General features: G+C 45.0%; 4 protein-coding genes across 5 annotated transcripts; 3 read left to right on the top strand and 1 right to left on the bottom strand.

Moving 5' to 3' along the window:
* Window positions 1-25151: 25151 nt before the first annotated feature.
* smim20 (small integral membrane protein 20) lies at window positions 25152-26364 on the bottom strand. Its single transcript, XM_046329064.1, has 3 exons — window positions 26164-26364; window positions 25582-25638; window positions 25152-25359 (listed from the first exon to the last, which is right to left on the bottom strand). The coding sequence occupies exons 1-3, from the start codon at window positions 26270-26272 to the stop codon at window positions 25322-25324; spliced, it is 204 nt and encodes a 67-aa protein (XP_046185020.1). The 5' UTR covers window positions 26273-26364; the 3' UTR covers window positions 25152-25321.
* A 109-nt stretch (window positions 26365-26473) lies between these two features.
* man2b2 (mannosidase, alpha, class 2B, member 2) lies at window positions 26474-37178 on the top strand. The gene is made up of 18 exons (XM_046329063.1): window positions 26474-26669; window positions 26882-27028; window positions 27149-27254; window positions 27362-27534; window positions 27830-27945; window positions 28183-28360; window positions 28477-28675; window positions 28941-29131; window positions 29312-29480; window positions 29793-29929; window positions 30215-30483; window positions 30686-30877; window positions 31061-31304; window positions 31552-31662; window positions 31740-31929; window positions 32420-32676; window positions 36483-36612; window positions 36820-37178. The coding sequence occupies exons 1-18, from the start codon at window positions 26544-26546 to the stop codon at window positions 36915-36917; spliced, it is 3033 nt and encodes a 1010-aa protein (XP_046185019.1). The 5' UTR covers window positions 26474-26543; the 3' UTR covers window positions 36918-37178.
* Window positions 37179-41266: 4088 nt separating this feature from the next.
* LOC124014236 lies at window positions 41267-47034 on the top strand. Of its 2 annotated transcripts, XM_046329039.1 has the most exons (6): window positions 41267-41434; window positions 41846-42205; window positions 42334-42447; window positions 44426-44559; window positions 45395-45472; window positions 46016-47034. In XM_046329039.1, the coding sequence occupies exons 1-5, from the start codon at window positions 41377-41379 to the stop codon at window positions 45455-45457; spliced, it is 729 nt and encodes a 242-aa protein (XP_046184995.1). In that variant the 5' UTR covers window positions 41267-41376; the 3' UTR covers window positions 45458-45472; window positions 46016-47034. The 2 variants fall into 2 exon arrangements, with proteins under 2 accessions (XP_046184995.1, XP_046184994.1); XM_046329038.1 differs by having other exon boundaries at window positions 41269-41434; window positions 45395-47034.
* Window positions 47035-49079: 2045 nt separating this feature from the next.
* Window positions 49080-49938, top strand: LOC124014179 (protein S100-P-like). Its single transcript, XM_046328937.1, has 2 exons — window positions 49080-49358; window positions 49581-49938. Exons 1-2 carry the CDS (start codon window positions 49221-49223, stop codon window positions 49719-49721), a joined length of 279 nt encoding a protein of 92 aa, XP_046184893.1. The 5' UTR covers window positions 49080-49220; the 3' UTR covers window positions 49722-49938.
* Window positions 49939-72089: the final 22151 nt, after the last annotated feature.

Raw genomic sequence — 72089 nt, 5'->3', positions numbered from 1 at the left:
CTATCGATCTCTATTTATGTCTCTCCCTCTCCCTCCCTCACCCCTCTCTATCGCTCTCTCTCTATGTCTCTCCCTCTCCCTCCCTCACCCCCTCTCTATCGCTCTCTCTCTATGTCTCTCTCTCTCCCTCCCTCACCCCCTCTCTATCGCTCTCTCTCTATGTCTCTCCCTCTCCATCCCTCCCTCCATCCCTCGCTCACTCATTCTCCATGTCTCTCCATCTCTCTCCCCCCCTCACCCCCTCTCTCTGTCAGAACTCATTCCCATCTCTCTGCAGATCATGCTGACATTTCGCAGGAGATAGAGTTTGGAAAACAGAGCTCCGTTCCTCTCTGGCTAATCACCAAAACAGTGTTCGGGTTACACAGCAAAGGTCCAGCAAGTCCTTCCTCAGCGCTCCTCCCATTACCCGCGCTCTAAATCTGTTATTGTTGCTCCAATCTAGAATCAGCCCCGTTTCATCCAAATATTATTGGAGGCAACGCTAACAAATGTGTGGGATTACATTGTAAATGCGTAAGTCCCCATTTCTCACTAGAGGCTTAGTGACGCAGTACGCTGTGTACAATGGAATCATGATCATCTATCCACACGTATGGATTACATACAGGCAAGTATGTATTAATATTGTATATTGATTATGCAAAACATAATTTACTACATAGAAATACCATGGGAGAGACAACAGGAGAGACAACAGGAGAGACAACAGGAGAGACACCAGGAGAGACACCAGGAGAGAGACAACAGGAGAGACAACAGGAGAGACACCAGGAGAGAGACACCAGGAGAGAGACAACAGGAGAGAGACAACAGGAGAGACACCAGGAGAGAGACAACAGGAGAGACACCAGGAGAGACAACAGGAGAGACAACAGGAGAGACAACAGGAGACACCAGGAGAGAGACAACAGGAGAGAGACAACAGGAGAGACAACAGGAGAGACACCAGGAGAGACACCAGGAGAGAGACAACAGGAGAGAGACAACAGGAGAGAAACAGGAGAGAGACAATAGGAGAGAGACAACAGGAGAGAGACAACAGGAGAGAGACAACAGGAGAGACAACAGGAGAGAGACACCAGGAGAGACATCAGGAGAGAGACAACAGGAGAGAGACAACAGGAGAGACAACAGGAGAGAGACACCAGGAGAGAGACAACAGGAGAGTGACAACAGGAGAGAGACAACAGGAGAGAGACAACAGGAGAGACAACAGGAGAGAGACAACAGGGGAGACAACAGGAGAGACAACAGGAGAGACAACAGGAGATACAACAGGAGAGAGACAACAGGAGAGACAACAGGGGAGACAACAGGAGAGACAACAGGAGAGACATCAGGAGAGACAACAGGAGAGAGACAACAGGGGAGACAACAGGAGAGACAACAGGAGAGACAACATGAGAGAGACAACAGGAGAGACAACAGGAGAGAGACAACAGGAGAGACAACAGGAGAGAGACAACAGGGGAGACAACAGGAGAGACAACAGGAGAGAGACTACAGGAGAGAGACAACAGGAGAGACAACAGGAGAGACAACAGGAGAGACAACAGGAGAGAGACAACAGGAGAGACAACAGGAGAGACAACAGGAGAGAGACAACAGGAGAGACAACAGAGGAGACAACAGGAGAGACAACAGGAGAGACAACAGGAGAGACACCAGGAGAAAGACAACAGGAGAGACAACAGGAGAGACAACAGGAGAGAGATAACAGGAGAGACAACAGGAGAGACACCAGGAGAGAGACAACAGGAGAGACAACAGGAGAGACAACAGGAGAGACACCAGGAGAGAGACAACAGGAGTGACAACAGGAGAGAGACTACAGGAGAGACAACAGGAGAGAGACTACAGGAGAGACAACAGGAGAAAGACAACAGGAGAGACAACAGGAGAGAGACAACAGGAAAGACAACAGGAAAGAGACAACAGGAGAGAGACAACAGGAGAGCGACAACAGGAGAGACAACAGGAGAGAGACAACAGGAGAGAGACAACAGGAGAGAGACAACAGGAGAGACAACAGGAGAGAGACAACAGGAGAGAGACTACAGGAGAGACAACAGGAGAGACAACAGGAGAGACAACAGGAGAGAGACAACAGGAGAGACAACAGGAGAGAGACAACAGGAGAGACAACAGGAGAGACAACAGGAGAGACACCAGGAGAGACACCAGGAGAGAGACAACAGGAGAGACAACAGGAGAGAGACTACAGGAGAGAGACAACAGGAGAGACAACAGGAGAGACAACAGGAGAGACAACAGGAGAGAGACTACAGGAGAGACAACAGGAGAGACAACAGGAGAGACAACAGGAGAGAGACAACAGGAGAGACAACAGAGGAGACAACAGGAGAGACAACAGGAGAGACAACAGGAGAGACACCAGGAGAAAGACAACAGGAGAGACAACAGGAGAGACAACAGGAGAGAGACAACAGGAGAGACAACAGGAGAGACACCAGGAGAGAGACAACAGGAGAGACAACAGGAGAGACAACAGGAGAGACACCAGGAGAGAGACAACAGGAGAGACAACAGGAGAGAGACAACAGGAAAGACAACAGGAAAGAGACAACAGGAGAGAGACAACAGGAGAGCGACAACAGGAGAGACTACAGGAGAGAGACAACAGGAGAGAGACAACAGGAGAGAGACAACAGGAGAGACAACAGGAGAGAGACAACAGGAGAGAGACTACAGGAGAGACAACAGGAGAGACAACAGGAGAGAGACAACAGGAGAGACAACAGGAGAGAGACAACAGGAGAGACAACAGGAGAGACAACAGGAGAGACACCAGGAGAGACACCAGGAGAGAGACAACAGGAGAGACAACAGGAGAGACAACAGGAGAGACACCAGGAGAGAGACAACAGGAGAGACACCAGGAGAGACAACAGGAGAGACAACAGGAGAGACAACAGGAGACACCAGGAGAGAGACAACAGGAGAGACAACAGGAGAGACACCAGGAGAGAGACAACAGGAGAGACAACAGGAGATACAACAGGAGAGAGACAACAGGAGAGACAACAGGGGAGACAACAGGAGAGACAACAGGAGAGACATCAGGAGAGACAACAGGAGAGAGACAACAGGGGAGACAACAGGAGAGACAACAGGAGAGACAACAGGAGAGAGACAACAGGAGAGACAACAGGAGAGAGACAACAGGAGAGACAACAGGAGAGAGACAACAGGGGAGACAACAGGAGAGACAACAGGAGAGACAACAGGAGAGAGACAACAGGAGAGACAACAGGAGAGAGACACCAGGAGAGAGACAACAGGAGAGTGACAACAGGAGAGAGACAACAGGAGAGAGACAACAGGAGAGACAACAGGAGAGAGACAACAGGGGAGACAACAGGAGAGACAACAGGAGAGACAACAGGAGATACAACAGGAGAGAGACAACAGGAGAGACAACAGGGGAGACAACAGGAGAGACAACAGGAGAGACATCAGGAGAGACAACAGGAGAGAGACAACAGGGGAGACAACAGGAGAGACAACAGGAGAGACAACAGGAGAGAGACAACAGGAGAGACAACAGGAGAGAGACAACAGGAGAGACAACAGGAGAGAGACAACAGGGGAGACAACAGGAGAGAGACAACAGGAGTGACAACAGGAGAGAGACTACAGGAGAGACAACAGGAGAGAGACTACAGGAGAGACAACAGGAGAGAGACTACAGGAGAGAGACAACAGGAGAGACAACAGGAGAGACAACAGGAGACAACAGGAGAGAGACTACAGGAGAGACAACAGGAGAGACAACAGGAGAGACAACAGGAGAGACAACAGAGAGAGACAACAGGAGAGACAACAGGAGGAGACAACAGGAGAGACAACAGGAGAGACAACAGGAGAGACACCAGGAGAAAGACAACAGGAGAGACAACAGGAGAGACAACAGGAGAGAGACAACAGGAGAGACAACAGGAGAGACACCAGGAGAGAGACAACAGGAGAGACAACAGGAGAGACAACAGGAGAGACACCAGGAGAGAGACAACAGGAGAGACAACAGGAGAGAGACAACAGGAGAGACAACAGGAGAGAGACAACAGGAGAGACAACAGGAGAGAGACAACAGGAGAGACAACAGGAGAGAGACAACAGGAAAGACAACAGGAAAGAGACAACAGGAGAGAGACAACAGGAGAGACAACAGGAGAGACAACAGGAGAGACAACAGGAGAGAGACAACAGGAGAGAGACAACAGGAGAGACAACAGGAGAGAGACAACAGGAGAGAGACAACAGGAGAGAGACTACAGGAGAGACAACAGGAGAGACAACAGGAGAGACAACAGGAGAGACAACAGGAGAGAGACAACAGGAGAGACAACAGGAGAGAGACAACAGGAGAGACAACAGGAGAGACACCAGGAGAGACACCAGGAGAGAGACAACAGGAGAGACAACAGGAGAGACAACAGGAGAGACACCAGGAGAGAGACAACAGGAGAGACACCAGGAGAGACAACAGGAGAGACAACAGGAGAGACAACAGGAGACACCAGGAGAGAGACAACAGGAGAGAGACAACAGGAGAGACAACAGGAGAGACACCAGGAGAGACACCAGGAGAGAGACAACAAGAGAGAGACAACAGGAGAGAGACAACAGGAGAGACAACAGGAGAGAGACAATAGGAGAGAGACAACAGGAGAGAGACAACAGGAGAGAGACAACAGGAGAGACAACAGGAGAGAGACACCAGGAGAGACATCAGGAGAGAGACAACAGGAGAGAGACAACAGGAGAGACAACAGGAGAGAGACACCAGGAGAGAGACAACAGGAGAGTGACAACAGGAGAGAGACAACAGGAGAGAGACAACAGGAGAGACAACAGGAGAGAGACAACAGGGGAGACAACAGGAGAGACAACAGGAGAGACAACAGGAGATACAACAGGAGAGAGACAACAGGAGAGACAACAGGGGAGACAACAGGAGAGACAACAGGAGAGACATCAGGAGAGACAACAGGAGAGAGACAACAGGGGAGACAACAGGAGAGACAACAGGAGAGACAACAGGAGAGAGACAACAGGAGAGACAACAGGAGAGAGACAACAGGAGAGACAACAGGAGAGAGACAACAGGGGAGACAACAGGAGAGACAACAGGAGAGAGACTACAGGAGAGAGACAACAGGAGAGACAACAGGAGAGACAACAGGAGAGACAACAGGAGAGAGACTACAGGAGAGACAACAGGAGAGACAACAGGAGAGACATCAGGAGAGAGACAACAGGAGAGACAACAGAGGAGACAACAGGAGAGACAACAGGAGAGACAACAGGAGAGACACCAGGAGAAAGACAACAGGAGAGACAACAGGAGAGACAACAGGAGAGACAACAGGAGAGAGACAACAGGAGAGACAACAGGAGAGACACCAGGAGAGAGACAACAGGAGAGACAACAGGAGAGACAACAGGAGAGACACCAGGAGAGAGACAACAGGAGTGACAACAGGAGAGAGACTACAGGAGAGACAACAGGAGAGAGACTACAGGAGAGACAACAGGAGAGAGACAACAGGAGAGACAACAGGAGAGAGACAACAGGAAAGACAACAGGAAAGAGACAACAGGAGAGAGACAACAGGAGAGCGACAACAGGAGAGACAACAGGAGAGAGACAACAGGAGAGAGACAACAGGAGAGAGACTACAGGAGAGACAACAGGAGAGACAACAGGAGAGACAACAGGAGAGACAACAGGAGAGACAACAGGAGAGACAACAGGAGACAACAGGAGAGACAACAGGAGAGAGACAACAGGAGAGACAACAGGAGAGACAACAGGAGAGACAGCAGGAGAGAGACAACAGGAGTGACAACAGGAGAGAGACTACAGGAGAGACAACAGGAGAGAGACAACAGGAGAGACAACAGGAGAGAGACAACAGGAGAGAGACAACAGGAGAGAGACAACAGGAGAGAGACAATAGGAGAGAGACAACAGGAGAGAGACAACAGGAGAGACAACAGGAGAGAGACAACAGGAGAGAGACAACAGGAGAGAGACAACAGGAGAGAGACAACAGGAGAGAGACTACAGGAGAGACAACAGGAGAGACAACAGGAGAGACAATAGGAGAGACAACAGGAGAGAGACAACAGGAGAGACAACAGGAGATACAACAGGAGAGAGACAACAGGAGAGACACCAGGAGAGACACCAGGAGAGACAACAGGAGAGAGACAACAGGAGAGAGACACCAGGAGAGACAACAGGAGAGACACCAGGAGAGACAACAGGAGAGACAACAGGAGAGACAACAGGAGAGACAACAGGAGAGACAACAGGAGAGAGACAACGGGAGAGAGACACCAGGAGAGACAACAGGAGAGACACCAGGAGAGACAACAGGAGAGACAACAGGAGAGACAACAGGAGAGACAACAGGAGAGAGACACCAGGAGAGAGACAACAGGAGAGACAACAGGAGAGAGACAACAGGAGAGACAACAGGAGAGACAACAGGAAAGACAACAGGAGAGACAACAGGAGAGAGACAACAGGAGAGACAACAGGAGAGAGACACCAGGAGAGAGACAACAGGAGAGACAACAGGAGAGAGACAACAGGAGAGAGACAACAGGAGAGACAACAGGAGAGACAACAGGAGAGACAACAGGAGGAGAGACAACAGGAGAGACAACAGGAGAGAGACAACAGGAGAGAGACAACAGGAGAGACACCAGGAGAGACAACAGGAGAGAGACAACAGGAGAGACAACAGGAGAGAGACAACAGGAGAGAGACAACAGGAGAGAGACAACAGGAGAGACAACAGGAGAGACAACAGGAGAGACAACAGGAGAGACAACAGGAGAGACAACAGGAGAGACAACAGGAGAGAGACAACAGGAGAGACAACAGGAGAGACAACAGGAGAGAGACAACAGGAGAGAGACAACAGGAGAGACACCAGGAGAGACAACAGGAGAGAGACAACAGGAGAGACAACAGTTCCGGTTCAACAGGTTGGAGACAACAGGGTCGACATCTGGAGAGACACGTCGCTCCAACGGGTAGTATAACTTTTTCATTATATTTCATTATATCACAACGGTTTGATTTGTCTTATCTTAGCAATTTCTTCTCAGCTAGCAACAGGAGCAACAGTCTTTGTATCAAAGACAATTGCGTAATTATCAGGAGAGAGACAACGTCCTAACGGAGTCTTCACAGCCAGCTAGCTAACGTCCACTGATTAGCTGCACTGAGAAACAACACTCAACTGAGAGACAACTTGATTAGTTTAGTGTTAGCTACAACATAGCTGTCTTTGCTGTCTTCAGTATCATCGTATCATCGTATCCAAGATAATTGTGTTGTTTAGGTTTAGAGTGTGTAGAGTCTTAGAGTGATTATCTTAATTTACAACGAGGTTAGCTAGCCAGCTATTTGTCGTCCTTAACGGAGGTGACAACTGGAGAGAGCCAACAGGAGAGACAACGGAGAGCCAACGTCTTCTGGATAGAACTCAACTACCCAGGAGAGCATTCACAGGTTGTATCACATTTTCACTTCATTTCATTACAGTACAACGGTTTGATTTGTTTGATCAACAGCTAGCTACTTAGCTAGCTACATAGCAACAGGAGAGACAACAAAGATAATTGTGTAGTCTAGAGCGATTTTCAGGTTCGAGACATCTAGAGACAACTTTTAGACAACGTAGGACGTAAACAACACTGCTAGCTAGCCTGCTAGACAACAGGAGATAGAACACTGCAGAAACTATTACACTCAGGACGGAATGACTTGATTAGTGAGTGACAACAAGAGACACCCACTGACAACAGGAGGCCTACAACAGCAGTACTGTATCATTTTAATCATTTTAGTCAATAAGATTCTTGCTACGTAGTAACAGGAGAGAACATTCGAGACGTGTAGTCCACTTGTCATTCAATCTCCTTTGCAACAGCGTAGACAACTGTAGCCTGTCAACTATGTGTCTGTTTATCCCTGTTCTCTCCAACTGGAGAGACATACAAACGCTCCTCAACAGGTGGACAACAGGAGAGAGACAACAGGTGGTCCCAGCGCGCACGACCCACGTGGAGTTCCAGGTCTCCAGGTAGCCTCTGGAACTGACAATCTGGAGAGACAACAAGGAGAGTTCATCTCAGCCTATGCCTCCCTCCAGTCCCAACGACTTCTTGGCACTGACGGAAACATGGATCACCACAGACAACACTGCTAGAGACAACTGGAGAGACAACAGGAGAGACACCACGTGTTCTCGCACACCCCGAGAGCATCTGGTCAGCAACAGGGGACAACAGGTGGCACCAGGGATCCTCATCTCTCCCAAGGGTCATTCTCTCTTTCTCCAGGACCCATCTGTCTATCGCCTCCTTTGAATTCCATGCTGTCACAGTTACTAGCCCTTTCAAGCTTAACATCCTTATCATTTAGACAACAGGTTCCACGGAGAGTTCATCAATGAGACTTGATGCCTTGATAAGACAACTTTCAACTGAGGACGGACAACAGGAGAGAGACACAGTTCTGGGCGACAACAGGAGAGAGACAACAGTCTACCTTTGACTCTTTCCTCTCTGCCTCCTTCTTTCCACAACTCCTCTTTTGACCTCACCCTCTCACCTTCCCCCTACTCACAAGGCAGGACAATACGCTCGACAACATCTTTACTAGATGCTGTTCTTCCACAACCTCACTGCAACTCCCCTCCAAGTCAACAGGGGACCAAAACAACAGGATCCCAACGATGTCAACAATTACAGACCAGTATCCCTTCTTTCTTTTCTCTCCAAAACTCTTGAGAGTGCCGTCCTTGGCCAGCTCTCCCGAGATCTCAACTCTGAATGACCTTCTTGATCCAAATCAGTCAGGTTTCAAGACTAGTCATTCAACTGAGAGACTGCTCTCCTCTGTATCACAGAGGAGCTCCGCACTGCTAAAGCTAACTCAACTCCTCTGCTCTCATCCTTCTAGATCTATCGGAGAGACAACAGATACTGTGAACCATCAGATCCTCAACTCCACCCTCAACGAGTTGGGCACTCCAGGAGCGGCTCACGCAACAGGAGAGACAACCTGACAGGTCGACACCAGGTGGCGTGGCAAATCTGTCTCCTCACCACGAGAGACACCACTGGTGTCCCCCAGGAGCTCTGTTCTTGGCCCTCTCCTATTCTCGCTATACACCAAGTCACTTGGCTCTGTCATAACCTCAACATGGTCTCTCTTATCATTGCTATGCAGACGACACACAATTAATCTTCTCCTTTCCCCCAACTGATGACCAGGTGGCGACAACAGGATCAACTGCATGTCTGGCAGACATATCAGTGTGGATGACGGATCACCACCTCAAGCTGAACCAACGGAAGACAACAGGAGCTGCTCTTCCTCCCGGGGAAGGACTGCCCGTTCCATGATCTCGCCATCACGGTCGACAACTCCATTGTGTCCTCCTCCCAGAGCGCCAAGAACCTTGGCGTGATCCTGGACAACACCCTGTCGTTCTCAACTAACATCAGGCGGTGGCCCAGTTCCTGAGGACAACATGCTCTACAACATCCGCAGAGACAACAGACCCTGCCTCACACAGGAAACAGGAGCAACAGGTCCTAATCCAGGCACTTGTCATCTCCCGTCTGGATTACTGCAACAGGCTGTTGGCTGGGCTCCAACCTGTGCCATTAAACCCCTTCAACTCATCCAGAACGAGACAACAGCAGCCCGTCTGGTGTTCAACCTTCCCAAGTTCTCTCAGTCAGCTCCTCCAGTTCTCTCCACTGGCTTCAACAGTTGAGAGAGACAACAGGATCCGAGACACAAGACCATGGTGCTTGCCAACGGAGCTGTGACAACAGGGGAGACAACAGGAGAGACACCTCAGGAGACCTCCAGGCTCTGATCAGGCCCTACACCCAAACAAGGGCACTGGTTCAGACAACAGGAGAGACATCCTCTGGCCTGACTCAGCCTCCCTACCACTGAGGAAGACAGCTCCCGCTCAGCCCAGTCAAAACTGTTCGCTGCCCTGGCCCCCAATGGTGGAACAAACTCCCTCAGGACGCCAGGACAGCGGAGTCAATCACCACCTTCCGGAGACACCTGAAACCCCACCTCTTTAAGGAATACCTAGGATAGGTTAAGTAATCCAACTCACCCCACCCCCTAAGTTTTAGATGCACTATTGTTAAGTGACTGTCCCACTGGATGTCATAAGGTGAATGCACCAATTTGTAAGTCGATCTGGATAAGAGCGTCTGCTAAATGACTTAAATGTAAATGTAAATGAGACAACAGGAGAGAGACAACAGGGGAGACAACAGGAGAGACAACAGGAGAGACAACAGGAGAGACAACAGGAGAGAGACAACAGGAGAGACAACAGGAGAGACAACAGGAGAGACAGCAGGAAAGACAGCAGGAAAAACAGGCCTATAATTGTCCTCTTCTTTTGTCCAAAGTGAACTGTCATTGTGCAATAGGGTCACACAGCATTTACCATGCAGTCCTAACATACATTCCAGTTGGCTGGAGTGGACAAGACTATAGAAGGACTCCAGAAGACACAAACACAAGCTCCATTTCTTCTAAACCTCTCCTCTCTTACAAGAAAAGACCAAACTATCTGATCCTGCTGCCTCAACGATTCATCCACCTAAAAACATTCAAACAAATGGTAAGTGGGATTTAAAACAGTGAATACTTTTTCACACACTGCTACTGTTCTCTGCAGCTTGCCACCCCTCCAATTTCTTCATGATATAATCTGTAACACACACACACACACAGCCCCAGCGAGCGCAAAGCCAATAGCGAGCACCCCCACTACAGGCAGACAGCCGCGTTCCAAACCAAACCAGCATACCTCACTCTCCTCCTTCCTATCCACAGCATTGTTCTCCAAACAATGGGCCCTGTCCAACATCCACCGTCCGCCTCCCTGTCCGCCTGTAATTACAGGGCAATCTCAGCCATGCCGGGAGGCAGAGAGAGGCAGAGAGAACTCCACTTCTGCCATGGTCCCCTGCCCGTCTGGGTTTCTACACAGAAATATGTGGTTAGTGTTTCTTTCTCTGAATGTAGGGGAGGAGAAGGATGAGGGAAGGGAAGGAGGGAGGTAGAGAACATAGAGCACTCGGGTACAGAGGAAGACGGCTTGAATGTTCAGGTGGGATGTTTAACTTCTATTCAGTGAGTAAAACTCCTCTTCTGCAATGTCACCAGTGCAGTTAGTATCCTCGACGTGGCACAGCTTCATACGTTGTGTATGCTTCTATAGAAGGGGATAAGGATGCATAGAGAATGAAGTGGACAACACCACTTCATGACTTTATTGCAACGTCACTTCATAGATTATGTCTGTTGCTCTACCGACTGAACTGTCCTGGCTCTTTGACATAACTGGTTTCAAAAGCCTCAAACAATGCTTTGAGAGGACCTCCGAGGCGGTTCTAAACACAGTTGTGATTAAATGTAAAGGAGTCATTATGCTGGGTCAGATCTTTCTGGTCTGGAAACTAAACCCAGCGCTGTGGCCGCTCCCCCAGTATGCACAAAGAGAAGGCCAGGCCAAGAGCAGCCTGTGTTCCATCGACAGTTCCAAAATTACATTCTTTTCCCAGAATCCTCAGTCCAAGCCAAGTCATGTATTCTGTTGTCATCCACAGGGCTCTAATGCAAACCCATGAGAAATAAGAAGATGTGTGTGTGTTTGTGTGGTTGAGGCTTGGTGGCTTCGATATGATTCACGATATTTCGATATTAAAACATCCCATAATTCATTTGGTTCTGTCAGTGGTATGTAAGACAGCGTGGTTGGAGTTATTGAATTAGACAGATAAAGATCATTGGAATTTATGAACATTGATTAGAAAATTACTTAACAATCACTAATAATAGGGTACATTGTTGGACAAGACAGACCTGCGCACCAGAGACCTGCGCACTAGAGACCTGCGCACTAGAGACCTGCGCACTAGAGACCTGCACACCAGAGACCTGCGCACCAGAGACCTGCGCAGTAGAGACCTGCACACCAGAGACCTGCGCACCAGAGACCTGCGCACTAGAGACCTGCGCACCAGAGACCTGCGCACCAGAGACCTGCGCACCAGAGACCTGCGCACTAGAGACCTGCGCACTAGAGACCTGCGCACTAGAGACCTGCACACCAGAGACCTGCGCACCAGAGACCTGCGCACTAGAGACCTGCGCACTAGAGACCTGCGCACTAGAGACCTGCGCACTAGAGACCTGCACACCAGAGACCTGCGCACTAGAGACCTGCGCACTAGAGACCTGCGCACCAGAGACCTGCGCACCAGAGACCTGCGCACTAGAGACCTGCACACCAGAGACCTGCGCACCAGAGACCTGCGCACTAGAGACCTGCGCACTAGAGACCTGCGCACTAGAGACCTGCGCACTAGAGACCTGCGCACTAGAGACCTGCGCTCCAGAGACCTGCGCACTAGAGACCTGCGCACTAGAGACCTGCGCACTAGAGACCTGCACACTAGAGACCTGTGCACCAGAGACCTGCGCACTAGAGACGTGTTTACCATGAAACCAGAGACCTGTTTACCATGACTGGTTCAGTCCAATTCAAACAAAGTGTTCATTAACATACTATCTAAAACAGTGGAGGCTGGTGACTTAAAATTGAGGAGGATGGGAGACCCACGGTATAGGCACGTAACACACGGAGACGTCAAAATATGTTTCAAAAATCGTCAAAGACTAACTATTTTAACCTAAAGCATATAATAAAGACATTTATAGTGCAATATTATGGGGGATGGGAATGAGAGGGGCTACTTACTGTCATGTTTTGTCTTAGATTGTCTTGTCATTATGCTTTCCCTTCTGTTCGTTTCCCCCTGCTGGTCTTATTAGGTTCGTTCCCTTTTTCTATCCCTCTCTCTCCCCCTCCCTCTCTCTCCTCTCTCTATCGTTCCGTTCCTGCTCCCAGCTGTTCCTATTCCCCTAATCATCATTTAGTCTTCCCACACCTGTTCCTTATCTTTTCCCCTGATTAGAGTCCCTATTTCTTCCCTTGTTTTCCGTTCCTGTCCTGTCGGATCCTTGTCTATTGTTCACCGTGCTGTGTCTATGTATTGCCCTGTCGTGTCGTGTTTCCCTCAGATGCTGCGTGGTGAGCAGGTGTCTGAGTCTGCTACGTTCAAGTGCCTTCCCGAGGCAACCTGCAGTTCTTGATCAAGTCTCCAGTCTGTTCTCGTCATTACGAGTAGTATTATGCCTTTTGTTTGTAAAGTAACTTTACTGGATTAAATACTCTGTTTTCGCCAAGTCGCTTTTGGGTCCTCATTCACCTGCATAACAACTTACACCCTGTTGGAAAGGGATCCCAGCAGTGGTTAGATGAGGGTATGAGGCATGAGATGAGGTGTTCAGAGGCTTGACTTCAGGGCAGGACAGGATTTGACTGGGAAGACAAAACAACAACACAACACATTCCACAGTTAGACAACAACAACACAACACACTACACAATAAGACCAAAGAGCTCAGAATGAGTTCAAGCAAGGAGTAAAATCGCTGATGTGTAATAATGTGTTTGTGATTGACTCCACATACAGGAATGAGGGAAAATGTATAGGGGTCCTCACAGTGCTAGGAGGGGAAACATTCAATGTGTCAGTGGATGAGTGGGCACCATAGGTCCCAGAGGAGTCAGAACTGGAGGCACTATAGGTCCCAGAGTAGTCAGACTGGAGGCACTATAGGTCCCAGAGTGGTCAGACTGGTGGCATTATAGGTCCCAGAGGAGTCAGAACTGGTGGCAGGTCCCAGAGTGGTCAGACTGGTGGCATTATAGGTCCCAGAGGAGTCAGAACTGGTGGCAGGTCCCAGAGTAGTCAGACTGGAGGCACCATGGGTCCCAGAGGAGTCAGAACTGGTGGCAGGTCCCAGAGTAGTCAGACTGGAGGCACTATAGGTCCCAGAGTAGTCAGACTGGAGGCACTATAGGTCCCAGAGGAGTCAGAACTGGTGGCAGGTCCCAGAGTAGTCAGACTGGAGGCACCATAGGTCCCAGAGGAGTCAGAACTGGTGGCAGGTCCCAGAGTAGTCAGACTGGAGGCACTATAGGTCCCAGAGGAGTCAGAACTGGTGGCAGGTCCCAGAGTAGTCAGACTGGAGGCACTATAGGTCCCAGAGTAGTCAGACTGGAGGCACTATAGGTCCCAGAGTAGTCAGACTGGAGGCACTATAGGTCCCAGAGTAGTCAGACTGGAGGCACCATAGGTCCCAGAGTAGTCAGACTGGTGGCAGGTCCCAGAGTAGTCAGACTGGAGGCACCAAGGGTCCCAGAGTAGTCAGACTGGAGGCAGGTCCCAGAGTAGTCAGACTGGTGGCAGGTCCCAGAGTAGTCAGACTGGAGGCAGGTCGCAGAGTAGTCAGACTGGTGGCACCATAGGTCCCAGAGTAGTCAGACTGGTGGCAGGTCCTAGAGTAGTCAGACTGGAGGCACCAAGGGTCCCAGAGTAGTCAGACTGGAGGCAGGTCCCAGAGTAGTCAGACTGGTGGCAGGTCCCAGAGTAGTCAGACTGGAGGCAGGTCCCAGAGTAGTCAGACTGGTGGCACCATAGGTCCCAGAGTAGTCAGACTGGTGGCAGGTCCTAGAGTAGTCAGACTGGAGGCACCAAGGGTCCCAGAGTAGTCAGACTGGTGGCAGGTCCTAGAGTAGTCAGACTGGAGGCACCAAGGGTCCCAGAGTAGTCAGACTGGAGGCACCATAGGTCCCAGAGTAGTCAGACTGGAGGCAGGTCCCAGAGTAGTCAGACTGGTGGCACCATAGGTCCCAGAGTAGTCAGACTGGTGGCAGGTCCTAGAGTAGTCAGACTGGAGGCACCAAGGGTCCCAGAGTAGTCAGACTGGAGGCACCATAGGTCCCAGAGTAGTCAGACTGGAGGCAGGTCCCAGAGTAGTCAGACTGGAGGCACCATAGGTCCCAGAGTAGTCAGACTGGTGGCACCATAGGTCCCAGAGTAGTCAGACTGGAGGCACCATGAATTTGATCACATTCACATTTTTTCCCTGACACACAAATGGACTATAAATACACAACGTTACCAATGAGTTTACCCTGATCAAATGGACAGCGAACATAGGGTGTATGCATCTGCTCTTATTAGTAGCCTAGTCGTGGCCAAAACCTTTGAGAATGACACAAATATTAATTTCCACAAAGTTTGCTGCTTCAGTGTCTTTAGATATTTTTGTCAGATGTTACTATGGAATACTGAAGTATAATTACAAGCATTTAATAAGTGTCAAAGGCTTTTATTGACAATTACATGAAGTTGATGCAAAGAGTCAATATTTCAAATCAAATGTATTTTATATAGCCCTTCGTACATCAGCTGATATCTCAAAGTGCTGTACAGAAACCCAGCCTAAAACCCCAAACAGCAAGCAATGCAGGTGTAGAAGCACAGTGGCTAGTAAAAACTCCCTAGAAAGATTTGCAGTGTTGACCCTTCTTTTTCAAAACCTCTGCAATCCGCCCTGGCATGCTGTCAATTGACTTCTGGGCCACATCCTGACTGATGGCAGCCCATTCTTGCATAATCAATGCTTGGAGTTTGTCAGAATTTGTGGGGTTTTGTTTGTCCACCCGCCTCTTGAGGTTTGACTACAAGTTCTCAATGGGATTAAGGTCTGGGGAGTTTCCTGGCCATGGACTCAAAATATCAATGTGTTGTTCCCCGAGGCACTTAGTTATCACTTTTGCCTTATGGCAAGGTGCTCCATCATGCTGGAAAAGGCATTGTTCGTCACCAAACTGTTCCTGAATGGTTGGGAGAAGTTGCTCTCGGAGGATGTGTTGGTACCATTCTTTATTCATGTCTGTGTTCTTAGGCAAAATTGTGAGTGAGCACACTCCCTTGGCTGAGAAGCAACCCCACACATGAATGGTCTCAGGACGCTTTACTGTTGGCATGACACAGGACTGATGGTAGCACTCACCTTGTCTTCTTCACACAAACTTTTTTCCGGTTGCCCCAAACAATTGGAAAGGGGATTCAACAGAGAAAATGACTTTACCCCAGTCCTCAGCAGTCCAATCCCTGTACCTTTTGCAGAATATCAGTCTGTCCCTGATGTTTTTCCTGGAGAGAAGTGGCTTCTTTGCTGCCCTTCTTGACACCAGGCCATCCTCCAAAAGTCTTCACCTCACTGTGCGTGCAGATCCACTCATACCTGCCTGCTGCCATTCCTGAGCAAGCTCTGTACTGTTGGTGCCCCGATCCCGCAGTGGAATCAACTTTAGGAGACGGTCCTGGCGCTTGCTGGACTTTCTTGGGCACCCTGAAGCCTTCTTCACAACAATTGAACCGCTCTCCTTGAAGTTCTTGATGATCCGATAAATGGTTGATTTAGATGCAATCTTACTGGCAGCGATATCCTTGCCTGTGAAGCCCTTTTTGTGCAAAGCGATGACGACGGCACGTGTTTCCTTGCAGGTAACCATGGATTGACAGAGGAAGAACAATGATTCCAAGCACCACCCTCCTTTTGAAGCTTCCAGTCTGTTATTCGAACTCAATCAGCATGACAGAGTGATCTCCAGTCTTGTCCTTGTCAACACTCACACCTGTGTTACCTCTGCAAGCTCCTTGTAGTTGCCCTTGTCGCCGGAACGTTCTATCTCGTAGTGTCCTCGAAAAGCTAATTCTTGCATGCCCAAAAATGCAGGCAAGGCCAGCAATACAGTAGACTTGATGAATTGCTCCCTGTTAACCAGCTATACCTTTGATATCAGGTGGTATTGAACACCCTCACCTTTTCATCCTTCATGAAACTGATCTCAGGCAGAGGTCGACCCTTGCTTTTAATTCACACCTTTTCCGTAAACCCCAGAGAATGAAAGGGGTTCTTCAACAAAAAGTCAACAACATTTTCGGCAGCATAAACCATTCTGGCGCAGAAAACTGCACACTCGTGCTGGTAGCTAGCTACTTAAGTAAGCAAGAACAATTTAAATAAATTGCACTAACAGGACACAAAAATAAAGTTCTAAAACCAAGAAAAATATTTATAATATACCTCCTCAGTATCCTATAATTTGAAAAAACTCATTTGAAATGAATAATATTGTAACGACCCTGGGTTTATAAGCGCGGATGTCGAATCTGGCGCTCGAGCATGCTTTTGCGGCATAGTCGATAGCGCACTGGACTTCGGGCTAGAAGGTCGAGGGTTTGAGGCTCTCTGCTGTTTCATTACAATATCAAATATGCTCAACTATCACTTTTCACTCTTAATGTCGCCAAGCTTCTCAACACATAGTGCTCTATGGCATAATGCTATGTGGCACAATCCCAATACAACTCAATAGGTCTGTAATCTGATCCTAATTCTATGATTGGATGGACAATATGTCAGTTCATACTGCAAAAGCTTTGATTGGTTGGAGGATGATCATAATTACCATGTAGGTCTATGGAAGGGATGAGGCCTACGAGCGTCCTCTAGGAGGTGAGGCCTACGAGCATCCTATGTTTTGTATTGAAGTCAATGTAGCCAGAGGAGGACGGAGGCTAGCTGTCCTCCGGCTGCATCGTGGTGCTAGCCCAGACTATGCTGGTGAAGTTACTGTCGACCTTCATTGCAAAAAAGTGTTATATAATCAATTATTTGGTGACATATGAATATATTTAATATAGTTTTATCTAAAAAGGACAACTTTTTAATGTTTCACAATTCTTATTTGTATGACATTTCACAGAGGAGGATGGTCCTCCCCTTCCTCTTCCGAGGAGCCTCCACTGATCCAAAAGCACCGTCTAGAGGCTTTGCTATTAATTTTTATTTAATTCCTGTGACTTCTGTAAAAACGCCCTTGCCAGGAAATATGAATACAAATCAGCTGAGCGCGTGTATAGTCGCTCTATCAAAGAGCTTTCCACAGCAAGTAGTGTGGGCGATCGCTTTGATTACGGCGTGGAATTATTTTCACAAATTAAAGTGTGAAGTCTTAATGCTCCTAGTAAATCACAACTCATTTTCTTTCCTTTATTGAGAAACGTTCTTTATTCAAAAAAGTTCAGGAATGCCGCTAAATGTATAATGGATATAAAGATTCTCATGGAACTGTATTAAAATGGAACCGTGTAGAGCAGTTTGAGTGACAGCCAAGCCGCACCCAGCCTGGTACATCAGTGCTGCAATGGTGTGTATTGGACGAGAGACAGAACTACTTCCATCAGCTATGTTCTGACAGAATATGTTAATGCGAGAAAACTACAGACAGAGATTTAGTATATTGTAAAACAGTAATATTTTGTGGAGATGTGGAAAATAGTTAGCTAAATACACGTTATCAAAAAAAAGAAAAAAAAGTTGTGTTGACACTCTGACACGTTTTAAAACACTTGACAGCGTTCAAGACCTCGACTCCCTTTTCCACCTCCGTCTTATGTCTCATTCACCAGCCGTAAGGAGACCCTAGGAGCCTACCTTCCTCCCACTTGCGTCTATACAGTGTAGCCTTAAAACGTGCCATCAACTTCCTTTAAGAACCCTTCTGAGCTTAACCCATGTAATTCCGTAGAATGGTGAAGGAGAACCTGTTTTACATCAGTAAGAGGTTGCTAAGTGTTGTCTCTTTCGCTACATCACATTTGTCTGATTTTTTTCAATCAGGGTGAAAGAGAGAAATAGTTATTCTGTGTGGAGGGTGGTTGTTATTGTGTAGGTGACACACTTACGAAGCCAATGGGACACGCACACACACACACACACACACACACACACACACACACACACACACACACACACACACACACACACACACACACACACACACACACACACACACACACACACACACACACACACACACACACACACACACACACACACACACACACACACACACACACACACACAGACTCTTCCATGATGTTTCGACGGACCTCAGCATGTGTCTAATCATTTCAAAAAGACCTCAAAACACAAACAAACACAAACAGTAAGAAAAGGGAGAGCGTCAGTCACATTTCAACATCTCTGCTCATGGCTTCCATGAAAGATTTGCTGAAATAAACAAATTACACATCTCCACAAACAGAGCAGAAGAGATGGAACCCGACACCGACCATAATTATGTATTGCGGTTCTTCGCAGAACATTTTTTAACATTGTTCAACACAAGCACACACACACACACACACACACACACACACACACACACACACACACACACACACACACACACACACACACACACACACACACACACACACACACACACACACACACACACACACACACACACACACACACACACACACACACACACACACACAGGACAACCGTGATGGCCTTCCAGTGAGTATAACATTACTGTTTAGTTTAGAGTTTCTGTTGTCATCCACAGTGCTCTGATTAAAACCCAGGAGATACAGAAAATATATGTGCGTGTTTGTGTGAGTTGTGTGCGTGCGTGAATGAGTGTTCGTATTTGTGTGTGTGTGTGTGTGTGTGTGTGTGTGTGTGTGTGTGTGTGTGTGTGTGTGTGTGTGTGTGTGTGTGTGTGTGTGTGTGTGTGTGTGTGTGTGTGTGTGTGTGTGTGTGTGTGTGTGTGTGTGTGTGTGTGTGTGTGTGTGTGTGTGTGTGTGTGTGTGTGTGTGTTTTCCAACATGCTTCTTTCTATGTTTCTGGCATTGAGATGATGTAATGTTAGGTAGCTGTTAGCTCGCCCAGGAACACACTGTCACTTGGCCTGTTAGACTGCTTGCTAGGATGTGCTTCTTCCAGACATTGCTAAATACTTACGGTATCAGTTTCCACAGCGTTTAGGCCTGGTAATCCAAGGATGTGACCCAGCACTGTACACTGTTTTTGAGGGCAAGGAGTAGTTATACTGGAGAACAGGAATTTGGATATAGACCATGGTTAATTGGCCGTGTGTGAAATGGAGAGTGCGAGAGAGAGAGCGAAAACGCAGGCGAGAGAGAGTGAGAGAGCAAGAGAGTGGGAGTGTGTGTGATAATGAATGGAGATGTGGTGTGTGTGTGTGTGTGTGTGCGTGCGTGTGCGTGTGCGTGTGTGCGTGCGTGCGTGTGTGCGCGTGTGTGTGTGTGTGTGTGTGTGTGTGCGTATGGACGCGTGCATGCCTGTGTTTTGTGACAACAACAAAAAACATGTTGACACAATTGTCCTCACAATAACCAAAACTTGGATACATGTGTTCCATTGATCCAAAGGATCCTCCAAAGTGACAGTTGACAACAAAGTGTTCACAGACTGTAGAGCTGTAAAAGTCATCCCAATTTGATTGGAAAACTTCCCCAATAACAGAAGCAACATGCCTCAAAGCTCGATCTGTCTTTCATTAGCGACTGTTAGAACTCTTTACAGTTGTTTGGTTTGTTTATTTTCATTTCCTGTATTCACTAATTTCTTACTCTCAGTTAATTTCCATGCATGACAGATTCCCCATTAGAACTCAAGTAGTATATTACATTCAGCTCCTAAATTTAAATAAATCCTGCTGCTTCTCAATCCCCCCGGCTTCTCAGTCTTTCAACCCCGGTTCCCATAGTAATTAGGGGGAGGAACGTTGCCAATTACCGGCACTCTTGAAGGTGGGCAAAACAACTGGTCGAATTTAGGTCACCGTTGAGTTCAGGAAAGATTCTCAACAGGTATGATTTGTGTAATGGATCGATTGCTTGGTGATAGAACTGTTACGGAGACGCAAGGTGTGGCTGTTGTTGGTTATAGCAGGTCGGGGTCGCGACCTCTATTCAGAGGGCTGTAGAACCAACAGGACACCATATGACAGGATTATGCTATAGGCTTGCCCCAGGTAATTGAAGAGTCAGGGACTTCAGTAATGAGAACTGATTATTTGAGGTAAACTGTACAGTAAATTGTTAAGTGGTAATGCCCGAGAAGCCGGTGTTTGGAGGATATATTGGCACGGGGCAAACCGTTATCACTTTTATACAATGGATGACCAACATATGAAAATGATTGCCATGTTTTCATTAAAACTTGTATTTTGATGAATGTATTCATAGTATTTTATCCTACCACAATATATAGTCCCGCAATTTCATGTCTTTCTGTTCAGTGTGCGTGGAGGTGACGAGTACCCCGCAAGAATGTGGTTCTCTTCCTCTCCAGCACTGATTTCCCCTCTGTCGTCTTACTTCACTCACACACGCCAGGAGCTGTCATTGGAAGAATCTGGAAAACACCAGCTGGGGGAATTTCACCTTTCTTTCTCTCCGCTCTTTATTTGGATGTGGCTTTACGCTCATTGGGCTCTTTGAGTTTTCCTTTGTTTCTCAGAGCAGACAAACAATAACAACATCTCATAAACAATGGGGCTTGTTGATTGGGGGGGTTGAGAGGGAGGGTGAGTGTAAGGCCTTGGACCTGGGTTTTGTTGGCAGAAGGCCCCAACTGGAAGTTTCAGACGTAGGCTACATTGTTGTGTGGACTGGACTGCTTATAACTTAGGTCATCTCTTTAGGGAGGTAATCAAATCCCATAATTTATCCAGACCTCCTCTTTTATTTCTCAAAGATTTTGCAGGGACTGTTCTGGGTCCTGCATTCTGATTGGAAAGTTAGGGTCAGTCACTGTGAAACCTCACAAGGCAAAGCTAAACATTATTTGGACATTTTTCAGATCAGTGCCCTTGTTAGATCGCATGGGCCATGATGTTTTTGTGCATGATATATAGAGTTGATGTCAGAAGTTTACATACACCTTAGGCAAATACATTTCAAACTCAGTATTTCACAATTCCTGACATGTAATCCCATTAAAAATTCCCTGTCTTAGGTCAGTTAGGATCACCACTTTATTTTAAGAATGTGAAATGTCAGAATAATAGAAGAGAAAATGATTTCTTTCAGCTTTTATTTCTTTCATCACATTTCCAGTGGGTCAGAAGTTTACATACACTCAATTAGTATTTGGTAGCATTGCCGTTAAATTGTTTAACTAGGGTCAAACATTTCAGGGAGCCTTCCACAAGCATCCCATAATAGGTTGGGTGAATTTCTTCCTGCCAGAGCTGGTGTAACTTCGTCAGGTTTGTAGGCCTCCTTGATCGCACACACTTTCAGTTCTGCCCACAAATGTTCTACAGGATTGAGGTCAGGGCTTTGTGATGGCCACTCCAATACCTTGACTTTGTTATCCATAAGCCATTTTGCCACAACTTTGGAAGTATGTTTGGGGTCATTATCCATTTGGAAGACCCATTTGCGACCAAGCTTTTAACTTCCTGACTGATGTCTTGAGATGTTGCTTTAATATATCCACATCATTTTACTTGCCCATGATGTCATCTATTTTGTGAAGTGCACCAGTCCCTCCTGCAGCAAAGCACCCCCACAACATGATGCTGCCACCCCCATGCTTCACGGTTGGGATGGTGTTCTTCGGCTTGCAAGCCTCCCCCTTTTTCCTCCAAACATAACGATGGTCATTATGGCCAAACAGTTCTATTTTTGTTTCATCAGACCAGAGGACATTTCTCCAAAAAAGTAGGATTTTGTCGCCATGTGCAGTTGCAAACCGTAGTCTGGCTTTTTTATGGCGGTTTTGGAGCAATGGCTTCTTCCTTGCTGAGCAGAGCAGCCTTTCAGGTTATGTCGATATATGACTCATTTTACTGTGGATATAGACACTTTTGTACGTGTTTCCTCCAGCATTTTCACAAGGTCCTTTGTTGTTGTTCTGGGATTGATTTTCACTTTTCACACCAAAGTACATTCATCTCAGGAGGCTGAAGAAATTCGGCTTGTCACCAAAAGCACTCACAAACTTCTACAGATGCACAATCGAGAGCATCCTGGCGGGCTGTATCACCGCCTGGTACGGCAACTGCTCCGCCCTCAACCGTAAGGCTCTCCAGAGGGTAGTGAGGTCTGCACAACGCATCACCGGGGGCAAACTACCTGCCCTCCAGGACACCTACACCACCCGATGTTACAGGAAGGCCATAAAGATCATCAAGGACATCAACCACCCGAACCACTGCCTGTTCACCCCGCTATAATCCAGAAGGCGAGGTCAGTACAGGTGCATCAAAGCTGGGACCGAGAGACTGAAAAACAGATTCTATCTCAAGGCCATCAGACTGTTAAACAGCCACCACTAACATTGAGTGGCTGCTGCCAACACACTGACATTGACACTGACCCAACTCCAGCCACTCTAATAATGGGAATTGATGGGAAATTATGTAAATATATCACTAGCCACTTTAAACAATGCTACCTTATATAATGTTACTTACCCTACATTATTCATCTCATATGCATATGTATATACTGTACTCTACATCATCGACTGTATCCTTATGTAATACATGTATCACTAGCCACTTTAACTATGCCACTTTGTTTACTTTGTCTACATACTCATCTCATATGTATATACTGTACTCGATACCATCTACTGTATGCTGCTCTGTACCATCACTCATTCATATATCCTTATGTACATGTTCCTTATCCCCTTACACTGTGTATAAGACATTAGTTTTGGAATTGTTAGTTAGATTACTTGTTGGTTATCAGTGCATTGTCGGAACTAGAAGCACAAGCATTTCACTACACTCGCATTAACATCTGCTAACCATGTGTATGTGACAAATAAAATTTGATTTGATTTGATCTCTAGGAGACAGAATGCATCTCCTTATTGAGCGGTATGACGGCTGCGTGGTCCCATGGTGTTTATACTTGAGTACTATTGTTTGTACAGATGAACGTGGAACATTCAGGCATTTGGACATTTCTCCCAAGGATGAACCAGACTTGTGGAGGTCTACAATTTCTTTCTGAAGTCTTGGCTGATTTATTTTGATTTTCCCATGATGTCAAGCAAAGAGGCACTGAGTTTGAAGGTAGGCCTTAAAATACATCCACAGGTACACCTCCAATTGACTGAAATGATGTCAATTAGCCTATCAGAAGCTTCTAAAGCCATGACATAATTTTCTGGAATTTTCCAAGCTGTTTAAAGGCACAGTCAACTTAGTGTATGTAAACTTCTGACCCACAGGAATAGTGATACAGTGAATTATAAGTGAAATAATCTGTCTGTAAACAATTGTTGGAAAAATGACTTGTGTCATGCACAAAGTAGATGGTCCTAACCAACTTACCATAACTAGTTTGTAAACAAGAAATTTGTGGAGTGGTTTATAAATGAGTTTTACTGATGTAAACTTCAGATGTCAACTGTATCTCACTAATCTCATTATGACACAATTTCCAGTCGTGAAGCAAAAGTATCCAATTCCGCAAACTGGGCCTTCTACCAACTACGGAATGGTTGAGTGGGCGAGAGTTTGAAGTGGGCGGAGATTTTGAAAGGTCTGCAGGTGTTCCCAAGTGTAGGTGCATTCCCGTTGTCGTGGATACAGTGCTGGCCTCTAGCAGCACTAGTCTAGAGGAGCTTGGCTCAAGTTTCACTTTATCATTTGCCTTTTAGTTGGTTCTAAAGCATGTGCACCTCTGTCTAAAACATTGTTCATGTGAAGTGGACATCTGTCAATACAAATGTATTGACAAATATAGACTGGGTGATTCTCTGAATGCTGATTGGCTGACAGCCGTGGTATATCAGATTGTATACCACAGGTCTGAAAAAAAAACGCTTAGTACTGCACTAATTACATTGGTAACCAGTTTATAATAGCAACAAGGCACCTCTGGGTTTGTGATATACGGCCAATATACCACGGCTAAGGCTGTTCTTATCCACAACACAACTCTTAGTGCCTGGATACAGCCCTTAGCCGTGGTATATTGGCCATTATTGGCCTAGGGTCTTTATTATTATTATAGGCCGAAGGCCTTATTGCTTAAATATACCCAGAAGAAGAAAAAACGAATTGGTTTTATTTGAAAGCAATAAATCTAGGATATAGGCCTACTGAGCACATTATGTACCAAACTGCCTCTCTGCCACTGTCTGAGCAAATAGTGACCCCTTGTGGTCACAATGCGTATCACATCCAATGCACTACAAGTAGCCTAAAGAAATGAAGTGACCAATTTAATTCCCAAATACATAGGCCCAAACACTTCCAAAAACATAAAGAGAAAACACAGAGGTCTTTAAACTTTATTCATAGGATAAAGTGGTAAGCATCCATCCACCACACCTAAGCATTCACTCACACAAACACAGTCCAATTGGGATTCAGAATCATCTTCAGTGGACAGTCTTCATCAGCATATAGCGTCTTCTTTTCCATACCAGGGACAGTTGTCTCAGGCATCACTTTGGCTTGTAGGGATCAGACCATACTTTGACACCTGAAAATACACCAAATTATAACTGACTTATACACGGTTAGTGAAAATGTAAAGTTTGCTGATAGGACAGGGGATGGAACAATACATTTACATTACATTTACATTTAAGTCATTTAGCAGACGCTCTTATCCAGAGCGACTTACAAATTGGTGCATTCACCAATACACAATGGCAACAACAAAGAAGAACCATTGCATGAGAGAGGTTAGCAGGCTACTTACCCACTGGTTGCACGTCTGCTTGATTGATTCCTGCTCGGTTTGCTCTCTGGACTTGATCTGCAGAGAAGTGAGTGGGGTTTTCATTTGCGTTGCGGGGGACTGGGGTGGGTTTGAACCAGGATCCTTATAGACAAGGCAAGTGCACTATAGCACAGACATTGTCCACTGGTGCAATCAGACCACTGCTTGACAGAACTTGTAGTATGGTCACAATTGTACAGCAGTAAAATAAACTGTCTATACATAAAAACAGAAACCCGTTATACTGAGACCATGTAGCTACGTTATTACATTTACATTTTACATTTAAGTCATTTAGCAGACGCTCTTATCCAGAGCGACATACATATTACATGTGTTTTTAGCACACACGGCTACAGCTACAAACAAATGGCATAGCTAATTTGTCAATGCAATGTTTACGGTCCGACTGGCCAGGGCAAAATTGTGTCCACATGAGGATACTAGCAGCTATACAATAAAAAGTCGCCTAACAAGACTTCCTAGTTAGCATGTCGTTGTGTAACAAGACTCTGTGACATAATCGACTAGTACATTCCTCGAATAACGATAGTTACTTACTGTAGTCAGCTGTGTGCGTGAGTGGATGGAAAAATATAGGGTAAAATGCAGCAGCAACTGCTGTTATAAATCCTCCAAATATTAACGTGATCCTTCTGTTCCTTGACATCTTTGTTGCGCATTCACCTCCAAATGCACAGTATGTGTGTTTCCCTGAATGTTTTCCGGGGTAAAGTTTACCAGTGAACTTTGTTCACAATCACGAAGTTCTGCGTTGTTTAAAATGGTTGGTTTTAATTTGCGGCTTCACATTATTTTTGACCTCTGCGGTACTCCGTACAGCAAGGGGCGGGGCGCCGCCTGATTGTCACATGCTGCAAAACCATAATAAGGACATGGGGTTAGCTTGCTGTTGAAGTACATCTCATGTTTTGACAGAGATGGGGTTTTTAACTTTCCCACTGTTTTTATTTTTCACGGTTATCTGTGCAGAGAGAAATGGACCAATTCAGACGTTTGTTATCCCGCACAGTCACATGGATGTTGGCTGGGTATATACTATTCAGGTTTGTTACTAGCTTACTGAGCTAACGTTTATACAATAGTACAGGAGTTATGTTGGTTTCTTGGACTTTAGAACTAGGGATATTTTTATTTTGGGAGGTTCAGGAATGTCACAATGAAATGTCAGTCCAAATATAGTTACAACTCTACACTGTCAGTGTTGACAGTATACAGCATTGAACGGGGTGTTTTCCTCTCTTTAATCCTCAAACAGGAGAGCATGCATGCCTATGCAGCGAACGTGTACTCCAGTGTGACAGAGGCGCTGACACAGAACAAACAGCGCAAGTTCATCGCAGTGGAGCAGGAGTTCTTTCGGCTGTGGTGGGATTCTGTGGCTACAGACAAGCACAAGAAACAAGTACTATAGAATAATCTTATATACCCCTCCATGTGAATTCAGTGCTGCTCCTGCAGAAGTCTCATCTGTGTATGACTGTCTCGTCACCTATTCCCCTCCTCCCACTGCCCCCCTCCCAAGGTGCGACAGCTGCTGAAGGAGAGTCGACTTGAGTTCATCATCGGGGGGCAGGTGATGCATGATGAAGCTGTAACTGATCTAGATGATGAGATACTGCAGCTGACAGGTGAAGTGGTTTCGTACTTGATGTATAATATTTTTTTCGTTGGTTGGTTTAAATGAGCGTGGACTCAATCGCCCTTTCTGTCTCACTCACACACACACTGTAATTAGAGGGCCATGGGTTCCTGTACGAAACGTTTGGGGTGCGTCCCCGGTTTTCGTGGCACGTGGACCCGTTTGGCGCCTCTGCCACCACCCCTGTCCTCTTTGCCCTGGCTGGGTTCCATGCCCACCTCATCTCACGTATTGACTATGACCTCAAAGATGTCATGCAGAAGAGCAAGGTATGGTAGTCACCTTAGTGTCAGCTACAGCCTACCAGGCAGTTTACCATCTCTGTTGAGTAGTCTTGACCATGATCAGTCACTTATAAGCAGTTAAATGGATTAGAGGCTTGACTTAATAACATATGCCATTTTAGCAGATGTCTTCATCCAAAGCGACTTAGTCATGCATCCATTTTTATGTACGGTTGATCTGAAGAGTTGCTCCTACTATACTGGTGTTGCAACCACCTTGCTCTATCAACCGAGTTACAGTGTATTTGCACTAAGGTATTGTCTTGCTGTTTTGGAACAGAAACTACAGTTTGTTTGGAGAGGCTCCCCCTCCTTGAAAGAGCAGCAGGAGATCTTCACTCACACCATGGACCAGTTCAGCTACTGTACTCCATCTCACCTGCCTTTCTCTAACAGGTCTCCTAAATATCTCCTTTCCCCTCTCACCATTTTCCATGTCATAAATCTCCTAGTATATCCTACTGTCTTAGACTTACCCTTACATGCTGTAATTGAATTAAGACTCCAAATGTTTTTTGTTGTTGAGAATCACCATAAATCTCCATTTGATCAGTTTTGCCTCTCACCATGGGCTCTCAACAGATTACAGGCACATATTTGTCTCGGTGAAACTAATCAGTTGTTCTCTCTCAGCTCTGGTTTCTATTGGAATGGTGTGGCTCTGTTCCCTGACCCCCCTAAAAACGGCATCTACCCCAACATGAGCCTGCCTGTCACCAAAGAGACGCTGCACTCCTATGCCAAGACCATGGTGCAGAACATTCAGCAGAGGGCAGCGTGGTTCAGGACAAACCATGTCCTCTGGCCCTGGGTGAGTCAACAGATATACAGCGATCAGGAAACTGTTTCCAATCATAATTTAATGTTTTCTTTCTAGTTACTTCACCATTGAGCAATGTATGTTTCTCCTGTTATTTCACTCCATAGGGTTGTGACAAGCAGTTCTACAACTCCTCTGTGCAGTTTGCCAACATGGATCCCTTGGTGGAATACATCAACCAGAACAGCAAGGAGTTTGGAGTGACAGTCCAGTACGCCACTCTCAGCGAGTACTTCCAGGCTGTCCACCAATCAAATCTCACCTGGGAGGTGAGGGGAAGTGAGGACTTCCTTCCCTACTCCACTGGTGGGTTTTTCCAGAAATGTGCTTTATCTATTTTAAGTTTCAAATGTGTAAATGGAATATGAATAAAACTTCTAAGAAAATGTGTATATCTATATCTCTCTCTCTCTCTCTCTCTCTCTCACTCAATGGTTCCAGTGACCAAGAGTTGGCACACTAAAAACATGTAGCAGTAAAAACTACTATGAAGCCAAGGGACTACAATGCTTTTTCCATAATTCCAATCTGGTTCTTGTAGTTCTAAAAAGGAACCTTTTTATCTCTCCAGAACCTTTCCAGGCGTGGACTGGGTTCTATGCCTCCCGGAATGTTCTGAAGGGGATAGCCAGGAGAGCTAGTTCCCAGCTGCATGCTGCAGAGACTTTGTTCACCCGGTACCGGGTCAGCTACCCAGATGGACCGGTCCCTAAAGAAGAGGCCCTGCAGAAGCTGAAGGCCCTCCGCTGGGCTGTCTCTGAGGTGCTTGATCAAAATACTCATAGATTGTGCTTCATTGTAAATTAATAATCGCTATCATTGTAACCCAGTGATTAAACATTCTCATATCCCATTTCTGTCACACAAATTTAGAAATAAGACTCACAAAATGAATTCTAAAAACAGTACTTCTCTATTGTTCTCCCTCTGTCTTATCTCCAGGTGCAGCACCATGATGGGATCACAGGGACAGAGTCCCCCAAGGTGTCTGACATGTACATAGAGCACCTGACCCAGGCTATGATGGGAGTAGAGGAACTCCTGGCTGCCCTCTTCCTCCTGCCCCAGACCCTGGGCACCGCTAGCAACCCTGAAGACTCTCATAGCAGGGGTAAATTACTGTACTTCAAAATAATAAGGAATAATTGAAAAATCTATTTATACTTTATTTGACATGAACTCAGACATGTGGATTTGTGAAAGTAGTTGGATGGGCTGCATGTTTTTACTTCTGTTATCCAATCACACACTACAGATCAGTGAATGCACATCAAGGAAGGGGGAGGATATGTTGTGTTGTAACAAGGCCCAAGGTTCAGCTTGGTCCAAGGCATCATTTAATGACTATCTTCATCAACTACATGTTTTAAAAATGTTTTTTTCCATACATTATCAAAAATGTTGATAATGTATGTAATTGCAGGCTCCCATCAGGACCTGGAGCAGCACATCATTGTGTACAACCCCCTGGCATGGAACACCACCGCCATCATCAACGTCACGGTAACCTTGCCCATGGCAACCGTGTTCGACGACCAAGGACAGGCCATACCTGCACAGGTAGTGTGGAAATGGAGTGGATTTATCCAGTTAAACATTTGTACAACAACGAGTCACCATTATATCATGTAAAAGCCATGTGTCAATGGAACTGCAGATATACATCATAACCTTCTAGACAAACTCAGTATTCAGATGACTGATTGTGTTCATTGGGCACTCAGCAAAACAAAAACATATTGCAACGGAAGATGAAAATGTGTGTTTCTTATTGGACAAGTCCAGGTATTCCCTCTGTCTGTTAGTGTCTAATGAACACTGCCCATGTCTCTCTGCTCCCAACAGACCCAGAGTTCAGCTGACTCCAACACGACCTATGACCTGTTAATCGTGGTGAACCTTGGGGGTCTCCAACACAGGAAGTACCTCATCAAGTTCTCAGAGAAGCCGGGTAAAGAGGGGTCCTCGACCCACCATGCCTGGGTTGTGTCGTTCAAGAGACTAAATGTTTCACAGGAGTTGAAGACAGGAAGGAGACTTTTGCCGGTTCTGAATGAGTGTTACAAGATCATGCTGGACCAGGATACTAACCTACTGCATAGCATCACGGACAGGTAGTTATATTCAACATTCTCATTAGGGGCACATTCAACAGGCTAACGTTGTCAAACGTTGCAGATAAAGGTAATTACAAAGGTAATTAATAGAGCTGAAGTGATTTATAGCATGTTTTACTGAACGTTGTGCATTTGCCTTTTGAACGCAGCCCAGGTGTTACGTCAACAATGTCCTCTGACCTTTCTGTGACCCTGACAGGAATGAGAAGAGAACGGTGAGAATGAGTCAGGATTTCTGGGAGTACCAGGTCAATGGGAATGTCAGCGCAGGGCCCATCTCCGACAACTACATCTTCAGTGCCAACGGCTCGGCAGTGAGGGCGTACAAGGCCGTCAAGATGGAGATTGTCCCTGGGAAGATCGTCACGGAGATCAGACAGTACTTCTACAGGTGGGAATGTGAACAGCTTTCTGTCAGTCTTTGGTTTCCACGCACCCTCCTTCCGAAGCTACTACCTCTTTTTATATTCCATCTATCACCTCTTTCACACACTCACTCGTACCACACTACATCTTAGTAAGGTTGCAGGTCTAATATCGGGTGGCTCATATTAATAATTGGTTGTGTCCGCAGAGAGGAAGCAGATGAGGACTACGCCTACTCTGTCACCACCAGAATACCACAGAGTTTCCCCAGCGGCAGGCTGTGTTACAGGATGGAGCAGAGCTACTCGCTGGGCCCCCTGGTGGTCAACACCGAGGCTGTCCTCAGGATCAAGACCAGCCTGAAGAACAACAGGACTCTGTTCACCGATGACAACGGGTACCAGATGATGAAGAGACCTTCCAGGATGTTCGTCAATGATACTGTTGCCAGAGTGAGTGGGTTGTATTTAAGGACGGTTTGGTGTAGAGGGTTAAATGTACACTGTACTTCTACAGTACCTTGCCAGCCAGAGGAAGATGGGCCACACTTTATGAGCCTGGTTCCTTGAGGTTTCTTCCTACTCGGGGCGTTTGGGTGTTTGGTGTCATCAGCTTTCCTTCTTAGTGGTTCAGGCCTGGGTTACTGTTCAGGACTTTGTGACAGTTGCTTGTGTTTCTTCCTGTGTCTGTGTACTGCAGAACTACTACCCCATGGTTCGAATGGCCTACATTGAAGATGACTCTAGCAGACTGGTCCTCCTCAGTGAGAGAGCTCATGGTGCATCCAGCCAGAGTGAGGGAGAGCTTGAGGTGAGTGTGTTTTATGTATGCGATGCATACACACACACACACACACACACAACCTCAACCCCTTGTATCTGTCCTAGGTGATGCTCCACCGACGTCTGTGGAACAACCAGGAGTGGACTCTGGGTTATAACCTGACCCTGAACGACAGCTCGGTGGTGAGGCCTGTCCTATGGATGACACTGGGCTCCCTGGCTGCTACCTCTCTCTACCAGAGGGAGGCGCTAGAACTGCAGCACCGACCTGTGGTCATGCCCATCGACAGGCCACGTGAGTCCACTCTTTATAGCTCCCCTGTTGAACTACTCTATCGAGGCTCGCAGGTTGACCTTTATTGTCACGAATCTTGACCTGGAGGCAGAACTTAGGGATTTTCCTCTAGATGGTATAGTTGCAAAGTGAAAATTGGCTATATTGTAAACATTCATGACAACAATGTGCATTTTGGTCTTAATTTAAGATTAGGGTTGGTAGTATGATTGGGGTTAAGGCTAGGTTGAGTTTAAAATGTGATTTTGTGGCTGTGCCAGTTAGTGACTACTATGCAGAGCTGCCTTCAGGACAAGATTCATGACAGGAACTACCAACTTGTTTAAAGCACGCACAGCTACTTTCCACTAAACTTTTCCCTGGAAATCCATAACATGGAATCCATTCTAAAAACAAATACACAATTGAAATGTTTCCAAATGGAGTCGACCATGTTTTTGAGCACAATGTATGATCTCATACCCACAATGCCATTCACTGCCCCCTTTAGAGAAGGCCTGGAGGAAGGAGCCTCGGCCCGGATCTCCGATTCCCCCCGTGATCCTGCCTGACAACCTCCACCTGCTGACTCTTAGTGTCCCGGGTTGGTTCTACAATTCCAACCACACCCTGCACCTCCGCAACATGGAGACCGGTACCCCTGGATCCACACAGCCGGACTACGATCGGGTCCTACTGAGGATCATGCATCTGTATGAGAAGGGGGAAGACCCGGTTCTGTCTCAGCCGTCTACCATTAACATGAAGGTAACCGGAAACACAGCTTGATGAGATCAATATGAAGAGGAGACTTCATTAACAGAGATATACGGTTGTGTATTAAATGCTAAATTAAGTGAACAAATAGATGTGATATTAACAGTTGGTCTCTCCTTGGGCTGTGGCGGTTACGAAATTTAGTCAGCCGGTGATTGTCAAGCAAATAACTGTCAGTGTCACGGTACTTGACCGTTACTGAACATAAACACATTGATCATCTCCTGGCTTCCACACACAGCCTACAAGCCACTGATGCAGACCTTTGGAACATCTACAATTTCAAAAGTTTAATCCATCCATGTAATATAGTCTACACCTTCACAATAAATCCATTATTTTAGATGGGTCTAAAGAAACATGATATTAAGAAAATATAGTCTTATTTCAGAAGACTAGAGTAACATTCTCTGAGTTGTCCTGATGTGGCTATACCATATGGCTGTGGGCTACACTAGTTCATTTCGCAGACAAGATTTGCTTAGAATTCAGTGGCATTATTTTATATTATAGTTTGAAGAATACAATTGAACAAAGCTGAATAAAATATATTTCCTCAACAATTTGAGGGAGTGAGCACATGCAGAGTTGAGCAGTTAACAAAGAAATGGGTACTCCTACAGCACCAGTCAAACGTTTGGACACCTACTCATTCAAGGGTTTTCTTTATTTTTACTATTTTCTACATTGTAGAATAATAGTGAAGATATCCAGACTATCAAATAACAGATCATGGAATCATGTAGTAAACAAAAAGTATGAGATTCTTCAAAGTAGCCACCCTTTGCGTTGACAACAGCTCTGGACACTCTTGGCATTCTCTCAACCAGCTTCACCTGGAATGCTTTTCCAACAGACTTGAAGGAGTTCCCACATATGCTGAACACTTGTCTGCATTTCCTTCACTCTGCGGTCCAACTCATCCCAAACCATCTCAATTGGGTTGAAGTCGGGTGAATGTGGAGGCCAGGTCATCTGATGCAGCACTCCATCACTCTCCTTGGTCAAATAGCCGTTACACAGCCTGGAGGTGTGTTGGGTCATTGTCCTGTTGAAAAACAAATCATAGTCCCACTAGGTGCTAGATGGGATGGCATATTGCTGCAGAATGCTGTGGTAGCCATACTTGTTAAATGTGCCTGGAATTCTACATAAATCAGTGTCACCAGCAAAGCACCATTACACCTCCATGCTTCACGGTGGGAACCACACATGCTGAGATAATCACTTGCTCTTCATCTCAAAAGACATGGCGGATGGAACCAAAAAATCGAAAATTTAGACTCATAAGACCAAAGGACCGATTTCCACCAGTCTAATGTCCATTGCTCGTGTTTCTTGGCCCAAGCAAGTCTCTTCTTATTTGTGTCCTTTGACCATGAAGGCCTGATTCACGCAGTCTCCAGTTGATGTCTGTTACTTGAACTCTCTGAAGCATTTATTTGGGCTGCAATTTCTGAGGTGCAGTTAACTCTAATGAACATATCATCTACAGCAGAGGTAACTCTGGGTCTTTCCTGTGGTGGTCCTCATGAGCCAGTTTCATCGTAGCGGCTGATGGTTTTTGGCCTGCACTTGAAGAAACGTTCAAAGTTCTTAATTTTCGGGATTGACTGACCTTCATGTCTTAAAGTAATGATGGACTGTTTTCTCTTTGCTCATTTGCGTCGTTCTTGCCATAATATGGACTTGGACTTTTACCAAATAGGGCTCTGTTTTGTATACCACCCCTACCTTGTCACAACACAACTGATCGGCTCAAACACATTAAGAAGGAAAAATTCCACAAATGGTCTTTTAACAAGGCACACCTGTTAATAGAAATGCATTCCAGGTGACTACTTCATGAAGCTGGTTGAGAGAAGGCCAAGAGTTTAAAGCTGTCAAGGCAAAGGGTGGCTACTATGACGAATTAATTTTGATTTGCTTCACACTTTAAAAAAAATCTAAAATGGGTTACTACATGATTCCATATGTGTTAATTCATAGTTATTCTACAAAGTAGAAAATAGTACAAATATAGAAATACCCTAGAATGAATAGGTGTCCACTTTTTACTGCTACTGTATATGCTTAAATTAGTTATTTATACAACTTTAGGTGTGATGCAAATGTTGCTCTATTCGTTTTTAAATATATATTGTAATTGTGCACAATGTGACTATAATGACTTGAAAAAAGTTGCTTGAAAGGCATGAGCTCTGCTTTGTTTTGCTCAGGCTGTACACCCTTCATTTAGTCTCTCAGTCACAATTTGACAAGCACTTGATAATGCTTCAAATGTCACGGCCCCATCCCCTTTGTGGCTGTAATGCCCCCTAAGAACCTGCCTTTTGCAGCCATTGTGCGCTTGGCCGGGAATGCTGCCTTGTGTCCTTCTCCCCGAGGGCTGCCTTGTGTCCTTCTCCCCGAGGGCTGCCTTGTGTCCTTCTCCCCGAGGGCTGCCTTGTGTCCTTCTCCCCGAGGGCTGCCTTGTGTCCTTCTCCCCGAGGGCTGCCTTGTGTCCTTCTCCCCGAGGGCTGCCTTGTGTCCTTCTCCCCGAGGGCTGCCTTGTGTCCTTCTCCCCGAGGGCTGCCTTGTGTCCTTCTCCCCGAGGGCTGCCTTGTGTCCTTCTCCCCGAGGGCTGCCTTGTGTCCTTCTCCCCGAGGGCTGCCTTGTGTCCTTCTCCCCGAGGGCTGCCTTGTGTCCTTCTCCCCGAGGGCTGCCTTGTGTCCTTCTCCCCGAGGGCTGCCTTGTGTCCTAAGCACATCTCACTCACATGGCTCTCCATGTGATCGGGTGTTTCTCACTGTAAAGAAAACAAATCAATGGCAACAGCACTAGCCTACACTGCTTTCGGAAACTATTCAGACCCCTGGACTTTTTCCACATTTTGTTACGTTACAGTCGTGTTCTAAAATGGATTACATTGTTGTTCCTCAATCTCCACACCATAATGACAACGCAATAACAGGTTTTTAGAATTTCTTTGGCAATTTATAATAAAAAAAAAAATGTAATCTGGGCTATATTCCTGTTGTGTAGATAAACAATGTGCTTCATATTAGTACAGTTGAGATAAATATAGTAGACTTAGCCTATAGAAAGCTGATGGGGGTCATCCTCTTTTTGATAGAGGCCATCACTCTGTTTTTCTCGTGTGATTGCATAGCCTGTAGAAATGTTACGCAACATGGCCTCTCATGAAGTGTTTTGATTAGATGTTCGATGACATTTCCATTGATGTCAGAGTGATTAGAGAGGCAATGGAGTGCTGGGTACCAGGTAGCTAGGAAGTGTGATAGACTACCATAAACAGCATCAGAGCTTGGAGATGCCTAATTACCGTGACTAAACGGTCACGTTTGTTTATCATGTGCATAGTCACTAACTATACATTCATGTACATACTACCTCAATTGGGCCAACCAGTGTTCCCACGCATTGGCTGACCGGGCTATCTGCAATGTGTCCCACCAACCCCTCTTTTACACAACTGCTACTTTGTCATCAAATATGCATAGTCACTTTAACTATATCTACCGAAGTACAAACTACCTCAATCAGCTTGACTAACCGGTGCCTGTATATAGCCTCTCCTGTCTGCTAACTGTTTTATTTCTTTACTTATTGTTCACCTAATACCTTTTTTTAATACTATTTCACTGAAAGGTCTACACCTGTTGTATTCGGCGCACGTGACAAACTTTTTGATTTGACATGGAATTTGACTGCCGGTAATACGGTCACCGCAACATCCCAGGTCACTACTCCATTTACACTATTTGTTTTGAAAATCCATTTCCTGTGTAAAACAGGAAGTGCTGCAGGGCATGGGGGAAGTGAGGGCGTTGGAGGAGCGCTCTCTAACAGGAACCTGGGATATCTCCGACCTCCAGCGGTGGAAGTGGAAGGCTTCAGAAGACCCAGGGAGGGGTGAGAGTGTTGGTAAGCTTCAGTTCAGCAGAGTGAAATATTACATCTGGATACATACCTTTTTGTTAAACGATGAGAAGTTACTGTATCAGTGAACCTTTGAGATTCAGTTGGAGTAGGCTGAAGTCTTTGATGTCAACAACCTGTGAAATCTCAAGGAAAAAAGTGTTTACAATTGTTTTTTTGTCTACGTCCTAGTATTTGTTTTGTCTGTTTCAGGGGTCAAGAGGTCAAGTGTTGGTGTGAGAGGAGAGTTCAACGTGACCATATCACCCAAAGAAATCAGGACCTTCTTTGTTTACTTCAAGCTCAAGTAGAACGTTCCTGTTACCCTTCAGTCTTCTGTGAAGATGGATGACTAATCTGAAGAGAGGCCTTCTGACATGTAGAACATGGGATTAAACATTCTGTCATGTACTTTCTCTAATGTAACACGGGACATTGTATGACCAGGATGTGGATTATCTTGAAGTGCCGGTCTACTTCTGTATTAAATAGAGTACAATCTAAAATAGGGAGTCGCTCCATTTTTGTGTCTATTTCTTTATTTTCCTCAGTTGAAGTGCTTCTGTTTTTAAGGCCTTCGAGAGGGAAAGGTCATTGTTGACACCTCAAGCATCTGAAACCCTCATAACCTAACCCAGTAGTTATCTCACTGTTCATCTGTATGGCGTTAGTGAGACATGTTCTTCCTGTTTGCAAGTGAGTGCAGCGCTGACAGTCCACAGTAGACCACACGGCCACTTCCTGTTATTGGCCTTAAAGAAGTACTTTCCATAGGATGACATCAGTCTATAAATCAAATTTTATTGGTCACATGCAGATGTTAATGTGAGTGTTTGTGAAATGCTTGTGCTTCTAGTTCCGACCATGCAGTAATATCTAATTACCTTACACACACGTAAACCTGTAGCTTCACTTGAATTGGCCCTTTCCATTGGCTCTGAAATGCAACATTCAATTCGAGAGCACCCAGTGATCAATCTGAACGTTTTGTTGTGGAATTACACCTCTAAAGATGTGAATAAATATATATATATTTTAACTTGGCAAGTCAGTAAAGGACATTCTTATTTACAATGATGGCCGAACATTTGGTTAACTGTGTATTTCATGGGCAGAACCAGATTTTTACTTTGTCATCCAGGAAGAGCTTCGTGAACGAACAATGCCTTTTCCAGCATGATGGAGCACCTTGCCATAAGGCAAAAGTGATAACTAAGTGGCTTGGGGAACAAATCATTATGGGTGCATGGCCAGGAAACTCCCCAGACCTTAATCCCATTGAACTTGTAGTCAATCCTCAAGAGGCGGGTGGACAAGCAAAACTCCACAAATTCTGACAACTCCAAGCATTGATTATGCAAGAATGGGCTGCCATCAGTCAGGATGTGGCCCAGAAGTTAATTGACAGCATGCCAGGGTGGATTGCAGAGGTCCTGAAAAAGAGTCAACAATGCAAATATTGACTCATTGCATCAACTTCATGTAATTGTCGAAAGCCTTTGACACTTATGAAATGCTTGTAATCATACTTCAGTATTCCATAGTAACATCTGACAACAATATCTAAAGACACTGAGGCAGCAGACTTTGTAGAAAATAATATTTGTGTCATTCTCAAAACTTTTGTCCATGACTGTAGGTGAAGCCTCTGAAGGTTGACGTGAGGGATACCCTGGATACACAACGGGCCCTAGTTATGATTCCTGTAATACAGATTGTGTGACTGTCACTTTTCTACAGTATTTTATTTCCAAGCTTACTGTAATTTCTAGGTCAATATTCCCTATACTTACGCAAGGGGAGATGGGTAGTGGAGTCCACAGCAGTGCTGGCCGTACAACGGGGAGAGAGAAATGACAAGCTGTGGTTGGCTGGGAAAGTGTGAAATAAATACACAGAGGGAGAGTCGGAAAGGTGATGGTAGAAGTGAGAGAACAGATCATCCCATCAGTCATCTGACATGAGGTACTTTTATAACTTGTGTTGCTGCCTGCTCCGTTCGTCTGTTTTCTCTCATCCAGCAGTAAGTGCAGACCGTTCGTATTGGGTTCATCAAAACCTAACATATACATTAAGAATATTTTGAAAATAACTGGTTTAGTCCTTGTGTAAGATGTAGAACTCTTAAAACCTGGTTGGGTGTTTGTTAGAAAATGGTGTTGTGATTCTTATTGATTATACCGACTCAATAAAAAATCAATTTTAGACAAAAAATAAAACCTTGTTTATACCATGGTAAGAATAAGTGAATAATGATTGAGATGCGGGTGTGTTATAACAAGCTGTGCCTAATGTGAATACATTACATTGTACCCTTGTCATTTGATGTTTCACTAATATGTTGTTTTCTCTCCACAGAGATAAGAGGCACGTTGGTGGTGATCCAGTCTCCTCATAATGTAACAGTAACAGAGGGGGACACTGTTCAGATCCAGTGCTGCTGGAATCAAAATGTGTCAAGAGGGACAGTTAATTGGCATAAAAAAGGACACCCCGATATAAAATATAAGAGTGTTCTGGTCACCTACAGTCAGTGTTATGACAGGGCATCTCAAATGGATGAAGGTAGCCTGTACCTGCTCAAATTGGACCATCTCAAACCTCACTAGAAATGACTCAGGTACCTACATCTGTAAAGTTTCTTTAGAGATCCCATCTCTGATTGAATCCGTGGGGGACGGGACACATAACAGTTACTGCCAGAGAGCATAAAAGCCAAGGTGAATAGTCTGATTTGGTCTATATCTTTGTCAAACATAATGTGTACGTACCACTGATGTACAGTAGCTCTGGATTGCTAATGCGTAAGGTTTTGACTTATAAACTATTACACATTCACCTTACAACAATATCCAGTTCTCAATTCTCCTGAATACCAATATTCCATGTATAGTCTGTCAGGATTTGTATAATAACTTGTGTTTATTCACACCATGAATGTGCTTCCAGTGGTTATTGAGAAGTCGGAGGATATAGCAGTCTTGTCACTCCCTGGCCATAGAGAGGCTTTTATTCTCTATTTTGGTTCGGCCACGGTGTGACCAGGGTGGGCATTCTAGTTTCTTTATTTCTATGTTTTCTATTTCTTTGTTTTTGGCCTAGTGTGGTTCCCAATCAGAGGCAGCTGTCTATCGTTGTCTCTGATTGGGAATCATACTTAGGTAGCCTTTTTCCCACCTGTGTTTTGTGGGTAGTTGTTTTCTGTATAGTTTATTTGCTTTACAGAACTGTTCGGTTTTTCTATTTGTTATTTTGTTTGAGTAATAAAGAATCATGAACACTTACCACGCTGCGTTTTGGTCCAGGCCTTCCGACGAGAGACGTAACAAGTCTCCTACACCTTGAGATGTCTCCCAGTCATACTGGTGACCATATTCTGTTACATATTCATATTCTCTCTCCACTGGCTTCCAGTTGAAGCTCGCATCCGCTACAAGACCATGGTGCTTGCCTACGGAGCTGTGAGGGGAACGGCACCTCAGTACCTCCAGGCTCTGATCAGGCCCTACACCCAAATAAGGGCACTGCGTTCATCCACCTCTGGCCTGCTCGCCTCCCTACCACTGAGGAAGTACAGTTCCCGCTCAGCCCAGTCAAAACTGTTCGCTGCTCTGGCTCCCCAATGGTGGAACAAACTCCCTCACGACACCAGGACAGCGGAGTCAATCACCACCTTCCGGAGACACCTGAAACCCCACCTCTTTAAGGAATACCTAGGATAGGCTAAAGTAATCCTTGTCACCCCCCCCTTAAAATATGTAGATGCACTATTGTAAAGTGGCTGTTCCACTGGATGTCATAAGGTGAATGCACCAATTTGTAAGTTGCTCTGGATAAGAGCGTCTGCTAAATGACTTAAATGTAAATGTAAATGTTACTATAGCTACCAGTGGAAGAAAAGTCCATGTAAGTCTGTCAATAATTGTAATTCATAATGTTAGGATCCACAAAAGTATTATCTACTGAGCAACAATATAAACACAACATGCACCAATTTCAACAATATTAATGATTTTATTGAGTTCCAGTTCATATTAGGAACTCAGTTAATTGAAATAAATGAATTGGGTCTCCCGAGTGGCACAGCGGTCTAAGGCACTGCATCTCAGTGCTGGAGGCGTCACTGCAGACCCTGGTTCAATTCCAGGCTGTATCACAACCGGCCGTGATTGGGAGTCCCATAGGGCGGCGCACCATTGGCCCCGCGTCGTTAGGGTTTGGCCATTATTGTAAATAAGAATTTGTTCTTAACTGACTTGCCTTGTTAAATAAAGATTAAATAAAATTAGGCCGTAATCTATGAATTTCACATGACTGGGCAGGTGCACAGCCATGGGTGGGCCTGTGAAGAAGCCGGATGTGGAGGTCCTGGTTGGCGTGGTAACACGTGGTCTGCAGTTATGAGGCCGGTGGAACGTACTGCCAAATTCTATAAAACAACTTTTGACTAGATCTTTAATCAACAAATACAGCTGGTTCAGAACTGCAGATACTTGAAATCAACTGGTATAGAGCAGACAGCAGGACCAAAAGATGACATTACTGGGTCATAGGTTCAGCATGAAGAAAGAACACATTACGCACATAAAGAAGAGAGAGAAGGATGGAGAGAAGCGACTCTGTGGTTAACATTTCAGTGCGTCATCAGAGGAAGTCCACAGCGAGTGTGTGTCAGTTGTGATTCTCATGCCCTGGGTGTGAGTGTAGAGGGGGAGGCCACAGCACCTGAAGGCTGAGTGACTGGCCTCATTCTGATATCCTTCCAGAAAGATGAAGCATCTGTTGGTCTGGCTGCTCCTCTCCTCCCTCTGTTCCCTCTCTTCTTGGGGTAGGTTACAAAATATTTGTTACACATTTATTTGGACCATCATTATCTTAGATTAAACCAACACCATCTTGGCTCATCGGGCAAAGACATCACAATGTTTTTAAAGGAACGGTCATTTACATTCTACTGGTCTGGACATTACCTTATAGTTTCTCTTAACTTGTTTTCATTCATTTCACTGTAGTCAATACATTTATTTTGGTATCATTAACATCAACAGCAATGCTCTTATCCAGAATTAATAAAGCTACATTTTATACCCCATTTCATACCATGTTTTATATGGTAATAATTATTCAGATTTGGCAATGGTACCACCCTAATTTGAATACATTACATCCGCTTCATGCATATCATACTATTTAGCCTTGTCATTTGATGTTTCACTAATATGTTGTTTTCTCTCCACAGAGATAAGAGGCACGTTGGTGGTGATCCAGTCTCCTCATAATGTAACAGTAACAGAGGGGGACACTGTTCAGATCCAGTGCTGCTGGAATCAAAATGTGTCAAGAGGGACAGTTAATTGGCATAAAAAAGGACACCCCGATATAAAATATAAGAGTGTCCTGGTCACCTACAGTCAGTGTCATGACAGGGCATCTCAGCACACTGTAGCCTGTAACTGCTCAAATTGGACCATCTCAAACCTCACTAGAAATGACTCGGGTACCTACATCTGTAAGGTTTCTTTAGAGATCCCATCTCTGATTGAATCCGTGGGGAACGGGACACGGATAACAGTTACGTCCCAAAACACAACAAACAATGGCGAGTATTGATTAGAGACAGTTAACATTTCTTTGGGGAAAGTTATACATTAAGAACAAGTTAAACTGGTTATAGATCCAATCTTATTGCTATAGTTTACTAATAACTCCACTCTTTCTGCACAGCAGATTCCTCAGAAGAAAAACTGCTCCAGCAGCTGCTTGTCATGATTCCACTTGCTGTCCTGCCACTGTTCCTCCTGCCTCTCATCTGCCTGTACAGGGCATGGAAAAGACACCAAGGTCAGAGGGCATTGTGATATTATGTTTATTTTACATCTTTACATCAGTGTTTGACTGGAGCTGAGTACCGACACCTCACATTGGCTACTGCTTGAGCTCCTATTCTTCTAGTAGAATATTATTAAGGTTTTGTGGAGCTACTGCATCAATATATCTAACAGTGCCGACACCTCACATGGTCTACTGCTTGAGCTCCTATTCCTCTTATTAAGGTTTTGTGGAGCTACTGCATCTAAATATAAAACAGTACCAGCCCCCAACATGAGAAACGGCATCTGTTTCAGCCCAAGTCAAACACTGCTATAGGATACTACACTCGTGTGCTTATAAAAGAGTTGGTAGCTTTTGTCAAACAATGTTTACATATGTGTACATTCATAGAGTAGATCAGAACCTTACAATCCGACGATGTACATTTTTTCTTTTTTCTTGTCTTTCAAGCCGTTTCAGTCTAACCTTGCAACAGTCCCTAGTCTTTCAAGCCGTTTCAGTCTAACCTTGCAACAGTCCCTAGTCTTGTCTTTCAAGCCGTTTCAGTCTAACCTTGCAACAGTCCCTAGTCTTTCAAGCCGTTTCAGTCTAACCTTGCAACAGTCCCTAGTCTTGTCTTTCAAGCCGTTTCAGTCTAACCTTGCAACAGTCCCTAGTCTTGTCTTTCAAGCCGTTTCAGTCTAACCTTGCAACAGTCCCTAGTCTTGTCTTTCAAGCCGTTTCAGTCTAACCTTGCAACAGTCCCTAGTCTTGTCTTTCAAGCCGTTTCAGTCTAACCTTGCAACAGTCCCTAGTCTTGTCTTTCACCGTTTCAGTCTAACCTTGCAACAGTCCCTAGTCTTGTCTTTCAAGCCGTTTCAGTCTAACCTTGCAACAGTCCCTAGTCTTGTCTTTCAAGCCGTTTCAGTCTAACCTTGCAACAGTCCCTAGTCTTGTCTTTCAAGCCGTTTCAGTCTAACCTTGCAACAGTCCCTAGTCTTGTCTTTCAAGCCGTTTCAGTCTAACCTTGCAACAGTCCCTAGTCTTGTCTTTCAAGCCGTTTCAACCTAACCTTGCAACAGTCCCTAGTCTTGTCTTTCAAGCCGTTTCAACCTAACCTTGCAACAGTCCCTAGTCTTGTCTTTCAAGTCGTTTCAGCCTAACCTTGCAACAGTCCCTGGTCTTGTCTTTCAAGCCGTTTCAGTCTAACCTTGCAACAGTCCCTAGTCTTGTCTTTCAAGCCGTTTCAGTCTAACCTTGCAACAGTCCCTAGTCTTGTCTTTCAAGCCGTTTCAGCCTAACCTTGCAACAGTCCCTAGTTTTGTCTTTCAAGCCCATTTCGCAACAAATCAGAGTTCCAGTATATATTCAATGCTGTATCACCTTGTTACCGTGACAGTGAGTTGACGCATCCTGTTATTTGGTTGTTTTTCTGTGTACGCCCTTGATATCTACAAACACGTGAAAAAGTATAAACCCTTTCTGATTTTCTAAATTTTTGCATATTTTCAATATTGAATGTTATCAGATCTTCAACCAAAACCTAAAATTAGATAAAGGTAACCTAAGTTTACAAAAAAAACTCAATTTTACAACATCCAATTCCCCTGTTTGAAAAAGTAGTTGCCCCTTTATACTCAATAACTGGTTGTTCTACATTGAAGCGTGGGCCAAAAAGCCTCCACAGAGACGTGAGAGACTGATCAACCACTACAGGAAGAGTTTGGTTGGAGTCATTACAACTGAAGATGGTACAAGCTGTTTTTGTGTGTGAGGGGGCAATTACTTTTTCACACAAAGGCATTGGGTGTTGCACAACTTTGTGTTAATGGAATACATGAAATAAGCATGTTCTGTTTTCTTTGTTCACTCAGGTTCCCTTCATCTAATGTTCTGTCTTCTTAGAAGATCAGATAACATTCAGCATCAAAAATATGTCAAAGTTGAGAAAATTAGAAAAAGAGGCAAATATTTTGTTCACAACACTGTATGTGTATGGGGTATACAGGTGGTGCCCCAGACAGAACAGTCAGGGTGATCCACGAGGCTCCCAACCATGAGGACGAGGAGTTGAAGATGGAGGAGCTGGAAGAGGCGGCCAACCAGAGCTCTTCCTCCTCCTCCAGAGGATCCACCCAATGGGTGAGTCTCATAATCAGTACATATCATACCACCTACCGTCCCACACCGTACTCACAGGCTAATCACATCATACCACCTACAGCCAAGATATACCATCCCACACCCTACTCACAGGCTAATCACATCATACCACCTACAGCCAAGATACACCATCCCACACCCTACTCACAGGCTAATCACATCATACCACCTACCGCCACGATACACCATCCCACACCCTACTCACAGGCTAATCACATCATACCACCTACCGCCACGATACACCGCCCCACACCCTACTCACAGGCTAATCACATCATACCACCTACCGCCACGATACACCGCCCCACACCCTACTCACAGGCTAATCACATCATACCACCTACCGCCACGATACACCGCCCCACACCCTACTCACAGGCTAATCACATCATACCACCTACAGCCAAGATACACCATCCCACACCCTACTCACAGGCTAATCACATCATACCACCTACAGCCAAGATACACCATCCCACACCCTACTCACAGGCTAATCACATCATACCACCTACAGCCAAGATACACCATCCCACACCCTACTGACAGGCTAATTTTCCTATCCTGATTTAGTGGAGTAAGTTCTATAGGCATGGTGATCTCACTTAAGATATCAAAACGTTTCTGAAGTCTGTGTTATTCTATATGCATTGCTGACTTTCTCTCTCTTTCTCTCTTTCTCGCTCTCTCGCTCTCTCGCTCTCTCGCTCTCTCGCTCTCTCGCTCTCTCTCTCTCTCTTTCTCTCTCTTTCTCTCTCTTTCTCTCTCTTTCTCTCTCTCTTTCTCTCTCTTTCTCTCTCTCTTTCTCTCTCAGTGTCAAGTCCAGGTGTATGAATCACTTGATTACTTGGCTTTACCAACCCAAGACAAAGGTTAAGGACCGGCTGTGAATGTATGTTTCTATTGCGTTTCATGTGTCAGTCATTTCTGTAGGTATTTTACAGTATGTATGTACAGTGTATTTTTTATGTGTGTGGTTTTTTTTTTTTAAATTTGATTGCAGTAGGTAATTACTGCTATTGTTTCTTCTTTAAACCATTTTTACTGTGTGGAATGTACTTTATTCTCCAGTGAGGAAGTGAAAGGGAAACTCATGTAAATTTAGGTTGTGCAATGAGGTACTTTTACAAAGATCTGTGAATAGTTACTCTTTATTTGACTCTGGTTTGTATCTTAGACCTATGCAAAAGCCAGTGTTCACATGAAAAGTGTGCATGTGAATGTGTCCATGTGCCTGACAAGAGACAATAATAATGACTGCAAATGGAAAATACAGTAGAATTGAAAAATGCCCAACGATTGAGCATCAGACAAAAATCATCCAGTCCAGGGATGCAGCCTTAAGATTCTCAGTTTAACTGGTGTTATATTACCAGTGGAAATGATGGTATCTGGGGGCTTTCTCATAGGCTCTCTCTCGTATGCTCTCTCATAGGTCAGTGACAGGAAATGGAAACAGAGCAGACGGTGACAGTATATGCTTATATCTCAGGTAGTAACCATGGCCCCTCGTCTGCTGTCGACTACAGGATGAACAGAAATGAGAAACAGAACAGTTTTACAATAGATGTGATTGCATTACAAATTGACACACACTCATACACATTGTGAAATTGTTTGAGTAACAGGTCATGTACATTTCAGCTATTTAGAGCTGTTTAGCTGACACTCTTATCAGTTGCTCACAGCTAACAAATGATACGCTCACAATAGTTGTCAACGCTTAACACATTATATATATTCATGTATTATCCTACAACTTGCCCCAATGAGTCACTAGGTCCTGCAGTTACAAAGTAAGCAGACACACACCTACTCACATCTTATAAAAACAAACAACCGTTTGTAACCATGGCTGCACACCTACCAAGACAGAATTGTTAGGCACAGTAACACATTCTCACTGCTTATGCCGTATGGCAAGATCCTTGTTTTCCTATTTACACGTTTACTTGTAATCATCAGAGATTCATCTGATATATGAAGTTGTGTTTTGATATTGAACAAACGTGTTTAATTCAGTGGATTGATTACTGTAAAAGATGTAGAAGACTGGAAATGTTTGGATTTTGCGATGCACGCAGACACACAGGTTGTCTTTTGAAGAAAGCGTCACTATATAGGGATCATAAATGTTTACTAGAAAAGAGAGCAGCATTTCCAGGAAACAGTGCTGCAGATGTGACCAGATTCACACACAGAACAGAGATACACAAAGATTTTCAGAACTTAACCAAGATAGACCACAGCTTGTCGTTTCAAATGGGAACAAATGAGTCAGAGTGTGCAGAACAAAGAAGGAGGTGGGCAGAGCCAAGCACATATCCTATTGGCGCGTTCTAGTATTATCTGCATATTTCCGTTACGGAACGCCTACTCTGTGAAGTGTGCAATAACTCAATTCGCCTTTGCATTTTTCTTTTACTTTGAAAAGAGTAAAGTCTATAAAACGTTGTCCACTTTGTTCTTTAACAGATTCTAGTTTTGGGAACAGAAAACTGTATAAAAATCAACTGTTTAATCGATGAGAAAATGTGCAGAATGTCGGCCAAAAATCCACCTCATTCCATCTTTTCCCACTGCCCGCAGGTGGGCTTCCTCTCACAACCATATTTGGTCATGAGTGGAAACACCAACCGGGTGCTTCACATTTATACATCCAGTGAAATATCTGTCTCATTGTTCTGTCTGTGGGGATACCCTCTTCTAGCCTGGCTCCAGATATGTTGGCTAAACAGCACAAACAGAACTGGGACCCGCTAACACTACATCTAAGACTAGGGAAACTACGCTAAACAAAAATATAAACACAACATGCAACACTTTTAAAGATTTTACTGAGTTACAATTCATATAAGAAAATCAGTCAATTGATATTAATTAAATAGGCCCTAATCTATGGATTTCACATGACTGGGAATACAGATATACATCTGTTGGTCACAGATACCTTTAAAAAAAAGGTAGGGGCGTGGAACAGTAAACCAGTCAGTATCTGTTGTGACCACCATTTGCCTCATGCAGTGTGACACATCTTCTTCACGTGGAGTTGATCAGGCTGTTGATTGTGGCCTGTGGAATGTTGTTCCACTTCTCTTCAATGGCTGTGCAAAGTTGCTGGATATTGGCAGAAACTGGAACACGCTGTCGTACATGTCAATACAGAGCATCCCAAACATGCTCAATGGGTGACATGTCTGGTGAGTATGCAGGCCATGGAAGAACTGGGACATTTTCAGCTTCCAGAAATTGTGTACAGATCCTTGTGACATGGGGCCGTGCATTATCATACTGAAACATGAGGTAATGGCTGCGGATGAATGACACGACAATGGGCCTCAGGATCTCGACACGGTATCTCTGTGCATTCAAATTGCCATCGATAAAATTGCCATCGATAAAATGCAATTAATTGAAAAATGCCTGCCCATACCATAGCCCCACTACCACCATGGGGCACTCTGTTCACAACATTGACATCAATAAACCGCTCGTCGTCCACGCGATGCCATACATGTGGTCTGCGGTTGTGAGGTCGGTTGGACGTACTGCCAAATTCTCTAAAACGACATTGGAGGCGGCTTATGGTAGAGAAATTAACATTCAATTCTCTGGCAACAGCTCTGGTGGACATTCCTGCAGTCAGCATGCCAATTGCACACTCCCTCAAAACTTGAAACAACTGTTGCATTGTGTTGTGTGACAAAATGGAACATGTTAGAGTGGCCTTTCATTGTCCCCAGCACAAGGTGCACCTGTGTAATGAGCATGCTGTTTAATCAGCTTCTTGATATGCTACACCTGTCAGGTGGATGGATTATCTTGGCAAAGGAGAACTTCTCACTAACAAGGATGTAAACATATTTGTGCACAAAATTTGAGGGAAATAATACTTTTTGTGCGTATGGATTTCTGGGATCTTCTGGGATCTTTTATTTCAGCTCATGAAACATGGGACCAACACTATACATGTTGCATTTATGTTTTTTGTTCGGTATATAATCTATATTCTCTCGTACACTGCAACAATAGTCCCGCATTTTGCCTGGTCTGGTCATGTGGTATTGATCAAAGAACATGATGTGATCTTATCTCACCTCTAGTTACAGAATATTCGTGCTCCTACAGAAACACTCTAATCCGAGTGTAACCATTTAATGCAGCCAACCAAAACTCATCAGGCCCGTGTCCAAAAAGCCACTCCAAAGTAAGTTAGCTCTGAAGGAAAAGAGTCACAACGCACAAGGATCCAAACACCTCCCTAACAACACTTGAACTATTCTTGAATCAAATCCAATTTTCACAAAGTGGCACGACAGCATTCTATGGAGCCAGACATTGAGGTAAAGTTTGCAATAGGCGTTTTGATGTTAAGATAATGTTGACACAACAGTAAACTCCCCCAAATCAAACACTATCGGTCACTGCCACCTCCCAAAAGCACTGAGCCAACAGTCGGTCACTGCCACCTCCCAAAAGTAAGTTCCCCTGATTCAAACATCAGTCAACATTAATACATGAGCAGAATATAAAGCAGACTTCAATTCCACCCGGTCTGTACCTTCACCTCTCCTCCTGTCCGGTCGCCGAAACCTTGCCTTGGAGTTGTTGTCCCAACTTAATCATCACCAGTAGCAGTCATGTCCCAACTGGAGACAGCGATGGCCATCCTCCTGAAGACCTTTGACAAGTACTCTGGAGCCGAAGGCAACAAGGGCACGCTGAGCAAGGCTGAGCTCAAAACCATGATGGAAAAGGAGCTTCCTTCTCTCCTGAAGGTACTGTACACTGCGCTGCTGGCCAACGCCACACTGCAGAAAAAATGTATTAGATTCAAAAACTCTTTATTGTCCCATCCAAAGGGCAAGCTGTTTTCAGATTTACTGATTCAACGTGAAGTCAATTCTAGTTTATACATCACGCTATTTGTGTAAATAACAGTCGTTGAGATGAATCCTGTTTTTTGTGGGACCTCCTCGTTCTCCTCCGTCTCTCTGCAGGCTTCTAAGAACCCTGGGGACTGTGACAAGCTGATGAAGGCTTTGGACCATAATGGAGACTCTGAGGTGGACTTCAATGAGTTCGTAGTCCTGGTCGCTGCTCTCACCTGCGCCTGCCACGACCGCTGCCCCAAGAAATGAGCTCCTCATGCAGAATTGTGTGGTCGAGTCACGCCCTGCTGCAAGGTGCCTATCCGCTGGACCAGAGTTCCCCCAATCTCCCTGTTTCTGTTTATAATCAGTTAATCATTTTCTTACTAAATGCATCTTTATCCATTTGTGTTGTCTTGTCTTCCAATTGTGGCTGTAAATGTAAATAAATCTCGTGCCTGTGAGGTGGGAGCATTTTAAACAGTGACTATCGAGTAGGCCTGTATTTACTCACTTTTACAAAAATACATTTATTTTGTCCTTTCAGTCTTTTTTATTTTGTGCACCACTTAAAGAACAAGTCGACATATAAACTCAGACACTTTATACACGGTCGGCTGTTAAGTAGGGAAAACTACAAAGGAAAGGCAGGAGTTTTGGCATACAAGCCGCGGGTGACCACCGGTGAATGGCAGGCAGCAAAGGTCATTTTGGCCTCTGGTGCAACAGGTATGTTTAAAACTGAATTAAATTACTGGCACTCTGCTCACCCCATGAGATGAGAGACATTATAGAGACCAATATTTCTGCAGAACGACAAATCTTTCACATGAATTGAACGTGCAGCCAGAGGCTTCACACTGAATTGACCTTTTCAACCATATTAAAGAGAATATAAGAACACAGGTGTTTAGTTGAAAACTAGCCGTTCAGATCCAGTGCCTATTTTTAGCGTGTGTAGGTCTTAACATGCACGTTAAAACCTCGAAACAAACCACGCAGGAAGTGAACTTTAATCCAACCACAACGGTATCTTATCTCCTACACAGCACGGGAACCAATATTACACCTCAGAGAGATTTCCTTGCACATTTCCTTTATAAATGTAAATGTGAAAAGCTGCATATATGTGATGTAACAAACGTGTACTTTACATTGTTGTACACTATTTTGTTGAAGCTGTAACTATAAATATAGACATTGAGGATACTGTATATACAAGACTGGCATGTCCTGTTTTACATACCCCCTTATCGTAGACAATCAGTGATGTAAAGTACTTAAGTACTTAAAAAAATACTTTAAAGTACTACATAAGTAATTTTTGGGGGGTATCTGTACTTTACTTGACTATTTATATTTTTGACAACTTTTACTTTTACTTCACTCTACATTCTTAATGAAAATAATGCACTTTTTACTCCATACAATTTCCCTGACACCCAAAAGTACTCGTTACATTTTGGCAGGAAAATGGTCCAATTCACACACTTCATCCCAACTGCCTCTGATCTGGCAGACTCACTAAACAGAGAACATCCCTGGTCATCCCTACTGCCTCTGATCTGGCAGACTCACTAAACAGAGAACATCCCTGGTCATCCCTACTGCCTCTGATCTGGTGGACTCACTAAACAGAGAACATCCCTGGTCATCCCTATTCACACACTTCATCCCAACTGCCTCTGATCTGGCAGACTCACTAAACAGAGAACATCCCTGGTCATCCCTACTGCCTCTGATCTGGCAGACTCACTAAACAGAGAACATCCCTGGTCATCCCTACTGCCTCTGATCTGGCAGACTCACTAAACAGAGAACATCCCTGGTCATCCCTACTGCCTCTGATCTGGCAGACTCACTAAACACACATGCTTCGTTGTAAATTCTGTCTGAGTGCTGGAGTGTTGCCCCTGGCTATCCATCAGAAAAATAATAATAATAATTGTGTCATCTGGTTTGCTTTGTATATGGAAGTTGAAATGATTCATACTTTAACTTTTACTTAAGCACATTTTAGCGATTCCATTTACTTTTGATACTTAAGTATATTTAAAACCAAATCGTTTTTTACTTTTACTCAAGTATTATTTTACTGGGTGACTTTCACTTTTACTTGAGTCATTTTCTGTTATTAAGGTATCTTTACTTTTACTCAAGTATGACAATTGAGTACTTTTTCCACCCCTGTAGACGATGGCTATAAGGCCCAATCCCAAATCGCCCCCTAACTCATTATGTACTTGTGGAGAACAGTTAGTATTGTTGGTGAATTTCCGTATTGATTGTCTTACCTATCTTACCTATTACCTATTGATCGTCATTGGCATACAGTTGTACAATGAATGCAAAAAGACCATGCAAGTGCTGCCCTCTTGTGGTACACTGCCGTCATGCTGTGCGTGCACAATGTAATAAAAAATGAGAATATAATCGACACATACCATGTGTCCTAAATCATGCTAGTATAATGCAAAGTAATTGTAATTGAGAATCAAATCCCCTTTTGCAAATAACACTGTACTAGATTCTTGTTTGAGTTGGAGAGATAAGCAAATTCCTTAAATTCCTCGAACTTCTCCGGGACTTACAGGGACCTTGAAGGGCTGTTTGGAAACATGCTGAGACTGTAATCAGATTGCAAAGTTGTTAAGCGCAACCTCACTCTCACATATCCTCTCTCTCTTTCTCTTTCTTTCTTTCTCTCTCTCTCTCTCTCTCTCTCTCTCTCTCTCTCTCTCTCTCTCTCTCTCTCTCTCTCTCTCTCTCTCTCTCTCTCTCTCTCTCTCTCTCTCTCTCTCTCTCTCTCTCTCTCTCTCTCTCTCTCTCTCTCTCTCTCTCTCTCTCTCTCTCTCTCTCTCTCTCTCTCTCTCTCCTCTCTCTCTGCCTCTCTCTCTCTCTGTCTCAATTAAATTAAATTTAAGTTCTTTATTGGCATGGGAAACATATGTGAACATTGCCAAAGCAAGTGAAATAGATAATAAACAGAAGTGAAATAAACAACAAAAATTAACAGTTAACATTTTACACTTACAGAAGTTTCAAATGAATAAAGTCCTTTAAAATGTCAGAGTATGTCTATATACAGTGTAGTAACAATGTGCAAATAGATGAAGTACAAAAAGGAAAATAAATATGGTTGTATTTACAATGGTGTTTGTTCTTCACTGGTTGCCCTCTTCTTGTTGCAACAGGTCACAAATCTTGCTGCTGTGATGTCACACTGTGGTATTTCACCCAGTAGATATTGGAGTTTATCAAAATTGGATTTGTTTTCGAATTCTTTGTGGATCTGTGTAATCTGAGGGAAAACTGTGTTTCTAATATGGTCATACATTTGGCAGTAGGTTAGGTAGTTTGTGGGCATTGTGCACATAGCCTGTCTTCTCTTGAGAGCCATGTCAGCCTACGGCGGCCTTTCTCAATAGCAAGGCTATGCTCACTGAGTCTGTACATAGTCAAAGCTTTCCTTTAGTTTGGGTCAGTCACAGTGGTCAGGTATGCTGCCACTGTGTAGTCTCTGTTTAGGGCCAAATAGCATTCTAGTTTGCTCTTTTATTTTGATTATTTCCAATGTGTCAAGTAATTATCTTTTTGTTTTCTCGTGATTTGGTTGGGTCTAATTATGTTGCTGTCCTGGGGCTCTGTCGGGTCTGTGTGTGAACAGAGCCCCGGGACCAGCTTGTTTAGGGGACTCTTCTCCTGGTTCATCTCTCTGTAGGTGAAGGCTTCATTAAAGGTTTGGGAATCACTTCCTTTCAGGTGGTTGTTGTAGTCTCTCTCTCTCTCTCTCTCTCTCTCTCTCTCTCTCTCTCTCTCTCTCTCTCTCTCTCTCTCTCTCTCTCTCTCTCTCTCTCTCTCAGGCATTAGGAGCTTATCTCTGGATTAGGGACCAGAGGGGAGGTGAGAGGAGAGAGGGAGAGACCAGACCAGAGGAGAGAGAGGGAGAGACCAGACCAGAGGAGAGAGAGGGAGAGACCAGACCAGAGGAGAGAGAGAGAGACCAGACCAGAGGAGAGAGAGGGAGATACCAGACCAGAGGAGAGAGAGGGAGAGACCAGACCAGAGGAGAGAGAGAGAGACCAGACCAGAGGAGAGAGAGGGAGAGACCAGACCAGAGGAGAGAGAGAGAGACCAGACCAGAGGAGAGAGAGGGAGAGACCAGACCAGAGGAGAGAGGGAGAGACCAGACCAGAGGAGAGAGAGGGAGAGACCAGACCAGAGGAGAGAGAGGGAGAGACCAGACCAGAGGAGAGAGGGAGAGACCAGACCAGAGAAGAGAGAGGGAGAGACCAGACCAGAGGAGAGAGAGGGAGAGACCAGACCAGAGGAGAGAGGGAGAGACCAGACCAGAGGAGAGAGGGAGAGACCAGACCAGAGGATAGAGGGAGGAGACCAGAGACACCCTTCTCGCTCCTCTCAGCTGTCTGCCAGTGTGCATACACACACACACACACACACACACACACACACACACACACACACACACACACACACACACACACACACACACACACACACACACACACACACACACACACACACACACACACACACACACAGCCCTCTTCTGTCTGTGTTCCCTTGTGTCTGCCTCAAAGTAGGCTTTATTTCAGGGTGACTGTCACGAGACGTCCTCATGCGTCTGCATAGTGAAACCTCTACGTACTACCCAGGCTAACGACGGTTTAAACATTCCAATGCTGCATGTCATAGCCTCATGCCATGCACAGTATCTCGTGGTTTATCATGAACCAGTTTGAGTGGACATAAAGCCTGCTGATATGTGTCATTAAGTCAGATGTCACTTAGTCATCATTGCTAATGAAAAGCAGTGAGAGCAACCATTGATTTATAGCAGAATACATATACATGACTGTTAAAACTATAGGACTGGTGAGTGATTGTATTATTTTCATATCTTATTAAAAGCTTAACCAGTGTTATTTCTATGGCTGCATTAGTCTGACATGCAAGCTCTGAACCTATGTTTTTATTTAGTTTTTAAAATGTTTATTATGATGTTTTTTAAATATATTTTTTCCCACCTGGAATTATAGCAGCGAACGACCCCTGAACGCACAGCCGCTAATCTGCGGCCTGCTCGCTGTCTAAAGCACATTGGACTGCTGGCTTAAGAAGCCCTTCGGACATATTTCTTCCGCCACTATACATATTTTGCCAATTGGCCTGGTTTACCACACGGAGCCCTGCTGATCCGGCACGAGGGGGGCACAACAGACTTCCCTCCGTTGTGTCATCCCTCTAAGTCCTTTCTGTTAGCCTGTTAGCCTGTTAGCCTGTTAGCCTGTTAGCCCCGTGCCGCTAGCTGCTTGAAGCCACGCACTGGACTTGTATGATCACCCGGCTACGCATGTCTTTCCCTAACGTCACCGTGTCTTTCCCTAACGTCACCATGTCTTTCCCTAACGTCACCGCGCCTTTCCCTAACGTCACCGTGCCTTTCCCTAACGCCACCGTGCCTTTCCCTAACGCCACCGTGCCTTTCCCTAACGCCACCATGCCTTTCCCTAACGCCACCGTGCCTTTCCCTAACGCCACCATGCCTTTCCCTAACGTCACCGTGCCTTTCCCTAACGTCACCGTGCCTTTCCCTAACGCCACCATGCCTTTCCCTAACGCCACCGTGCCTTTCCCTAACGCCACCGTTCCTTTCCCTAACGCCACCGTGCCTTTCCCTAACGCCAACGTGCCTTTCCCTAACGTCAACGTGCCTTTCCCTAACGCCAACATGCCTTTCCCTAACGCCAACATGCCTTTCCCTAACGTCACCGTGCCTTTCCCTAACGTCACCGTGCCTTTCCCTAACGTCACCATGCCTTTCCCTAACGTCACCATGCCTTTCCCTAACGCCACCATGCCTTTCCCTAACGCCACCATGCCTTTCCCTAACGCCACCATGCCTTTCCCTAACGTCACCATGCCTTTCCCTAACGTCACCATGCCTTTCCCTAACGTCACCGTGCCTTTCCCTAACGCCAACGTGCCTTTCCCTAACGTCACCGTGCCTTTCCCTAACGCCACCGTGCCTTTCCCTAACGCCACCATGCCTTTCCCTAACGTCACCATGCCTTTCCCTAACGCCACCATGCCTTTCCCTAACGCCACCATGCCTTTCCCTAACGCCACCATGCCTTTCCCTAACGCCACCATGCCTTTCCCTAACGCCACCATGCCTTTCCCTAACGCCACCATGCCTTTCCCTAACGTCACCACGCCGTGTCGATTGCTGTTCTGGTTTGTAACTATTGTTTTATTTCACTGTAGAGCCTCTAGCACTGCTCAACACGCCTCGGCTAACAATTTAGCTCCACCCCCCACAAACGCAGTGACATCACCTGGTTTAAATGCTATTTCTAGAGACAATATCTCTTTCATTATCACTATATGCACAGGTTTACCCCCACTGTATTCACATCCTACTATACCTTTGTCTGTACATTATGCCTTGAATATATTCTACCGTGCCCAGAAACCTGCTCCCTTTACTCTCTGTTCTGAATGTACTAGGCGTCCAGTTCTTTTAGATTTTAGCCGTACCCTTATCCTACTCCTCCTCTGTTCCTCTGGTGATGTAGAGGTTAATCCAGGTCCTGCAGTGTCTACCTCCACTCCCATCCCCAAGGCTCTCTCATTTGTTGACTTCTGCAACCGTAAAAGCCTTGGTTTCATGCATGTTAACATTAGAAGCCTCTTCCCTAAGTTTGTTTTATTCACTGCTTTAGCACACTCTGCCAACCCGGATGTCCTAGCCGTGTCTGAATCCTGGCTTTGGAAGACCACCAAAAATATTGACATTTCCATTCCAAACTATAACATTTTCCGACAAGATAGAACTGCCAAAGGGGGCGGTGTTGCAATTTCCTGCAAAGATAGCCTGCAGAGTTCTGTCTTACTATCCAGGTCTGTACCCAAACAATTTGAGCTTCTACTTCTAAAAATGTACTTTTCCAGAAACAAGTCTCTCACCCTCAACACCATATGTGATTTGATTGCCCCCCATCTGTCTTCTGAGCTCGTGCTGCTAGGTGACCTAAACTGGGACATGCTTAACACCCCGGCCATCCTACAATCTAAGCTTGATGCCCTCAATCTCACACAACTTATCAATGAACCTACCAGATATAACCCCAAATCGGTAAACACGGGCACCCTCATAGATGTCATCCTAACTAATTCACCCTCCAAATACACCTCTGCTGTTTTCAACCAAGATCTCAGTGGTCACTGCCTCATTGCCTGCATCCGTAATGGGTCTGCGAACAAACGACCACCCCTCATCATTGTCAAACGCTCCCTAAAACACTTCTGCGAGCAGGCCTTTCTAATCGACCTGGCCGGGGTATCCTGGAACGACATTGACCTCATCCCGGCAGTAGAGGATGCCTGGTTATTCTTTAAAAGTGCCTTCCTCACCATCTTAAATAAGCATGCCCCATTTAAGAAATGTAGAACCAGGAATAGATATAGCCCTTGGTTCACTCCAGACCTGTCTGCCCTTGACCAGCACAAAAACATCCTGTGGCGTTCTGCATTAGCATTGAATAGCCCCAGTGATATGCAACTTTTCAGGGAAGTTAGGAACCAATATACAAAGGCAGTTAGGAAAGCTAAGGCTAGCTTTTTTAAACAGAAATTTGCATCCTGCAGTACAAACTCAAAAATGTTCTGGGACACTGTAAAGTCCATGGAGAATAAGTACACCTCATCCCAGCTGCCCACTGCTCTGAGGCTAGGAAACTGTTACAACTGACAAATCCACTATAATTGAGAATTTCAATAAGCATTTCTCTACGGCTGGCCATGCTTTTCACCTGGCTACCCCTACCCCGGTCAACTGCCCGGTACCCTCCACAGCAACCCGCCAAAGCGCCCACCATTTCTCCTTCACCCATATCCAGATAGCTGATGTTCTGAAAGAGCTGTAAAATCTGGACCCCTACAAATCAGCCGGGCTAGAAAATCTTTCTAAAATGATCTGCGAAATTGTTGCAACCCCTATTACTAGCCTGTTCAACCTCTCTTTCATATCATCTGAGATTCCCAAAGATTGGAAAGCTGCCGCGGTCATCCCCCTCTTCAAAGGGGGAAACACTCTAGACCCAAACTGCTACAGACCTATATCTATCCTACCCTGTCTTTCTAAGGGCTTCGAAAGCCAAGTTAACAAACAGATTACTGACCATTTTGAATCACATCGTACCTTCTCCGCTATGCAATCTGGTATCAGAGCTGGTCATGGGTGTTCCTCAGCAACGCTCAAGGTCCTAAACAATATCATAACCGCCATCGATAAGAGACATTACTGTGCAGCTGTATTAATCGACCTGGCCAAGGCTTTCAACTCTGTCAATCACCACATTCTTATTGGCAGCCTCAACAGCCTTGGTTTCTCAAATGACTGCCTCGCCTGGTTCACCACCTACTTCTCTGATGGAGCTCAGTGTGTCAAATCGGCGGGCCTGTTGTCCGGCCCTCTGACAGTCTCTATGGGTGTGCCACAGGATTAAATTCTCGGGCTGACTCTCTTCTCTGTATACATCAATGATGTCACTCTTGCTGCTGGTGATTCTTTAATCCACCTCTACGCAGACGACACCATTCTCTATACTTCTGGCCCTTCTTTGGACACTGTGTTAACTAACCTCCAGATAAGCTTCAATGCCATACAACTCTCCTTTCGTGGCCTCCAACGGCTCGTAAACGCAAATAAAACTAAATGCATGCTATTCAACCAATCATTGCCCGCACCTGGCTGCCCATCCAGCATCACTACTCTGGACGGCTCTGACTTAGAATACGTGGATAACTACAAATACCTAGGTGTCTTAGACTGTAAACTCTCCTTCCAGACTCACATTAAGCATCACCAATCAAAAATTACATCTAGAATCGGCTTCCTATTTCACAACAAAGCTTCCTTCACTCATGCTGCCAAACATACCCTCGTAAAACTGACTATCCTACCGATCCTTGACTTCGGCGATGTCATCTATAAAATAGCCTCCAACACTCTACTCAGCAAACTGGATGTAGTCTATCACAGTGCCATCTGTTTTGTCACCAAAGCCCCATACACTACCCACCACTGCGACCTGTACGCTCTCGTTGGTTGGCCCTCGCTTCATACTCGTCGCCAAACCCACTGGCTACAGGTTATCTACAAGACTCTGCTAGGTAAAGCCCCGCCTTATCTCAGCTCACTGGTCACCATAGCACCACCCACTCGTAGCACGCGCTCCAGCAGGTATATCTCACTGGTCACCCCCAAAGCCAATTCCTCCTTTGGTCGCCTTTCCTTCCAGTTCTCTGCTGCCACTGACTGGAACAAACTGCAAAAATCTCTGAAGCTGGAGACTCACATCTCCCTCACTAGCTTTAAGAACCAGCTGTCAGAGCAGCTCACAGATCACTGCACCTGGTTGTTACGGATACCAGTATCCCGTGTGTGTATCCTGTGTTCTTTTCTCTCCTTCTCCCCTCACAGGTGAAAATCATTCACTCCCCAATCAGTCAACAATCAATCATCAATCAGAAGACACACCTCCTCCTGTTTTCCTACCCAATCACAGTTCCTTTCCCTTGGTTTAAAAACCCTGTCAGTAGTTTGCTCTAGAGCTCAATCTCTCTGTAAATGCCATGTCTGTAGGTCTCTGTGTTTCACTCTCTCTTTGTGTATTGAACTCTCTTTTGTTTCAGCACCTCCATAGCACTTTGTCATCACCTGTGAGTATTGTTATGGTGTTTGTTTGTTTGCTGGTGGGAAAAGGGGAAACCAAGACAAGTCGCCCATGGGCATACACTACCCGTAGGTAGACTTTGTTAAATACACTAGTTAGAACTGGGCGGACCACCCACTGTATTTTTGGTTAGTTAGTTAGCTGTTGTTAAAGTAGGCTAGTCTAGCTTAGGGGTGTTTTTGAATACTTATTGTTTCTTTCCTTGGGTCCAGCTCAGCCCCTTTTCCTGCTTCCCCCCCCCCCCCATTACCGTGTGTTTTCAAATAAGTTTGACGGTAGATTTCTGTTGTCGTGGTTATTTCGTTCTCACTTACTTTGTCACAATTATAATTTGCATGAGTTATGTTACGGGTCTCAGTACCATCCCCCCCTAGACTGTCGGGCCAAACGGGATTCGTAACACTGTTCATAGCCCATCTGCATACAGCCCATCTATCTACCTCATTCCCATACTGTATTTATTTATTTTGCTCCTTTTGCACCCCTCTGTATCTCTACTTGCACATTCATCTTCTGCACATCTACCATTCCAGTGTTTAATTGCTATATTGTAATTACTTCGCCAACATGGCCTATTTAATGCCTTAACTCCCTTATCTTACCTCATTTGCACTCACTGTATATAGATTTTGTTTTCTTTTTTTCTACTGTATTATTGACTGTATGTTTTGTTTATTCCATGTGTAACTGTGTTGTTGTATGTGTATAACTGCTATGCTTTGTCTTGGCCAGGTCACAGTTGCAAATGAGAACTTGTTCTCAACTAGCCTACCTAATAGCCTACCTCAACTAGCCTACCTAATAGGCTAGCTATTATTAGCTGACTATGTTAACAATCTTCTCCCCGTATACACAAGTGAAAGGAGCAGCATAAATCTACCTGTAAGGAGAGTTTTAGTATTACTGGCACTACACTCATAGAAAACAAAAGGTGCTATCTGGAACTTAAAACGGTTATTCGGCTGTCCATATAGGAGAACCCTTTGAAGAACCCCTTTAGATTCCAGGTAGAACCCTAATGGGTTCAATGTAGAACTCTTTCCCTGTAGAGTTCAACACGGAACCCAAAAGCTGTGGTGTAAAGCACTTAAGTAAAAATAATTGAAAGTACTACTTCAGTAGTTTTTTTAGGGTATATGTCATTTACTTTACTATTTATATTTTTTACAACTTTTACTTTTACTTCACTGCATTCCTAAAAGAAAATGATGTACTTTTTACTCCATACATTTCCCTGGCACAAAAAGTACTCGTTATATTTTTAATGCTTAGCAGAAAATGGTCTTATGGTCCCACACTTATCAAGAGAACATCCCTGGTCATCCCTAAATCAAATCAAATCAAATCAAATTTATTTATATAGCCCTTCGTACATCAGCTGATATCTCAAAGTGCTGTACAGAAACCCAGCCTAAAACCCCAAACAGCAAACAATGCAGGTGTAAAAGCACGGTGGCTAGGAAAAACTCCCTAGAAAGGCCAAAACCTAGGAAGAAACCTAGAGAGGAACCGGGCTATGTGGGGTGGCCAGTCCTCTTCTGGCTGTGCCGGGTAAAGATTATAACAGAACATGACCAAGATGTTCAAATGTTCATAAATGACCAGCATGGTCAAATAATAATAAGGCAGAACAGTTGAAACTGGAGCAGCAGCACAGTCAGGTGGACTGGGGACAGCAAGGAGCCATCATGTCAGGTAGTCCTGGGGCACGGTCCTAGGGCTCAGGTCCTCCGAGAGAGAGAAAGAAAGAGAGAATTAGAGAGAGCATATGTGGGGTGGCCAGTCCTCTTCTGGCTGTGCCGGGTGGAGATTATAACAGAACGTGGCCAAGATGTTCAAATGTTCATAAATGACCAGCATGGTTGAATAATAGTAAGGCAGAACAGTTGAAACTGGAGCAGGAGCATGGCCAGGTGGACTGGGGACAGCAAGGAGTCCTCATGTCAGGTAGTCCTGGGACATGGTCCTAGGGCCCAGGTCAGTTGAAACTGGAGCAGCAGCATGGCCAGGTGGACTGGGGACAGCAAGGAGTCATCATGTCAGGTAGTCCTGGGGCATGGTCCTACTGCCTCTGATCTGGAGGACTCACTAACAGAGAACATCCCTGGTCATCCCTACTGCCTCTGATCTGGAGGACTCACTAAACAGAGAACATCCCTGGTCATCCCTACTGCCTCTGATCTGGTGGACTCACTAACAGAGAACATACCTGGTCATCCCTACTGCTTCTGATCTGGTGGACTCACTAACAGAGAACATACCTGGTCATCCCTACTGCCTCTGATCTGGTGGACTCACTAACAGAGAACATACCTGGTCATCCCTACTGCTTCTGATCTGGTGGACTCACTAACAGAGAACATACCTGGTCATCCCTACTGCTTCTGATCTGGAGGACTCACTAAACAGAGAACATACCTGGTCATCCCTACTGCTTCTGATCTGGAGGACTCACTAAACAGAGAACATCCCTGGTCATCCCTACTGCTTCTGATCTGGAGGACTCACTAAACAGAACATACCTGGTCATCCCTACTGCCTCTGATCTGGAGGACTCACTAAACAGAGGTCATCCCTACTGCCTCTGATCTGGTGGACTCACTAAACAGAGATCATCCCTGGTCATCCCTACTGCTTCTGATCTGGTGGACTCACTAACAGAGAACATCCCTGGTCATCCCTACTGCCTCTGATCTGGTGGATTCACTAAACAGAGAACATCCCTGGTCATCCCTACTGCTTCTGATCTGGTGGACTCACTAAACAGAGAACATCGCTGGTCATCCCTACTGCCTCTGATCTGGTGGACTCACTAAACAGAGAACATCCCTGGTCATCCCTACTGCCTCTGATCTGGAGGACTCACTAAACAGAGAACATACCTGGTCATCCCTACTGCCTCAGATCTGGAGGACTCACTAAACAGAGAACATACCTGGTCAACCCTACTGCCTCTGATCTGGAGGACTCACTAACAGAGAACATACCTGGTCATCCCTACTGCCTCTGATCAGGAGGACTCACTAACAGAGAACATCCCTGGTCATCCTTGCTGCCTCTGATCTGGTGGACTCACTAAACAGAGAACATCCCTGGTCATCCCTACTGCCTCTGATCTGGAGGACTCACTAAACAGAGAACATACCTGGTCATCCCTACTGCTTCTGATCTGATGGACTCACGAAACGCATGCTTCATTTGTAAATGATGTCTGAGTGTTGGCTACCTGGAAATGTGTAAACCAAACAAAAAACAAGAAAATGATGAGGGCCGGTTTGCTTAATATAAGGAATTTAAAATGATTTATACTTGTACTGTTGATACTTAAGTATATTTTAGCAATTACATTTTACTTTTGATACTTAAGTATATTTAAGACCAAATACTTTTACTCAAGTATGACAATTGGGTACTTTTCCCACCACTGCCAAAAAGGGTTCTACCTGGAACCAAAAGGTTATCCTATGGGACAGATGAATAACCATTTTGGAACCCTTTTTCCTAAGAGTAGTAGTCTATTATTATTATTATTATTATTGTTATTATTATTACAGCACTTACTACCAAACAGGGACAGTGGGGAAAAAATACATGTCATCTATGCACTTAAATAACGAATGGAGGACGCTTTTCCCAGTGGTTTGTTTTCATGCCTGCCAGGTAGGATATACTCCTGTTGTAAATATAAGCAATACGCTTAATATTGGTGTAGCTGAGAGAAATATAGTAGACTTAGCCTATAGAAAGCTGATGGGGGTCATCCTCTTTTTGATAGAGGCCATCACTCTGTTTTTCTCGTGTGATTGCATAGCCTATAGAAATGTTACGCAACATGAGTTCTCAAGAAGTGTTTGAACACATTTGCATTGATGTCAGTGATTAGAGGGACAATAGAGTGCTGATGAGTACCAGGCAGTTAGCAAGTTTGGTAGGCTACTAATTACCATCAGCAGCATCTGAGCTTGGAGAAGCCTAGTTAACGTGACTAAACGGTCATGTGGAATTTAACTGCCGTCATGACTCGTGACCGCCCTAACTGCAACGCGGATTTCATAGAATTGAGTCTGACGGTAAATTGTGTAGTCTGAAGTGTGGTGGGAGAGAGCTGCAGTCAACATAACAGGCCAGAGCCACACCCACCATGACATACATTCCATTTTATACTGTCTCACCCTGTACCGAACATTCTTGTCAAACAGGATCCTAGTCTGCCTTGGACTGTCATCAGACCCAAGTCCTCAACCAATAATGCAGAGCGAGTAAAGCTAACTATACACAGGGTCCCAGTTAGTCCCAACCTCCAGCCGCTCACCATGATCTATTTTGAACTTTGACCTATACAATGTAAACATACTGCCTGAACCATGCTCGCCAAGAACCCTGGTTTGCATGCATGAGGTGTGGGGACACAAATAAGATGGAAACGTTCTGTGTCTTTCTGAAACAAACAGAAGAAGGGCTCAGTTCAACACTAACAGGTCAGTTCCTGAGTGGGTGGGAACAATCTATTACGTTGACCTTCCAGCAGACACCAAACAACACAGACTCCCTCAATTTTATCAGCATATCGATTGCGCAACCAGGGGTGGAAAAACCTTGGATCATTGTTACTCTAACTTCCGCGACGCATATAAGGCCCTGCCCCGCCCTCCTTTCGGAAAAGCTGACCACGACTCCATTTTGTTGATCCTTGCCTACAGACAGAAACTAAAACAAGAGGCTCCCACGCTGAGGTCTGTCCAACGCTGGTCCGACCAAGCTGACTCCACACTCCAAGACTGCTTCCATCACGTGGACTGGGATATGTTTTGTATTGCGTCAGATAACAATATTGACGAATACGCTGATTCGGTGTGCGAGTTCATTAGAACGTGCGTTGAAGATGTCGTTCCCATAGCAACGATAAAAACATTCCCTAACCAGAAGCCGTGGATTGATGGCAGCATTCGCGTGAAACTGAAAGCGCGAACCACTGCTTTTAATCAGGGCAAGGTGTCTGGTAGCATGACCGAATACAAACAGTGCAGCTATTCCCTCCGCAAGGCTATTAAACAAGCTAAGCGTCAGTACAGAGACAAAGTAGAATCTCAATTCAACGGCTCAGACACAAGAGGCATGTGGCAGGGTCTACAGTCAATCACGGACTACAAGAAGAAACCCAGCCCAGTCACGGACCAGGATGTCTTGCTCCCAGGCAGACTAAATAACTTTTTTGCCCGCTTTGAGGACAATACAGTGCCACTGACACGGCCTGCAACGAAAACATGCGTACTCTCCTTCACTGCAGCCGAGGTGAGTAAGACATTTAAACGTGTTAACCCTCGCAAGGCTGCAGGCCCAGACGTCATCCCCAGCCGTGCCTTCAGAGCATGCGCAGACCAGCTGGCCGGTGTGTTTACGGACATATTCAATCAATCCCTATACCAGTCTGCTGTTCCCACATGCTTCAAGAGGGCCACCATTGTTCCTGTTCCCAAGAAAGCTAAGGTAACTGAGCTAAACGACTACCGCCCCGTAGCACTCACTTCCGTCATCATGAAGTGCTTTGAGAGACTAGTCAAGGACCATATCACCTCCACCCTACCTGACACCCTAGACCCACTCCAATTTGCTTACCACCCAAATAGGTCCACAGACGATGCAATCTCAACCACACTGCACACTTCCCTAACCCATCTGGACAAGAGGAATACCTATGTGAGAATGCTGTTCATCGACTACAGCTCGGCATTTAACACCATAGTACCCTCCAAGCTCGTCATCAAGCTCGAGACCCTGGGTCTCGACCCCGCCCTGTGCAACTGGGTACTGGACTTCCTGATGGGCTGCCCCCAGGTGGTGAGGGTAGGCAACAACATCTCCACCCCGCTGATCCTCAACACTGGGGCCCCACAAGGGTGCGTTCTGAGCCCTCTCCTGTACTCCCTGTTCACCCACGACTGCGTGGCCACGCGCGCCTCCAACTCAATAATCAAGTTTGCGGACGACACAACAGTGGTAGGCTTGATTACCAACAACGACGAGACAGCCTACAGGGAGGAGGTGAGGGCCCTCGGAGTGTGGTGTCAGGAAAATAACCTCACACTCAACGTCAACAAAACTAAGGAGATGATTGTGGACTTCAGGAAACAGCAGAGGGAACACCCCCCTATCCACATCGATGGAACAGTAGTGGAGAGGGTAGCAAGTTTTAAGTTTCTCGGCATACACATCACAGACAAACTGAATTGGTCCACTCACACAGACAGCATCGTGAAGAAGGCGCAGCAGCGCCTCTTCAACCTCAGGAGGCTGAAGAAATTCGGCTTGTCACCAAAAGCACTCACCTCTGTTCACCCCGCTATCATCCAGAAGGCGAGGTCAGTACAGGTGCATCAAAGCTGGGACCGAGAGACTGAAAAACAGCTTCTATCTCAAGGCCATCAGACTGTTAAACAGCCACCACTAACATTGAGTGGCTGCTGCCAACACACTGACACTGACACTGACTCAACTCCAGCCACTTTAATAATGGGAATTGATGGGAAATTATGTAAATATATCACTAGCCACTTTAAACAATGCTACCTTATATAATGTTACTTACCCTACATTATTCATCTCATATGCATACGTATATACTGTACTCTATATCATCGACTGCATCCTTATGTAATACATGTATCACTAGCCACTTTAACTATGCCACTTTGTTTACATACTCATCTCATGTATATTCTGTACTCGATACCATCTACTGTATCTTGCCTATGCTGCTCTGTACCATCACTCATTCATATATCCTTATGTACATATTCTTTATCCCCTTACACTGTGTATAAGACAGTAGTTTTGGAATTGTTAGTTAGATTACTTGTTGGTTATTACTGCATTGTCGGAACTAGAAGCACAAGCATTTCGCTACACTCGCATTAACATCTGCTAACCATGTGTATGTGACAAATAAAATTTGATTTGACAGTAGTTGTCACACAGACCAGTAAGGTAGCTATTCCTTCCTCAGTCGTGTTGACCACAGTCAGTCTGGAGATACATTGAAGGGGCTGTGAGCAGAGTGATGTAATCCAACTCACTGTTCTGCATTGTGATGTAATCGAGACAGAAACAAAGAGAAACAACATGTGACAATAGTAGAGACTTTGGCCTCCTTTATCACACCTTTACAAACAGACTACATTTACATGTCCAAGATAACACAGCCATCATGACATCAGTATTTCAATTTAGCCACAGCGTTGTACAGGGCAAAGTCCATATCTCTGTCTGATTACCTTTTGAGTTTAAAAAAAAAATGAATACATTTGAGGTTGAAACTACATGCGAATGCCCTCCATTATACCCCAGGGTTAGAATCATAATTAGGGGCGGCAGGTAGCCTAGTGTGGTGGGCCAGTAACCAAAAGGTTGCTGGATCGAATCCCCGAGCTGACAAGGTAAAAATCTGTCGTCCTGTCCCCGAACAACCCACTGTTCCTAGGCTGTCATTGTGAATAGGAATTTGTTCTTAACTGATTTGCCTAGTTCAATAAAAATGTGGCCATGTAGGTAACTTTTCACGTGTAGTTGTGAGCAGCTTGTCAAAACCATTTGGCTTCATAATGACTGCGATAGTTCACAGCTGTGACAGGCCAAAGAGGTTGTGTGAAATGTTTTGTTATTTGGGACATGTCTACAGTATGCTAGAGTCTCAAAGGTGAGGAGTTGCAGGTTCACACAGATGGCAATCCTCGAAAGGGCAAAACTGTTGCGCGTATTTATGTATAATTTGTGCTTAGTTTAGGGTTAGGTTAAGGGTGAGTGTGGTTAAAATTGCATTTTTTGTTGGGAAAGCGCCACATTGACCAAGGCAAGGGTACTGTGGGTACTGTGTGAGGAGAGGGCCTGCTATGACAATCACAGTTGAAACCTTAGATGATTGATTATCTATCTATTCTAGTAATTACAGCTAGGCTGGGCGATATATCATGAACCGGTATGGATTTTTACAATTTAATAATATTTTGATACAGATCTAAATTAAAAGTTCAATAAAATTGACAACTTCACTGTCACTTTTGACCTAGTTTGGTTGAGTGGATAACCATCAGAAGGGGAAAAAACCCCATTACAGGCACTTAGAATTCATTTGTTGCCATGCTAGTTTCACTAGTCACAAAACATATTTAAAACTTGTATAATTCAGAAACATAAAATACTGTCAACTACCATCAAACCACCATTAATATTGTGATATGATACAGTATCCTAGCCATATTGCCCAGCCCTGGGTACAGGATGTCAATGACAAACATCTCAATGCTCTCTATGTCATACGAATGAAATCAAAACATTTGGAACTCAAGTTTATTTAATGTCCCTAGGTATTGTCGTTGTTCTCAATGCACTTGATGACCTCAAGTGACCTATAGGCGACAGTTCCCGATTGGCCTAGAATGGATTATTAACACAGATCTGGCATCTGTGGGGACTCGCGGTGACGGACGGATCCCTGTGGAGCATCTTTATAAGAGGGTCACATGATGAGGAATGGGACGGTGGCACCCCTTCCAGCACACACAGTGGGATTGCTAGCTTTTCTATGGGTGTCAGTGAGCACCTCTGAAGACAAACAGAGCAGAATGAAACATCATTCATATCAAAGGGGCCAGAGGAAACACAACTACTGAGGGGCTTGAGATTGTTGTGGATATATACATTAAACCAGCGCATGTACATATTTAGGGAATGTATTTGGATTGGGACTTGTCAATTGGCATTAAATTGTACATTTATATAATAGTAAATTCTATTGCACTGAAATCAGGAGTCGACTGTCTTCTAGCAGACCACAGGGTTTTCTGCCTTCCTGTGTATTTGAGAGTATGTGTTTATGCATCAGGAACCAGGTACACCTCAGCAAGCCATAGCTTGAATACAAAAAAAGAATGTGGAAGGGTGAGTTAGCATGTGCATTTTTTTCTTAATGCCCTGAGGTTTTTAAAATACTCCCTGTCTGCTAGGTAGGAGACGTGCTAAGCAAGTCCATGTGCAACAGCAACAACTGAAACGTTTCCGACTATACATATACCGTCATTTGGTTATGTTGAAATGCTCTTGTTTTTAACAAAATCGTGCCATTGGGTGAGGTACTAAAGAGGTAATTAATCACCTAGTCTATTTTGACTCTTACATAATAGTTAATTAAATATGAATACCTACATGTCATTGATTGTTTATAAAGGCTGGGGGTGCTAAAAGAGAGAGGGAAGAAAGAGGTGGAGAGAAGAGATAATACAACACGCTAAATGAAAGAGAGAAAAGTCAAACCATTAAAACCACTTCACCCACAGCAGTTAGGACAGCAGCACAACATATGGATTTGTGGGGAGGAGGGATCTTTCTCCAGAGACCTTTCAAGGGGACGTCGGGATTGGTTGACTGTAGTCATAATGACGAGAAGCTCGGGTCTCCCATTGGTCATTTGAGAGTGGCAGTCATTTTAAATGCTGTGGATGGATTAGTGTCACTTAAACGTGTCATATAAACAAGTGCATGGATACAAGACACCTGCAGCTTGCCTGCCGGAACCAACACTTACTGTCAATAGAGTTGGACCTATGATGTCATAATATAAACACACCAATGACGTAATGGCAAGGATTGCTCTTTATTTAGGGTGATACATGTGATTAATGGCCTGGACGGAAAAAAAACCTTCATTAAAATCCAACAACATATGATGCGAACGGGTTGGTTCACACGTCAAGCAATCCAGCTGACGATAACGACGTTTGCCCGGGGAAACGCGACAAATATGCATGAAATGAGAGAGAGAGAGAGAGCAAGAAGAACAAGAACATGCAGTGACGTGAGGGTGTAGATTTAGACATCATGGGTCTGGGTCAGGGACATGTTGTGACGTGAGGGTGTAGATTTAGACATCATGGGTCTGGGTCAGGGACATGTTGTCTGTTGCCGTTTTGGTACTGAGTCTTCAGGGGAGAAACTATCGGACCTCCAGGATTATAAGGGGTCTTTAAACTATGCCATCTATTTAACAAATTGTCTCCCAATTACTATTGAATTACTGTCGTGACAAGAGGGGAAAACAGCTTTAATATTGCAAAGAGACTGTGTCTTTTATCAATGTCATTATGGTGGCCCAATAATGTGTAATTGGATTGGTACAAGTTTGCTCTTGTAACGAACGGCAGATTGTGATTTAAGCGATCATCAGGACAGTACATACATACAACACTTCTCTTTCACTGCAGGGCAGGGGGAGAGAAAAATTGGTTTATCGATGCAGAAAAGCCACAACTTCCTCATCGATTAGCCTCATTGACCCCTTGTACAGTCAATATCTAATGATGTTGCCACGAGCAGCACCGCAGATATTACGATGAGTGAGATGCAAGACTTCGCTCTCACACAGTCACACACAGTATTTGTGCATGTGCCCGGGTTCCCTTTACATTGTGTTTGGTACGGCCCAAAACAGCAGAGAAGTTGAACCATTCGCATCAATGCTCTTTGTTGTTGGGGAAATTGACCCACTATGCTGTTTACTTTGTGCACCTACATCATATCGCTGAATCTACCTTTAAGACCTTGGTCATCAATTAGATAATTACCCCTCTAACACAGCAGGTTGGTAGTGTGAGTTAACCTCTAACACAGCAGGTTGACAGTGTGAGTTACCCTCTAACACAGCAGGTTGGTAGTGTGAGTTACCCTCTAAAACAGCAGGTTGGTAGTGTGAGTTACCCTCTAACACAGCAGGTTGGTAGTGTGAGTTACCCTCTAACACAGCAGGTTGGTAGTGTGAGTTACCCTCTAACACAGCAGGTTGGTAGTGTGAGTTACCCTCTAACACAGCAGGTTGGTAGTGTGAGTTAACCTCTAACACAGCAGGTTGGTAGTGTGAGTTACCCTCTAAAACAGCAGGTTGGTAGTGTGAGTTACCCTCTAACACAGCAGGTTGGTAGTGTGAGTTACCCTCTAACACAGCAGGTTGGTAGTGTGAGTTACCCTCTAACACAGCAGGTTGGTAGTGTGAGTTACCCTCTAACACAGCAGGTTGGTAGTGTGAGTTACCCTCTAACACAGCAGGTTGGTAGTGTGAGTTAACCTCTAACACAGCAGGTTGACAGTGTGAGTTACCCTCTAACACAGCTGGTTGGCAGTGTGAGTTACCCTCTAACACAGCTGGTTGGCAGTGTGAGTTACCCTCTAACACAGCTGGTTGGCAGTGTGAGTTACCCTCTAACACAGCTGGTTGGCAGTGTGAGTTAATCTCTAACACAGCAGGTTGGTAGTGTGAGTTACCCTCTAACACAGCTGGTTGGCAGTGTGAGTTACCCTCTAACACAGCTGGTTGGCAGTGTGAGTTACCCTCTAACACAGCTGGTTGGCAGTGTGAGTTACCCTCTAACACAGCTGGTTGGCAGTGTGAGTTACCCTCTAACACAGCTGGTTGGCAGTGTGAGTTACCCTCTAACACAGCTGGTTGGCAGTGTGAGTTACCCTCTAACACAGCTGGTTGGCAGTGTGAGTTACCCTCTAACACAGCTGGTTGGCAGTGTGAGTTAATCTCTAACACAGCAGGTTGGTAGTGTGAGTTACCCTCTAACACAGCTGGTTGGCAGTGTGAGTTACCCTCTAACACAGCTGGTTGGCAGTGTGAGTTACCCTCTAACACAGCTGGTTGGCAGTGTGAGTTAATCTCTAACACAGCAGGTGTAGCAGATTGGGGCAGTGACCTGTGGGATAACAGGCCTGTCATCCCCTCATTCCCAAAGATCACGAACCTGGGGGTCAGAGAGCAGATGAAGTGTGTGACAGAATGGATCCAGCTACCCAAGCATGAAACAGTGGATTGTGTGTGTGTGTGTGTGTGTGTGTGTGTGTGTGTGTGTGTGTGTGTGTGTGTGTGTGTGTGTGTGTGTGTGTGTGTGTGTGTGTGTGTGTGTGTGTGTGTGTGTGTGTGTGTGTGTGTGTGTGTGTGTGTGTTGGGGAGGGGAGGGGTATGCCATGTCTTACACCTGTCAGCTGCCTAATCCTCCATCCTCCACCAGAACAGTAACAGATGTCAAGAATCTCTTGTATAAAGGCAGTATATGTCCATTTGACTATAGGCTTAGCTTTATTACTGGGTTGGAGAAAGTACTCTAGTCACAGTTGGAGCAATAAATTAGTCATAATGTTGAATATGATTCAGAATGGGAATCTCATTTTATACTAAAAAATGAGCTGAACACAATTATTTATGGGTGGAGACAGCAGGATATGGATGAACATTTCGGCCAAGTTTTAATATAAAATGTCAAAAACGAATAATAAAAAAACTAATATGAGAATGAAATTTGCAACATAATGACTTTGTTTTCAGCATGTCTGGTTTACAGAGAAATAGGCTACTGCAAACTATTAAGCACACCTACTTTCAATGTTAAAGCAATTAAGTTGGACACATAACTGGTTAGAATACCATCTTAAACAAAACAAACTTTTACAAATACAAACAAAAGCAGTGGATTGGATTTGTCCTGATGGATATTGGCTTATTTCTGGTTTACAAGAATTTAACCTCACATTTTGAGAGACTATTTGGCCATCTGATGCAATCGTGAGCGGATGAATAAATCCTAATAGTAATAGGACGGTAGAGATTCGCCTTGTTGCCTGGAGACGAGTGACAGAGCTCGCCCACAGCTAGAACAACGAGACAGATATTTCACCGGATGTAAAAATATGAAGCATCCGGTTGGCGTTTCTATTCAATACCAAATATGGTGACGAGAGGAAGCCAAGTGGCCGGCAGTGGGAGAAGATGGAGCGAAATGGACGTTGTCCGATATTCTTCAAATTTTATCATTGATTAAATATTTATTATCCT

Source organism: Oncorhynchus gorbuscha, linkage group LG25 (genome assembly GCF_021184085.1).
Source record: "Oncorhynchus gorbuscha isolate QuinsamMale2020 ecotype Even-year linkage group LG25, OgorEven_v1.0, whole genome shotgun sequence".
Lineage (NCBI taxonomy): Eukaryota > Metazoa > Chordata > Actinopteri > Salmoniformes > Salmonidae > Oncorhynchus > Oncorhynchus gorbuscha.
Note: the sequence above shows the minus strand (reverse complement) of the source record. Positions and strands in the feature narration are given on the sequence as shown.

Coding starts and splice junctions, on each gene's coding strand:
- smim20 (XM_046329064.1), bottom strand. CDS start 26,272: ATGTCAAGGAACAGAAGGATCACGTTAATATTTGGAGGATTTATAACA. Junction 25,639..26,163: donor CACGCACACAGCTGACTACA/GTAAGTAACTAT, acceptor ACTTCTCTGCAG/ATCAAGTCCAGAGAGCAAAC. Junction 25,360..25,581: donor AGCAGACGTGCAACCAGTGG/GTAAGTAGCCTG, acceptor GTGTATTTTCAG/GTGTCAAAGTATGGTCTGAT.
- man2b2 (XM_046329063.1), top strand. CDS start 26,544: ATGGGGTTTTTAACTTTCCCACTGTTTTTATTTTTCACGGTTATCTGT. Junction 27,535..27,829: donor ATGTCATGCAGAAGAGCAAG/GTATGGTAGTCA, acceptor GTTTTGGAACAG/AAACTACAGTTTGTTTGGAG. Junction 29,481..29,792: donor TGAAGACTCTCATAGCAGGG/GTAAATTACTGT, acceptor ATGTAATTGCAG/GCTCCCATCAGGACCTGGAG.
- LOC124014236 (XM_046329039.1), top strand. CDS start 41,377: ATGAAGCATCTGTTGGTCTGGCTGCTCCTCTCCTCCCTCTGTTCCCTC. Junction 42,448..44,425: donor GGCATGGAAAAGACACCAAG/GTCAGAGGGCAT, acceptor TGGGGTATACAG/GTGGTGCCCCAGACAGAACA. Junction 44,560..45,394: donor CCAGAGGATCCACCCAATGG/GTGAGTCTCATA, acceptor TTTCTCTCTCAG/TGTCAAGTCCAGGTGTATGA.
- LOC124014179 (XM_046328937.1), top strand. CDS start 49,221: ATGTCCCAACTGGAGACAGCGATGGCCATCCTCCTGAAGACCTTTGAC. Junction 49,359..49,580: donor AGCTTCCTTCTCTCCTGAAG/GTACTGTACACT, acceptor GTCTCTCTGCAG/GCTTCTAAGAACCCTGGGGA.